Below are 72,089 nucleotides of genomic sequence, written 5' to 3'. Positions count from 1 at the left end.
ACGGGGTAGCTTTTTCTTCTGTTCCTCGACCCCAGAACGAATTTCACACACTAATGCCAAGCTTCCCTCAGCGTCATTTCGTCTTCTCCAGTTAGTCACTGCTTCGCCACGGCGTTGTTGCCTGCATTGCGACCAGGACAGCACGCGCAAAAGGTTTCTTGTTGTAACCTGATATTCCTGCATCACATTTCACGATATCCCATTGTTTTCTTTCCCCACTTGTAGCAATGGACAGGGAGCTTCGTTAGAGCTTAAGGAAACTCTTCTGCGTAATTCGTGATAGCGCTGTGCATGGGTGCCTGTCAATGCAATACAACTGCTTCTGACGTACAAGATGCTTCTGACATGCACTACGAGGTGACATGACGTGGTCAACGTCGAGTTGCTTTATGTTTGTTCGCCATATTTAGTCTGCTAAATTATGTGCACTCTTGTTTACGATCATGCCTGCAATCACAGCCACTCGCTAATATTATTATCCACTGTAGGAGCCCTCCAGCCTCCAGTATACACACGTCAACACAGAAATTCGAGATTTATTTATTTATTTTATTTATTCATACATACTGCGGGCCCTGATAAGGGTATTGCAGGAGTGGGCAGGGAGAGGAAAAATTTAAGCAGAGAAATGCAAACATGTAAAAAACTAAGAAAATAAAAAATGTCTCTAACAAGTGATGGCCGCCAAAAACTCTTCAATGGGTAGCGAGCGGACGTTTGCAGGCAGCGAATTCCAGAGCTTAATGGCCAGAGGAAAGAAGCTGTGTTTGAGCCCCTCAGTGCGGCAAAAGAAAGGGGCAAGGTTCAGGCTATGGAAACTTCTAGTGATGGAAGGTTTGTTAAAGTTCAAATAACTGTTTAGTGAAGGAAGGCGCTGAGAATGAACCACTATGTGCAAAAACTTCGAACATTCTAGGCGGCGGCGAGATGATAGTGCTGTGAGACCTGAGGCTATATAATGGGAAGAAAGGAAAAAATCTCGGCCGTAGTTGTGAAAGATGAAGCGTACTGATTTCCTTTGAACTGATTCTATTTTTTAAATATCGAATTTCTTATGAGGATCCCATATGATACAGCCGTAATCAAGAATGCGGCGGATAAGTGTTTTATATGTCAGCAGTTTGGTATCCTATGAGCCCTTACGCAATGTACGATGGAGGAACCCGAGACGTTTAATAGCTTTGTTACATTTGGTATTGTGACGTGAAGCAGGCAGTGGCGCAGCAAGGAGCGCTCGTGTATGTGCCATTAAGCCTGAGGACACCACCATCACAATCATCATCAGCGTTCTAGGCCAGCGGCCATTAAATTATCTCAATGCCATCAGTCATCTCGTCTCATTCTTCGACTTGCCGCCACATAACATTTGGTGTGAGGTGCTCTCCGGTCTCTTGAACTCCGGGACCGGAGCTCAAGAGCCTGCTGCCCACCGAAGTCTTCTGTGGAGTGCTCGTGGCTTCGCACCTCCTGGCGCTTCTCCAGCCTGCCAGGTATGCCCCGACGCCGCTCTCCTCCGCCCCACCCCAAGCCCCGAACAGAAGACACGACGATTGCCGCCACTGACATGAGACCCCACTGACCGCCCACACATGAGAACCTAGAAGACACGACGACCTACGACCCCACTGAGCCGAGACCACCGCCACTGACCAGAGACCCGACTGACCGCCTACCCACACATAAGGACACAGTACCCCAACGCCTGCCATTGGGTGCGTCCACGGATATCGGCGTTGACTTCCGGAGACCAGTGGCTCCTCAATCTTCGTGGACCTGACTACACTCGCCCATCATCTGCTCATCTCTTTTATCGTGACGGCAAGCCCTTTATCTTCTCTTCTCTCTTCATCCCTTCTGCCACGACCATCGTCGCGTCCTGCGTTTCATCGTCACTGCCATTCTTCTGGTTCGCGCGATCGGGACGATCGCTCAGTGGCCCCGAATCATGTGACGGACTAGGAGACGATGTATCGGGCAGAAGCGCTCGGGTTAGGCCCGCAGCCATTAAATCATATCATCGCCACCTGTCATCACATCTATTTCTTCGACTTGCCGTCACGTAACAATATCATCGTTTCGACCATGGCATGCCAGCAAATTCAAGATGGTTCTTTGCGTTTCTTCGGAGGGGCACAGAACCTCTCCAAACGTGAATTCGACGGTGTTGAAGGAGCAGACGATGATTGATGCGAGATGACGGAGACAAAGAGAAAATATATTTACAGGATGTACATTGGCAAACTGCGTTACAAGTTGAGTCACAAAGACAGTCAAACTGTAAGTTAAAAGAAAATATCTCACACAGAGAAACTCGACAAGACCTTACTCATCGACCCGAGGTTAGAGTCTAGGTCTGTAGAATTACGTGCCACTGCACGGAGCCTCTAGCTCAACTAGACAAGACTGCCCTCCAATGATTTTACATGCAATTTTAAAGCTTTTGCAAACAAAGAAGTCAGGGCGGGCATATTTCGAGGCCCGCCCTATGCTTCGATAACCAATGGAGGTAGTAGCCACAGCCCCTGAAGGTTGGACCCAACTTCGAGTCCGGGGCTTGGCTAAAAAAAGGAAACATATAACATAAACAGAAAACATTCTGAAAACCCTCTCTCCGGGGGGGGGGGGGGGTTCTCACCCTTATTGCTTGATGTTTTCCCCTTCCCTGCCGCACCCGCGCGTCGCCTCTCCAAGGATTAAAGGTTGTTTTTCAGCTAATTTGCGGGACCACTGACCCACTGGCTCGCCGCAGGAATGTCAGAAGGCGGAGAACCACGATGCTTCGGTGCCATCGAGGATGCCAAAAAAAAGTAAAAAAAGGGGGCCCATCGCGGAATGCGAGGTGGTCCGCATTCTGCCGCAGTGGGAATGCTACCTAATACCCCTGTCACACGGGCATTTCGAGGGCCCTCGAACCGATAGTCTATCGACTCAAAGGCGATCGAGCGCTGCCACACGGGCAGTTTCAATGGCGATCGAGTCAATAGCCTATCGAGTCAACGGAGTAGCGCAGAACTCCATCGAGATTTCGAGGGCCTTCGAGCGCTGCCCAAGGTTGCTAGCGTTGCTCCGAGCGGCGCCAAGCGCACTTTCGTACACGACACATTCACGGTGAAAAAACATGAACAAACATTATTCGCATAAAATTTAATGTAAGCAGCCTGTAAAATTATTTTAAAATTATATTAAACTGGTTTTAAGCGCATTCATTTTGCGTTGCTTGCGTACTTAACGTTGACAACATGGCGGCACCCTGCCCGCCCGCTTCACAGCGATAACAGCTTCGTCGCTAATCCCTCAAAGCAATATCGTGTTCTAAGCTGCTGTATTCGCCTTCGATTTGCCCATTCTTACTCTCGCATAAAGTTTCAAGAGAAAAATAGCTCTTGTTTTTCAGATATCATGGCGATTTCCCCGGTCTTAAGCCTGACGAAGCAGCGCTCCGACGCAGTTGGACTGGCTTGGTTTTGGCTCGTCTTGTATTAAAGTGGCTACAGCAGTGTATGCATATGTACATCGCGTACGTGCAACTAAAAGGGTTTTTAACGACTTTCGCGTATGCCTGTATTTCAGCATTTAGTATACATTTATCAACTATTTTTGTTATTTTTGCAAAATCCAAACTAGCGACTGTGGCGCCACTCATCTGTGGCGTAAGACACGAGAACCATTTCAATGGCCATTGAGATTTGCCGTGTAGCAGCGGCGAGTTCGATGGCGATTGAGAATCTCGAAGACCCTCGACTCGAGGGTGATTGAAACTGGCCGTGTGACAGGGGTATAAGACCGAGCAGCACCACGTCCTCGTTGTGCGCGCCTCGCATGCCTTCCTGGTGCGCTTAACAAAGCCAGGTGTCTTCGGCCGTCACAGCGGTCAAGCAGCCAGTGCCTCCTGCGCCTTTGCCACTGCTTGCGGGGGTATGGGAAGGGGGGGGGGGGGAGGCACGTGGTAGGGGGGAGCGTAGACCGGAGGCCCGCAGTGACCGCAAGCTAAGGGAATAAAAAAAAAATGTGCGCGTTGATGAAGCGCGGCCTTACAATGCCCATCGGTGCCCTGGGTTTTAAGAACAACCAGATTATGGTTAGTCTTCAAAAAGTGGAAACAAGTAAGAGGCAGAGGCGGGCATTTGACCTAAAAAATCTCGACCTCACCTCAACCTCAAAAAAAAATGCCGACCTCACTCAACCTCAACCTCATCAGTAGAGGTTGAGGTCTACTGAGACGCCCTCACCTCACTCTTCCTGAGGCCACTGGTGACCTCACTCAACATAACCTAATGTCAAATTGTGAGGTTGATGTCGGCTGCTCGACCTCAGAAAACAAACCAAAAACAAAACAAGAAGCGATTAAGAAGTTCTTCAGTTAAAAACAATTCTGAGAATCCTGTGAGAGGAAACCCGAAAGGATGATAGTGCAATTGTGATGACTAGTTATTATAATAGCGGCACTAAGCGGTCTGTAATTATTTAATAAGGTGTGTACAGACACTATTGATGAGCACACAATAGGGGGAACTTATATTCTGGGATGAACCCTCAGAGAGTTTATGGCTTACGCGGTTACCACCAGTACGTCGGAGGGTACTTTTTCCATGAAGTTTTGCTTCACTAACTAATTGTAAGCTTATCAGTGTCACTATTCGGCAACTTGTTCGTATTGGAAGCCTCTCGCTCATTCACGCACGAACCGGCAGTTGACAAACACAGACCTTTTGCACCATCGACCAGAAATTGGGAGAGGTATTCACGATACTGTTTTTAGACGAGAATAGCGAATGCAAAGAAACTGGTCGTCGAAATGTGCTTTCTAATTTGACGGCTACGCAGACGAATATCGGTATATTTCGATTTTTTAGCTCTATCCGTGATAGCGAGAGCAATCAGCTTAGATGAAAATTTTGCCACCCAGCAAACGCTCTTTTCAGTCCTCTGTTCGCTGCCTTCGAAAACAAGCTGCGACTGTAGTACACCAACAGAGGCGCGCTGTATTTATGTCTGTGTAGAAGCGAGCGGCTTCTTTTATTAATGCGAAAGCATCAGAAGGCTCAGTTTCGAGGCCATATCCGCAAAAAAGTGCCCGCAAGAAACGGCACCATGTGACGTCACTAGCCGACGAGCCACGTGACGAAGATTATTACGTCACATCAATAATTAATGCTATCTAACGTACACTGATCAACATGCCTAACCAATGCTTATAAATGTAATTAGGTAACGCTAAGACTAATTAGTGTTAGTGATGACATCGTATGATGTGATGTAATACCAGGTCACATGACAGCGATGTAATGTGACGTCAAACTTAGGCACGTGACGACGATGTAATGTCACGTCATACCACTGCAGGTACCCACCCACCCCCATTTCAAGGTCCATATGGATCCCACATTACTATACATGTGCGCATGGCGCATTACGAAGAGTGCCCACAGCTCGGCCGACATTAATGACATTCGGATTGTCCAGTAGGTAAACTCGCCAGTTCTCATGTGTGACATACTGCAACGATCATGCAACGACACATGCCGTTGACCCTCGAGGTGATGGCGATGATTATGACGATGATAATAGTGTATCTTTATGAGCCCGGGGAAGTCGATATACCGTTATCAAATTAAAAGTTTCCAGAATACTGATTAAATATTGTGCATTACTCGCAACCGAAGACAATAATTCTGTGGGAAAACACGAATAATTGCAGCTAATAATTAAGGATGATGATGTTGATGTTCTTGGTAGGCCAAGACCCTCCCCCGTTTGCGCCACTTCCTTCCAGGTGGAGTCGTAATGGTTTCGAAATCCTGGGAATTTTCCGATGACTCGGTGATATCGCTGAACTTTGCAGGAACCGGCTAAATTACGCCTTCGAACACTGTGGCGACTATTGAAATCACACGGGTCAGAATAACTGGCCTAGAGTGGGCAGCGTCAACCGCTCTCTCTGTCAAGAGTGCCACGGCTCTCCGCCGCTCAAATTTCGCCGCAGCGACATCTTTTTCCAGCCCCCCCCCCCCCCCAAACCCTGGACAAAAAAACAAACGCCTAAATACTATACGCCTGAACAGAATTTTGGGTACCATTTCCTCGGCCAGTCTGAGACGAGCTGCTTTGAGTCAGTGACTTGTTTTCCTTCAAACCCGTATTAATAAATGGTACGCCGTCATCCTCGAAGTTTTTTTTTACCCGTCAGCACCGCACGCGCATTCGGCGAAGCCGTTTAAGGTGAACGATGGGTCTCTGCAAAATAGTTAAAGGAACGATAGCGGTGCGAGCAGTGCCTGGTCGTCTGCAAGGCAGGCCGCCAACCTAACTGATTCCATACGAGGAAAGAAAAAAACAAACAAAGAGAATGATTTCAAACTTAACAAAAATCGCACACTAAAAACAGAAGCGAGCAACAGTGTGCCCCATTAGACGTCATATTAGAAGGTTTGAAACAGCGACTCGGAAGCACAGCGCCAGCACGTAATCAGTTCTATTCACACATCTTCATTGAAAAAAAGTAAAAGGAATCAGCTACCACATCATCATAAATTCATTATAGTTTTGCATAGTTTACCGCAATGACACCGCCATGCTGGTATATTCGCCCCGTGCTGCGGTGTTTCAGCATAATATGTGAATTTCCGAGAAGGAACAAGAAACAGGAGACCAAAGAGAGGCTAGTTGGAAGGATATAAAAGTGAAATTATGTTTGCATCTTCTTGCATTACGGAATAGGAAGCACAGGAGTAGTGTGATATTCGAAAGGGGAAGTAACCGATCAAAAGCTTCGACGGTGTTATACAGGTTTTTTTGGCTTCGTTCTCTTTTCATCGAATCAGCATGTGTCCTTGTTAGGAACCGCCTGAATCACATTCTCTCGCCTGTGCCGACTGCTCCAGTTTCGGTCAAGTCCCCGTGTAATGTAGAGCAGGATACTTTTACTCGACTGCAAGGCAAGAGCCGTGACGTCAGCGCCGGCAACGAGCATGAACACGAAGCAGTCTTGCTTTAGGCCATCCGCGCTGCGACGAATTTATAACGTGCCTGTTGGTCTGAACTTATTTGTTTGCGGCATCAGACAAAGCTAGCGCGGGTCAACGTGAGTTATGTGCTAGGCGCGCTCCCGGGAGTTTGAGCCGACCGGCACGCACCTACGGCTGCTACGCCAGCGGGAGAAGGGGGAGGGAGAGGGGCGTGCCGTGTCAGTAGCACTCCTTCCGGGAAGACCAGAGGGGTGCGTCTTCCTGTAGGCTCGGACTGAACGGACATTACGGTGCAGCACCGGAAGCTAAGAGGGAACTGTGGCATCCGGTTGTCCAAACAGGCGAAACCGAATACCAGGCGCCATTGCATGAACACTGCGGTGGTGCGCTCCAACTACGCTTCGGAAGCGGCACTCGTCGATGTAAGCCGGGGCAACTGCAAAAAGTCTCGACCTCAAAATTTCTACCTCACTCAACCTCAAACTCACGCGTGAGGTTGAGGTCGCATTTGCTGACCTCACTCGCAAAATTTCGAGCCGTTGCTGACCTCACCTCACGTCGTGAGGTGAGATTGAGGTTATTTTGAGGTTGATGTGGACCTCATGAGGTCGAAACCTCATGAGGTTGCCCACCTCTGGTCAGACGCAATTAGAAGACTGGTGGAGAAGAGCAAGAGAGTAGTTTCGCCACAAAGAGAAGGTCATTGACACATCGGATTTGAGGAAGGCGTGCTAGGAATTATTAGCTGGATAGGCGGGTGGGTGGTGTGGTGTCACCGCACCGACACAAAGGGATGCTTGTAAATTACAATTGCCTGTCTACGAACTGCGATCAGCCCCAGACCCGGGATAATGTCAGTGTTACTCCAATTGTATTCCATTTTTACTCTTGCTCTTCGTTGCTGGCTAAAGCTACACCCCACCTCCACTACCGCCGGCATCCATCAGACGGCGCAACGGACAGAATCGTGTGAAAAGAATCGTCGCGCTATACTGGCGCAGGTGCTCACGAAGAGACGCCGGCATTTGATTCCTGCACGCGAAACGCGGGAAAAGGCGAATGCACCGATGCCGTGAGATCCCTGCGGTGGAAGTTATCCTCTTCCCCATGAAAAAATCGTCCCTCAAAAACCACAGCATGGTTTAAGGGAATCGGCAGGCTGTTCACAACAATTCGTGGTTGGCTGGCGCCTTTGTCGTATACCGTTAGCTATCCTGATTGAACAGGACACGGACGCGAGCCGGTCACGCAGCAGACGGTCTTGCGTGAGGTATGCTTCGAGAATTCGGTTACCCGTTGATCGACGCCTCCTGCAGTCTCCAAAACGCTCCGCGGTTTCAGCCCGCATGGCCTCCACGTAGTATCTGCGACCGAGCGTTCTCTTGGAACGTTAAGCGGCGCTAATTCGCGCTAACGCATCTGTCGCGCTGCCTCGCTCTTTGAAGAGAGCAGCGCACGTCTCGGCGCAGCCGATGTGCGGATGGAAAGCGTCACGCGAGAAAGTCGTGAGCGGGCGCGACGAGCACGCATGGTTTGCCACTCGCGAGCTCCTCTCCACTCCTCTCTCTTCTTGAACAAAGGCGGACACGTGATGCGAAAAAATAAAAAAAAGTATGCACTCCAGAGAGGCTGCTCGTAGCTAACGAGTCCTCCTCCTTCCCCTGTTTTCGTTTCGCGATGTTTTTGTCGGCACAGGCGGAACAAAGGCGACACTATAGATGGCTTCACAGAACGCTGCTTGTGCGAGAAATGCGGAGGTAAGTTTCATGTTCCTCGTTTTTCATCTGTACGCCCTCAGTTGCTGAGTATTCAGGCAAGCTGTCTTCCTGAAACATTTCTGCCCCCGTACGAACCTCACCTTGTTGCGCATTTTCTAGAGTGGACGCTGTACCGCATTTTTTACGTACAAGCGAGATATGTGTGTTGTTAACACCTTTAAAAGACTAACACCTGTAAAAGACTGTGTTTCTGAAGCTTAGTGGATGTAGGCCGCAGTTTAAATACGTTTTCCGGGCTGGTGTGTTTCAATTAAATTAGTGCAGCTTTTGAACCAGTAACAAAAGTGCTCATGGCTGTAACCAGGTTCTCTCCTAGTACTTACCTGTTAGCTTGATTTAGCAAGTCATGCACTTAGACGTGCCGTTGCATTCTAGACATTGTCATAGAGGCGAGATGCGTAGAAATAAGTCGTTGTCGGAACTGTTGATTCTTGTGAAGTCGACCCCATAGCGGCATCCACACGACTTCTGTTGAGTGTCTATTCCATGACTGGCTGGCGCGTTTTTGAGTGCCTATCATGACTGGGATTCGTCACCTTCATTACTTAGATAGAGCAGCGCTCGTCAGTCAGCCAACACTGGATTTTAAGGGAACATTTTTTGTGCATAAGTGGCCTTGGTTTTTCAAGCCTGATTATTTAAGTGAGTGTTCAGGCAACTGTTCTCCGGCACTCCAAGGCGGCGAGGAGCTTTTACGGAAAAGGAGAACGGAGTCAGGCGCAGTGTTTTTGCAGCCGACAACTTGACTTTACTTTGACCTCAGTCAGAAAGGTTTTACGATAGGATTTTGCTTCTTGGATTAAATATTTCTGTTGTCTTCACGGCCACACCCGCTTCGGATCGCCTGGTAAATATAAAATGTTTTGCAAAAAATGAAAAGGATGTAAAGTGAATTAAAAGCTATGGCCCCAGGGGAGCAAAGAAAATCAAGGATCACGAAAAAAAAATGAGCAAAATGAAGAGGGGATGCGTGAAAATAAGTTCAGCTAGGCAGTTCTTTTGGAATCAGAAGCAAAGTTCCAAGCGGCAGTGACCCGTGAGCTGAGTGCTTGAAGGCAAATGGGAGGGCGCTTCGTTGATAGGAGTGCAGTGGCTTCACTAAATAAAACATTTAAAAATTCTTCATCGCACGCACTCTGATGCTCCCACGCGCGGCCATGACGCGCACTCGCATGACACAGGTTAACTGACGATGTCTGGATAGCGGGAAAAGAAGAGCATTGTCTCACGTGAGTCATTCCTTTGGATGAACGACTTCGCCAGTCGCCGTTCGATCACTGAGGCTTGCGCTACGTTTTCGTCACCCGCTGAGCAACGCGACATGCACACGCTGTCCTCGCTGCCAAGCAGTTCTTCACATATTTCCACTGCATGTTTACGTAAAAGAGCCAAACACGTGCTGTTTGGACTGCTGCAGGCACGCGCGGAGCCTCCAAGCTCCACCCGCATCATGTGTCACGGGCACAAAACAGCGTGTAGCCTTTACTACGGCGACGCGCAGAGAGCTGCTTTTGGAAAGGTCTCCAAACAGGGCAAGGCCCCTGTTTCAGCGACCAAGTATTGATAGGAAGGTATTACGCACCTGTCGTGTGGGTTTCCCGCTACACAGATGTTCCAACATACATTACATACATGCCGGAGATAATAGAAGCGACATGTCCGTAATTGCAGCGCACCAGCACTCTCGGACCTATCTTTGTTGCGTGCATGTTGGCATCGCACACATGTGTACAAACCATGGAGTTTGAGGTGAGACGTCAGTTTCCAATCTTTGTCCTCGGTACCCGTTGACAGAAAACGTATGGCTGTCAAGCCTTCTCGTCTGAAATGTTGGCCGCAGTCTTCGCATCCCGTTTAATACCGGTGCCCCTCGTACGGTCGATTCTTGACGCTTCTCACTTTTCAATGCCTAGCAGTAAAATTTCATTTCCGGCCATTTGCTGCATTTTGTCATGTGCATGTCCTTAAATATAATTTAAAAAAGACCGTTGCGGTGGCTTCGTGGTGGTGGCGGTCAGCTGCTGCTGCCAAGGCCGCAGAACCGAATCGCCGCAGCGGTGGCCGCATATCGATGGAGGGGAAATGCAAACACGCCCTTGTGATATGCGAAGTCAATGAACGTTAACGCACCTCTGGTGGTCGAAATTAATCCGGAGTCCTCCACTGCAGCGGCTTTCATAACCCTTCGGAAGCTTTGGGACGTCAAACACTACCATACCGTATCCTAAAATGCCATGCTATACCATACCGTACCGCGCCCTACAATGGCATATTGTGCCATACCATACCGTACCGTGCCCTAAAATACGATGCCATACCGTACCGTACCCTACAATGCCATACCGTACCCTACATTGCCATGCCATACCGTACATGCCATGCCGTACCATGGCGTAACATACCGTACCATACCGCACCGTACCCTACAATGACATGTCATACCATATTATACCGTACTGTACAGTGCCATTCCATAGGATACCACACAGTAACGTACCATACCATACCATACTACACCATTCCACACCGTAACCTACAATACGATGCCATGCCATACCACACCATACCATACCGTTCCCTACAATGCCATTTCATGCCATGCCACACCATACCTATATATAATTAAAAAGGCCACGATGAACCTGTGCGATAAAATTTCGTTTTACTGCCTTTCCGAGCTGCAAAGAAGCACAACTTGCCGAGCGCATCTCATAAAAGAAATGAGACCGCTCTGCTGCCTTTCCGCTTTTTCTTCGCATGGCGATGCACACTGTGCCTTGAGCAGCTTTCCTGGACATCGGCAACTAGCGTCACCTGTTGGCAGCCAGTAGCGAACACGATGTAACACAATGGCGATATTTTAAACTTGTAATGTGAAGAAAACTACAGCGTCCGGAGAGATTCTGCGCGAACAATGGGATTATCACGGCCGACTCTTCCTCCTTGCTGCAAAATCTGGCCTATAATATGCTTTCCGCGCTCACAGCTGTTTCCCATCGTCATAGAAAATTAATAGATGCACCGAACATTCGAAATTCCCGCGATTATTTTGAGTGTTCAGCGCCACGCGGTACGTGGCGGCAACCGTGGAAATTAGAAGCGTTTGTCCAGATTTTCTGGGCTTGAGTATGTACGGTCGCTTCCGCTATTACATGGGAACTTGTTTATTGGTGGTAACGTTTATTCGCCTTGCTTCCCTTGAAAACCTCCGTTAGTGAGTGAGTGAGCGAGTGATCGATCGATCTTTGTCCATAGGCGAAGCTCGCGTTACAAGGAAGTCCCGTGCGCGTAATTAGCCACAGCGTACAATGGGGGTATCTTTTTGCCCGGATGTAATTGCTTCACGTCCGGATAAAACCGCTTCAGTAGACAGCGCTGTGTTTTCGCTACTCCAACTGGAAAATAAGTTCTTTGTTTAACGCGAAGAAGATGGGCTGACACTGCAAGCTGTTCCTGTGGCGAGTCACAGGACGATATTGATTGTGTTGTCTTGGGAGCAAGTACGCCTCATTTAGGAGGCAAAAAAGAAGATAAAACACCGCAAAGATAATTGGACGCGATGCGTGAAGCACCGGTGCACTTCTTAGTGCCACACAAACTCCACATTGGTGCCTCATGGTTGTTTTCATATGTTTGCAACGTGCTCCATTTACATCAGGTTAGAGAGGACCGCCAGTGTTATGGGGAATACACCGCTCTCTTGCCGACAAGATTGATTTACAAATGTTTACCTTTAGAGTTACGGACTGAGCAGGTCACTAATATAGCAACTTCAAATGAAGCTGGATTAGAAGGTGCTTAACATACGGCATTCTGCTTTCTTCATATCTTTTGGCTCATTAGGCATGATTTCCTGCACAGCTCTTTCAGGTAGACCTGCGTTGCACAGACAATCGTAAGTAAAGCTGCAAATGGGCCTAGTTCGTTCATATTCAACTTCGTTAGTGCGCTACTCATGGAAATGAACACTGGACGCAAAAACAACACACACAGACAGGGTGCAAACTATAAACTGATTTTATTACACGGGAAGCTCATTTTATATAGACGGTTGAAAAGAAAAAAAAATGAAGGAACAATCAAACATGGTGGCGTCAGGGTGCTGAGTCAGCTCCTTCTCGTCTGTGATAGATGGGCATGTAGTCTGCCATCTACTACAGTAAGAAGTCGACCTTTTAAGGACATGAAGAAATAACCCAGAACCCGCCGCGCATGCCCATCTACCGCAGACGAGAAGCTAATTCAGCACCATGACGCCACCATGTTTGATTGTTCCTTTTTTTTTCATTCAACCGTTCATATAAAACGAGTTTCCCGCGCAATAAAATCAGTTGATAGCTTGCGCCCTGTCTGTTCGTGTGGTTTTTGCGTCCAGTGTTCTTCCTTTCCATGAGTAGCGCACTAATGAAGTTAATCAGACAATCGTATCTGAAACTGCCAACTTGTGTAACTTCTAGATACGATTGTCTGAGCATGCAAAGAAGCACGTGCTCAAGCAATCGCCTCGTACTGAGTGAATTGGGTGTGTTTCTTTGGATTTATTTTTATGCGTGTTCTTTCTGCCCTTATGTCCTTTGTGCAGCATAAATGTCGCCTTCATTCGATGGGAGGGGCGTATTTTACCTGAAAACAATGAAGTTTGTGAAGTACGTGAGCCGGCGAGCTGCGCGCGGACTGCAGCATTGCCTTTCAGGCGTCGTGCATTCTGAGATTTAGGTCTTCGCTTTGCGCCACTCGCTTGCCACGTATGTTTATTTGTCCTGACGCATCACAGAATAGAGTCGGATAAAAGACACTAAAAACAGAAGTACGGAACTGCGAGACATTTTGAATGGCGCATTTCTTCTGCCGTCTGCAGTTGCGGCTATGGATCGAGGCAAAAAGGTGGTGCCATTCGACGCTGGTTCTTGGAGCATAACGTAATACCACATTCATGTTCGAATGTAAGGTGGCGCACAAACTTAGTTTTTCATGTCTAGTCAGAAAGAAATTGTATTGAGGTAAAAATTGATGGTAACAAAATGTTTTCAAACGATACGATGAGCGTACTTATTGAAACAGCGATGAGGGCATTTTCGGGTAATGAATGGATATATACGTGCTAGCGTCGTAAGAGAGAGGAGATGTTAGTTTGTTTTTGTGCTTGGTAATGCTCATATGCATAAGCCATTTTCGTACCACTCTGACACAATATGAAGGTCGTCTCGAAGTTTACTTTAGAAATTATGGCGGCTAGTCAACTTGAAATGCTTTGAAAAACCACTTGCGAGAAGCGATACAGCCGGGAAGACGATTAATAAAAGTATGCCGTGGGCATAGCATAAATATCTGCGCTAGTCACTAGATACGTAGAGCCTTTACTTTGAGTCGGAAGTGACAATTGTCACGTGCCTAGTGTTTAAACACCGCCCGTGCAAACTACCCGAAATGTCTAAACGACATATAACACAGCGACAGTCGTGTTGATTCATCAGCCTCAAATGGTTCAGGGCCGCGACCCGATGTCGCAAGGTGGCCTTGCGTTCGGGGTAACTAAATAAGCTTATTCCTTTTGTAAGTAACTCCGTTGCAAACGCATGTGGAACCTTGACGTCAAAATAATTATTACTATTATTTAGGCTGTCTTATGAGGGGTAAGCCGGCACAACTAATGTCCCTGTAATCTGAGAGGGACCTTAGGCGAAACTAATCCAGAGCACTCCCTGGCAGTGGGCTCACGGCCTGCAATTGTCAGTATTCATCTTGGAAAATTACCCGTAGTAAAATAATGAGAAGTCTAAAGAAAAACTCAGATAATGGTGTAACGTACGAGTAATATTGCCGTAATTACTGGCGCAGCAATCAAAGCGTTTAATTTCGCTGCTAAGAGCCCATGTTTAGGCTGCCGTTTATCGTGCGCCAATTAGACGCTATAAGATAACTTTGTTTCTGGCGCACTGTTGGGGTTTCCCCACCCTGGGAACTGAAATTTGGTGTTTTCCGCCTGCTCCAGCGTCGCATTTACTCTCACCCGAGCTGGTACACAGAGGAGTCGGCTCTTGCTGCCGCCAGACGCGTGTATGCGGCGCACGTCTTTTTGCCGCAGCCGCCCGAATCAGAAATCGTACGCTATCCGCTTCGGCGCGTTCGCGGCGTGCCGTCCCGTCGAGCATCCATCGGCGCGTTTTCTATTTTGTCGGCGCGCAACTAATGAAGCAAAACAGACGGCCTGGGACGGAGCAAAAACGAAGGGAGCAGACCCAACAAGAGCGGCGCGATTTCAGCCCATTCCTCGAGAGGGCGCAACTTCCGGAAGCCGGCCATCCGCCGGCGAAAGCCGAGCAGACCGAGCCCCGAACCGCGGCTGCGACGCGACGTGCAAGATATCTGCTTGCTCCCTGGCTGCGCAAAGCAGAGTAGTGTCAGCCGCGGCTCAGTGCTGGTCAGCCGTGGGCGCGGTGGTGCTGCGACCAGCGAGGGACCGAAGCTCTGGTTGTCACCGTCTGGAGAGGGAACACGCCTCCTACCTGACCAATCACAATGGGGCAATGCTGCCGAAAAGAAGCGCCACGCGGCGGCCGTGAGTACCACGAACGGCGGCGATGCCAGGTGGTGAACAGCCGCCTTGAAACCGAGCTGTCGTTTGCACGCGCTTGTGAATTAACGCTGGGCAGCTTGCCATATCCGCTTGACGTTGTTATACAACGGCCGAATAAGTTACCTTTTTCCTGTACACGTGATTTTCATAAAGTGGCCGTCATACTGTCTGTAGAGAAGGGAGAAGTCTTGCGCCGAATTTTTTCTAAACCTCCTGTTGTCAGTGCAGCGTAGTCTGTGCATTTCACGTTATTAATCTCAAAGTAGTCTTGTTTTTGTACGCACACTAGAAGTTGTTGATTCTGTCACCATGTGCGGCTGCGTGCTAGTTCAGCGTCCCAGCATCACGTTTCACTAAGGAGGGGGGAAACGCGATGCTGCGTCCTAATCTGTCCCGCACGTATTTACTCTCTCGGCGTTAATCACTGCGCCGCGCGTTTTATCTTCGGTGATCATATGTCACCGCGGCCCACTTGTTGCCCCCTGGTTGCGACGTAGTTGCTTGGCCCGTTGCTCTTGCGCCGCACAACTTTACGTGAGACTGCATACGCCCGAAAAAAAAAAACTGCATCGCTAGAGATTTACTCAAGCGCGAAGTTCGCAAGTTTCAAGGTTAAAGTTTCGAGCTGCTTGATAAGCACATCATACTCTCAAGAGTCACGGCAAGTGGGAGAGGGGTATTACAGTAAATTAAAGCAGTTGACACAGTGCCAGTATAGCTGGCCACAAATAATGTAAGATATAGTTCATTGTGGTTAGTGACATAATGATAATATAAAGGTACAATTATATCATTACTAATCGTCACACTCAGCGAAAAACGCCAAGATCTCGTGACTTTACTGGAATATACAACTAGTCCACCGTAAATTGCGCAGTATAATAAATAAATAAACCTTTAAAATACTAAATTACCGACTATGTTTAATTAACAACAAGTTAATCATACTCGTGGTTAAAACGTGTGGTGGCAGTCATGAAAGGACCTGAGCAGACTCAGGGTCCTAAAAGAAGTCTAAAACCTTTTTTTATGAAGTCAGGGTTGAAGCTGCAGTCCCTCTAGAGTTGGAAAGCTGATCGAAAATGTACGAAATAAATCGTTGAAAGAGTGCAGGGTACAGCGGCGAAAAAAAAATACGAGATATACATTGTTACTACACACGCGCCTTTCGAAATGTGCCGAAAATTTCTGCTGGCTACTTAATTTTATTCGAGACCGGTTGTTGTTTGCGCGTTGGTATCCCGTATCGGTTCACAAGTCGAGCGCTTTGTGAGGCGGCTGCCCGTATACATATCTAGGCGTCTTTGTATCATGTTTATGGGCTCTGGGGTGGGCAGCATACCGGGCCCCTTACATCATCGAAACGCCACACATAGAAGAAAGGGAGAGCGGGGCTTTCTGAGGGCGGCGCAGTTGAGGCATTGAGGCGAGCGTCACGTAGCGCCCTGTGGACATTCTTCAGGCGCAATAATAACTACACCCACCAGCCGGCCCCGCAATACCGCCATAAGCTCATGCAAGTGTCTGTGTGCAGAGGAGCGCAGCCGGCGAAACGCGAACGAACGTTGTTCAGGCGAGAGGCCGGGTTAGATAAGGTTGAAGATAGCGGCGCCTTTTGCACGGCTGCGCACAGTTCTCGAGCCGAGTTCCTCGTTTAATGCCGGCGGATTTCCTGCGCGCGTGCAAATAAACACCGGCCTCAGCTCCGGCGCGCCGCTCGGCTACGCGGGCTGCTCTTCCCCGAGCGCACAGGACAGGCCGACTTTTCTGCGAGACGAGCGCCAGTCGTGACTCTTTCAGTATTGCACTTTGCTACGCTATGCGCCGCCGAAGCGCCACCGACGCTCTGCGGAGGGAACGCGAACGCAGAGTAAGGAAACGATCGACAGCTGCGTATGCTTCATAGTATCGACCAAGCAATGTGGATAAACATATGGACGTCCTTGAGCGCGAGCGCAAAGGAAGGGCACACGCTTCAGGAGGCGCTCAATTTAGAGGTATCCCCCGGGTAGCTTTCGCCCGCGCTTGGTACGGGCCAATTTTTTGAAGAACTTCTTTCCCGGGAATGAAGCAGTTACTGCGTGCAACTCCGGGGAATTTCCAGCGAACGTTTTTCTTTTGTAGGGCGATTCTTAGCAACCAATTAGTTGTTTTTTCGTACGTGCATTGCACGGCCTTGTAACTTCTGTCCAGAAGAGGAAAAAAACAAGACTGTCTCCCTTCCACGCGAAAGTGTTGGTCAGGGGCTGCAATACAGCAGCGAGGCACGACGGCGCCTTTAGGAGAGATCCGGGGCGCTTCGCAGTCTCCGGGAGAATCCCACGGCTCAGCATTGTAGGGGGCCGCCGTGGCGACGCGCTATCGACCTCGTCTCGAGCGTCGCGTACCGGGCTGGGTCAGTGGCCTTCGCCTTGAGCGAGCTATTCCGCGAGCCGTTCGTAGAAAGAGCCATTTACTTTAATACTTTTAAAAAGAGGAGATGCAAGAAGAGTACAAGGACCATGAGCCCGTTCGTATACACTGTCTAAGAAAAAGGAAACATACAAAAAAAAACTCGCGGCAAAAGAAGGTATACGAAAGGCTTTTCACACTGCGCTTGCTAAATTGATGCGAAGGCAGACTTCCTACGTCGTTCGTGCATTAGTTATTTATTTCGCTCGACAGAAAGGGTGGAAGGCACACACGCCCGCAACGTTACTTATTAAAGGTACGGTGCCGTCATCCGTTGCATGAATCCGCTTTTGCCGTAATGAACGTTCGGGACTGCAAAGTGCATTGAACTGAGATAAAAGAAAGGCCAAATACAGCCAGATAGCTTCGTAGACAGCTAAGCTTGCATAAAACGCTGAAGCTAAATGCAGCATCATGCGTCTCGTTCACTATCTCTTCGAGTTCCCCTCTTCGCTTCACATTATCGGCCGGTGATGCGGATATGTCCTCGGCGCAGTCTGGGACGCTCTGTGCCTGAAGTGTTTGTTAAGACTTCGCTGATTCTTGCATCATGTATTGCGCTCTGAAAATCTCATCTCACGCCCATGTCGTTAAAAAAGTACTGCTATGTGTTTATAAAAGCACGTAAGGTGCGTTTAATATCACTGTTTGTTAACAATGCCGAGAGTAAGTTGTTTTTCGCACATGTTCGCATTAAGCCACAAAGAATTCATGTACTGGCCAATAATATCAGCTACATTCCTGTAAGAAATGCTTTAATGGTAACTTGCCTAAACTTCTCGGTCAGCTTACGTAATAAAATGACTGGTGAATACCGCTGTCTGCAATCGCGGATATTGAGCGACGAAACAACAAAACATATTTCGTGTTATTCCGGATACAGGAGAGATGTCAAGCTTTATTTCACGTTTAATTTATTCTGCACATCTTGCACACCTTCTTCGCCTTTCGATTGGACAGCGCACAGAGTGAAGCGTTTGAGTGAGCAGTCTCGACTACGCACTAATATTTGTTTGGACTGTAACTAGCGACTTATCTGTTGCAGCTATGACTGTTATGCGTCAAGCTGCAGCGTGCAATTCAGTGCAAGTGCTAATTTTGCACTGAATGTATGCATTATATTATGTAGGTTCATTTGGCGATGTTGGCAATAGTTGTACTCAGCCTCTCCGCAACAATCATTTGTTTACTCACGGTAGGGAAGTGACATCAGTCGAAATGAAGCCCTCAGAACAGTTAAGCGCCGACATTGGCACGCTTTGAACAAATCGATTACAAGACAGCCTTTCCCGCTAAATAGCTTCGGATAGGCGCAAGTCTAATATATTCATCACCTAGTAACAACGAACAAAGAACGCAAAAAAAGCGTGCGCTCAGCAGACGGATACAAGATTACGGATAGGAAGGAGCATGGAAATGATGCATTAAGTATCAATACAATGTCATTTTAATATAGGACAGGTATCATAGCTCTTAGAGCTGTCCTTTTATCTTGTGGGTCAGTTTGCGACCGCTGCACTTTTTCTATCGTGAAATGATACTCGTCTGGGCTATACATGCACTGTCGAGCTTAGAACACGCTCAGAACACTTGTGTTCTGTGCACAGCGCAAATTGTGTTCTGGCGCGTAAGGGTGCCAGCGTGATACGAATGTTCGATGGTGAATTAACGCACACACGCACATTCGAGGTTGGTAGGTTTTGGCTCTATGGGGTTTAACGTCCCAAAGAGACCCAGGCTATGAGGGGCGCCGTAGTGGAGGGCTCCGGATAATTTCGATCACCATGGGTTCTTTAACGTGCACTGACATCACACAGCAAACGGCCCTCTAGCATTTCGCCTGTATCGAAATACGACCGCCACGTCCGAGATCCAACCCAGGTCTTTTGAGTCAGCAGCCAAGCGCCATAATCACTGAGCCACCGTGGCGGCTACATTCGAGGTTTAGATGGCTTAAATAATGCCAGTGAAAAGGGACAGGACTACGCCACAGTGTTTTACAGGTTGAATAAGGAATCATGCCAAATTTTTGGGTTCAGCTTCCGCAAAATACCCCCACTGAATTGAGACCAGCGACCGGCCTACAAACGCCAAACCAAATACGCTCGTCACAGCGTGGGTGTTTTCAAGACGTTTTCAAACATCAAGCAGTACTAGACTCGACAGCTCGACAGCTAAATCGCTGAAAGCTACGCATTAGCACACAGCGTGTTCTGTCCATACACGCTGGCTAAAAAGCAATCTTTTCAACCGCTTGCTGCTTGCTAAATGAAACAATTGTGACGTTTTCATTTCGAATAAGGATATTCAAATTTTTACTGAGGACAACTGAAAGCGTAACAGTTGCTATGACAAGAAACAAACAATGATGTTTATTTGCATGTCCTTGCTGTCTGTTTCACACCGCAGCTGTTTCCTGCGCTTACAGTGAAACGTCAAGATGCAGCAACAGGCATCCTCGCTCAATCCACGGGAGTGAGTAAAATAAGAAGGCGAAATTTACGAACAAAAATCTGCCCACACGCGAGGCACTTATGCGGATGAGCGTGTTGTCAGCAGCGGGTGGCCTTCCTGTATTTAGGTTGTCGCGTCGGGAGTCGAGAGGGTCACCAAACCTGTCAACTACGCATCCCGCCGCCCGTCACGCCCTAATGGGCTACCCGAGGACAGCGCCCTGCCACGGTTCACGGAACCCGTGCAGGTCCGGGCCAACGCCACCTGTATACTGCACTGACATTATAGAGAAGCCCAATGGCTGTTTAAAAGCTATTAGTTTTTCCCAACTTGTCGACCGTGCGCATCTCACCGGGCGCATCAGTGTGAAATCCTTACGGCGTGAATTTTCGTCCAATATTCCATACACGGGGCAAAACTGCAGGCTCGAGTCGAAGGGAGAATTGAAGTGGTGTGCGCTGGAAGTGCATTCGAGCATAGCGCTTAACCATGCCGTCCCGCCGTTGACGAACGTTAGGCATATTCCTCCTGCCCTCTGTCTTCTAAAACTGTACCTCTCACTTTTGGTCTACTGGAAACGCATGCAGCCACGAAATCACTATAAACGCATCTCGTTTGCTGCAGTGCGGCGCATATATTGAAATTTATGAAATCACATTTATAGTTTAGTCCAATCAATGGCATTCCGATAATTGTTACCCGACTCCCCATTGCGAAACCGGCTCTCTTCAACAAATGGCTCTGCTCGCCCGCTTGTTGGCACCCAAATGGAAGCTACGCCCCAGCGCCCTCACTGTGGAGTCCAGGCTGCGCCATCGTAGCGCTGTTTATGCGCGGAGCCTTCTGCGCTGCGCCTTTGTTGAAACACTTGCATTTTCTCCGCGGCGCAGCCTGTCAGGAAAAACGCTAAGGCGCCCGTGTGCTGTGTGATGTCAGTGCACGTTAAAGATCCCCAGGTGGTCGAAATTATTCCGCAGCCCTCCACTACGGCACCTCTTCTTCCTTTCTTCTTTCACTCCCTCTTTTATCCCTTCCCTTACGGCGCGGTTCAGGTGTCCAACGATATATGAGACAGATACTGCGCCATTTCCTTTTCCCCCAAAACCAATTATTATTATTATTATCAGCCTGTCCTTTAAGCGTGGTACAACGCAGTGCGAAAAATTCCAAGACGGCGAGCCAAAGCATATGCGAATCGCTGATACGGGGTTAGTACTGCGCGTGCTGCAGTCTGCGCAGCGACGACCGATATCGCATTTACTACGGGCGGATGTAAACGCGTCCTGCAGCCACAGATAAATCTCAAGGTGACCGCGTAGCACAGCGGGAAGGGTTTCCGCTCAGGCCGCTACACCCTTCAGCTGACTCCACTTGCTGCAGGCCATAATGGCGTTTCATCGTCATGCGGAAACTCCTAAAATATGCGTTAACTGAGGAGAATGGAAAGCCGAATTGAGGTTCTTGATTTGACTCGGAAAAGGGACGTACAAAATGGCGGCGACGAACAAGAAGTGGTACCGCTTCTCGAGTCGTGTATTATTTTAAAGGGGAGAGACGGAATAGTAGCCTCCTATTCGCTTCTGTGATAAAAAACCAAGTGCAATATACTTGATGGCACAGACGGGGACATTTATCTGTATTTATTTTTGTCCCACTGCAGTAATTGTATTCTAAAGATGGAAGCCCTGAGTGCTTAGTATAGTGCTTAGCTCTTTTATGAACGCCCCGTTATTGTCAACGTTCTTTTTCTAACTATAGTTAATTAGTTTTTGTGGTATACAATCTAGGGCGGTGCGAACATTGGGAATTTTCGAATAGAGAATCGAATATCCTTCTATTTGATTGCATAAACGAATGAAATAGTGCGTATTGAAAATTATTCGGAACGAATTGAATCCGTTGTCAAGTTTTCGACTAATTTTTGTATAGTTCGCACGAAGTTCGAATAGGGCACGCCGTACTTTTTTTCCCCGAATACCGTTTCAAATATAAGGCCCACTCCGACGCCCCACAACATGCTGCCGCGAGCTGTCTTCGCGGAAGGGCCGGTTCAGCGCAGCGACCAGGCCCTGTTCATGTGGCCGCGTTCATATTTATCATACATACGGCCTTCGAGGCTCGACGACGAGACTAGGTTCAGCTAGGCTTAGCAATTCCTGTATACACGCCTGATCGATATCAGAGGCCATGGCTCAAACACTTGTCACTCTCGTCAACACAGATTTCACGCTAGTTTGTTCAGTGTCGTAATCTGTACCAAAAGGTAATTTTCTTATGCGCATGGCATCATGGGCGCGGAGTTAATACACTGGTTTCGTGTTCCGTTTCGCTAGTGGAGATAAGGGTTAGTTTTTCAACCGCTTCAAGCTTTGACTTCTTTACTTGTGCGTCGCCGCTGTCGCGTCGCTGTTTCGAATATATTCGTTTTATACGAATATTCGCACAAGTAGCGAATAATCTCGCAAATATTCTATTCGCATTCGATTCGGTTTTGGAAAAGCACTACTCGCTCATCCCTGATAACATGGCGTAAATTGAGTGACCAGGGATACACGCACGCTTAACGATAACGATGATCAGCGCTTGTCGTCGCAGTGAAAATAGAAAAAAAAACATGGCAAAGAAACGATCGCACCGAATTTCGTGCGCTGAACTATGACAGCGACGCCACTGTGCAAACCTTCGGTGCGACTCCTGCAGACGTTAGCCTCTTCTAACCAGAATTTGCCATACCGCGTGCAAAGGAAATTTAATTGTTCCGGCATCTGCCAGTTATTTTGCTAAAGAAGCGAAAAAAGGTGCTTTTAACAAAATTGTTATCCTAAAAAGGGATTTGCAGACAAATACTGATATTAACAGACTAAACACAGCTAAGTTAAAAAGAGAACAAAGGCACACACAACCTGCGCCTGACCTGCTTTGTGTGTGCCTTTGTTCTCTTCGTTTAATTGAGCTATTTTCCATCCGTTACCTTCGGCAATGAACCAACTAGCCCTGATCGAAATTTTAAATAAGGAAAATGAACAGCAGATCGCAAGCTGAAAAAAAGAAACACGTTTGTTTTAAGGCGTTTTCATTACCCGTGTTCACGAGCAGTGCCGCTCAGTATTTCAGTTGGTGCGAAAACTAAGATAAAGAAGCTGTACTTCTTGTTTACGCGCAGGTGACTTTTGAACGCTGCGGCAAAAGGAGATCGGCTAATCCTCGCAGTCTAGGTCGCTAGTGGTTCACAATTCAAGCAAGCACCGCTGGCACCCTTTTATCTACCCTGGCTGTATCCTCGCAGTCTAGGTCGCTAGTGGTTCACAATTCAAGCAAGCACCGCTGGCACCCTTTTATCTACCCTGGCTGTATCCTCGCAGTCTAGGTCGCTAGTGGTTCACAATTCAAGCAAGCACCGCTGGCACCCTTTTATCTACCCTGGCTGTATCCTCGCAGTCTAGGTCGCTAGTGGTTCACAATTCAAGCAAGCACCGCTGGCACCCTTTTATCTACCCTGGCTGTATGCCAGCTCTCAGAGCACAAAGTCCACCCGCGACGTCTGAGCGTACGATGCTCCAGTTCCATGTTATGTCTAGAATTCGCGACAACTGGCTAAAAGGGGTCGATGATACTCTCTGCCTCGCAACCTAAAACAATGGCGCCGCACGAAAGCGCTGACGAAAGCGGAGGCGCTAGCGGGAGCTCACCGTTCAAAGGGTGTAGCCCTCTTTCTCTTACAGAACACCGCACGAAACGCAAGACAATTGAGCCAAATTGGGGGTGGAGGAGATAGAAACACGAAAGGTGCAACCATGGACGCTCCCAGGCGAGCAAGAAAGGCGAGGACGCTTCACATCCAAAAGGCCAAGCGAACGAGGACTAACGAGAGAGTAGGTCGATTCACATGATCACCGCTCATTTTTCTGCGCGGTATGTTAGAATAAAACGATGGGCGTAAGGCAGCCGCTAAAGCGCTAAACAATGTTACTACCATGTTGTTGCGAATAAGACAGGCATGTGTCCAAGGGGGGGGGTCTCTCCCCGAAATCAAGTTCAGCATCCTCCCCACCCTGTTCTCTCTGCTGTGCTTAGTCAGCTGCCCCTCCACCCGCCAGCCAGAAGAAATTACCTCGGGCCCCTCCCTAAAAAAAGTCCTGGTTATGCGCCTGGAATGAGATGATGATCATTGTGGCCGTTGCCGTTGACGTTAGCCGAGATGCGTCTGCTGCAGGATAAATGCTTCTCCCACTGTTCTCTAATCTGCCCTGTCTGCGCTAGCCACGGCCACCCTATCCCGCTTGAACCGGGATAGGGTGGCATCTGAGGCAGTTCATTAAGTTGAAATATCACCGGTTGTGCAGAGATTTTGTAATCAGGGCGTACAGGAAGCCTATGTAAATATGCTAGGAAGCAATCTGCAGGTACTGCGCAACTATCGTAGTTATCCACAGGAGCAGTAGAACAGTGCCAATTAGAAAGGGTGTCAGAGAGGGAGACAAAATCTCTCAATTGCTATCTACTTACGAAGGGCATTACGAAGAGCACTCAGAGGGTTAATTTGCAAATAAATAGATTCAAGAGTTTAATGATCCTTGCATTACTGACCTCTTGAGAGAGGTTACCAAGAGTAGAAAACTGAGGTAGTTGGTTCATTCTTCTTGGTTTTAGTTGACAGTCAGTTTTAATTTGACAGTGAGTTTTAGTTGACAGTCAGCCTCGTCTACGTTCTGTGTGTTCCTTTCTGTGTCTGCGTTTTGGTTTTTTTCGGCTGTTCCCACCAAGAAGATTACCAAGAGCAAATGAGAGAGCTTGCTGTAAGAGGGGAGCCAAGGAGAAAATTGATAGGGGTGACTTAAAAGGGGGGAAAAAGGCAGCGCGGGTTAGAAAACAGATCGCAGCAGGTTAAATTCTAGCGTAAATAAAGAGGAGGAAATTTACGGGTTTATGGGTTTACGGGGGTGGTTTAATGCCTCAAAGCTACTCAGGCTATGAGGGACGCCGTAGTGGAGGGCTCCGGAAATTTCGACCCACTGGGGTTCTTTAACGTGCACTGACATCGCACAGTACACGGGCCTCTAGTATTTCGCCTCCATCGAAATTCGACCACCACGGCCAGTATCGAACCCGCGCCTTTCGGGTCAGCAGCCGGGCGTCAAGAGGAGGAAATTAAATGGCGATTAAACCAGTGTTTATGCGGATGACCAGCACTTTCTGGCCCACATTGTGCTTTTGCAACTGTTGCATTTGCCTCGAACGTTGCTGCCACGCATGGGTGACGACTGCGTTTTTGTTTTGGGAGGGTTACAACGAGTGCTTTATGGCGGGATAAACGCGTAAGCACGTCGTGCAGCTTGTCGCGCAGCGTATTTGCGGGCAGCAGCACGAGAGCGCTCTTTTCGACCCGCGGCACGTTTGTGGCTCTGCGCTCCCGCATACGTGTAGCGCTAAGGGTACGACGTTCCGTATTGGATGCGTCCGCGTATCTCCAGCAAGGCGACTGATTTGTTACGTTGACGCTATCGGCTTTGTGATACCGCGGTGACTGATTACAGCGCATGCGTAGGATGCTGACTCGTTGGTCCTCGGCGCGTGCGGCGGACTCACCATCTGCATACGTGGACGGGCTGTCCACACATACGCTCCTCTTGAGGCTTCCTCCTCTCGCTTGCGCCTGCGGCCCGTCCTGCGTATGTGCGGAGGCTTCGTGTTGACAGCGACTACTACTACGGATAGGCCTGGAACCTCCTTCGCCTTAACAGCTAGCGCTGTAAAGCGGAGTTGGACGGGACATGCAGTGCGGATAACAGATAACCGATGCCCTGCTAGCGTAACAGAGCGGATTCTATGAGAATCGAGACATAGCGGGGGGCAGTCGAAAGCCAGGCTGGGGAGGTGAGATTTGAAATTCGCGAGTGAGATATGGGATGATGTTCGGCTTCCTTCAAGACAGGTGTCAGTAACGCCACACGTATGGGAGTTAGTTTCTGGCAGACAGCTACTGCCTAAGCGCTGATATTTGGTTTTAGACTGGCCAGTCATTTCCGTTAACGGGATTTCTCACGAACGATTGCTGGGGGGAATGCGCACAGAGAAAATGAACTGATGTCCTGTGCGCTTTCCGAATGCAGTCCTTAAATGTACGCACAAAAAATAGAAACAGAAAGAGGGGACGTCAGGCGACTCTTAAGCATTTGTAAGGTGCATATGTCCCGTCCTGTGGGCGATGTGGATGGTTCAACGCTGCATACTTCTCGAGGTTGACGGCACAGCGCTGCCGATTCTCTGGTTCGTGGATTTAGAATCTAGTTCCTGCTCTTATTTTTCACTCAGAATGCCGTCTGAAAAACAACGGGTGCTGCTTAAGCGTCGTTATCACAGATCACTTTCTTTTTATCAGGATTGCTGTGAAAAGTAATGAGACGAATTGAAAGGCAGAAAGGCCTGCTGCGAGACGACGTGCTTAGAATATTGCCTATTTTCGGGTTTACTTTTTTTTCTTCAGAATTTGGGGAGTAACAATATGGGTCTGGTGTTTCTCGTTCAAATTTTGGTACAAATAAGGTTAAGAAAAAGCTTCATAAGTTTTTTTTTTACTTCGAGTATGTTTTTCTATTTATTTATTCCATGTCTTGCATATTCAATTTTATCTGTCTTGTTGATATTTTATCTTATTTAGCGCTGTTCAAAGATGTATTTGTTAACGCATATAAAACTTGAAACATAAGTGTATACAAACGAGGAGTCATCGGCTGCATTTAAAAAGCTTGCGTCTAGTCTTTTTCAGTTCTGCTCACGGAAAGGGGTCAGCTAGTCAACGACTTCTGTTGGGACATGATTGGTTTAGGTTACTGATACGAAATGCTTTACTACTGGCTACGAAGCCAACTAGCTCAACCCCACAGTAATTTGCAATAATAACGTCCTAGAATTGAAGTGTTTGTCAGAAGTCTGGTATTAGTGCAAGCAGCTGGAGACTGGGGGGGGGGGGGGGGCGCTGCCCCCTCTGGAGCAATGCTGGGGAGTCCACCGTCCCTGTTGCGGGACCCCTTGGGTTGCGTCAAGAAACTCTTCACCAAATCAGATGTTGCCTCAAATTCAACAAAAATATTTTAAGCGCGCAGCAGTCATGGAGAACGTTTCTCCCTTTCTTCTTCCTCTCTCACTCTCTCTAACAGCCTTGGAGCGTCGTTACCGTGGTTAGGGCTCATACAACTGTGCTGAGACGCCCGTACAGTACCCGTTGTATGGCCTCGCGCTTCTTCGCGAACTTATCTTCATATTGAGCCTATAGCCATGCGTAACGAGCGTTGAAATAACATTAAAGTAAACAGTGATTACTTAACACCGCTCTGTCTGCTAGTCCCCATGTGGTGCCTTTAGCTTGGTGCTCTCGCAAGCTTTGTTTTCTTGAAAGCGCATTTCCAGGTAGAAGCGGGTTTATTCGAATTTTCAGAAATCAGCTCATGGCGCAAGAGTCGCGTGAAAACGGGTTTTACCCCAAAACGAAAGGCTCTACACCAAGCGAATCACAATCGAACTGCAGTATGCCGCGAATCATTGGGGTACTGTGTGAAAAATCATAAATATGAACGCAAGGGCGGAATTTATCTCCAACATTCTAGGTATATAAGCCATTGTTTGCTCTTATTCTGCAAGAAAATGACGCTGTTCCGCGTCGTGACCCAGAGTTCTTGGAGTATCCAGTTCTTATACGGTGCGTGGGAAATCGCTCTACCGGCACCGTTTTAACGGATGTATGTCCTAGGCTGGCCCGCCCTTTCACGTCGGGCACTGAATCTGCTGGCTATTATTGTAACCAGTGTGAACACCGAGAAGGAGTTTCACTGTTTCGTGCCTGGACTGAAAGGAACGTGTTGCGATTGTGGGCGTAAATATTGAAGAACACGCTTGTATATATTACAGCTGCAGTCGTAAAGAACCACGCAATTGTGTTGCCACTTGTGGTTTGTTACAGCTCCTTTAAAGGCATTGCATATTTCTGTACGAGAAGACTGTTGCTTGAAGCTTGCGAGTGGATATATATATAACCAAACTCCGAATATTGTGCATAGCACCATGAAAACTTCCATAAAGTCCGAATTAATTTCTCGAAAAAGCTGGCTCTGAAACAAACACCGTGTGATATTTCCCAAAAATAAACTACGAAAACACAGAAGTCCTCGCATGTAGAGGCGTTTGGTGCCTTGCCCATCACGCCAAGAAGCATCGGCAGTTGATATGAATGGTTAGAGCCTTGCGTTCCTCCAGCAGCAAGAGATGGCGCCTGCGAAGCAGATATGAGGAGTATTGTTACACTGTGGCAGTACCGAGGAGTAATGTGGCTCGGTAAGTGTCAGTGCGGGATCCAAACTGTTCAGTAAGCCTCTTCCTTGTGCGTAACAAGCATGATAGCTTCCAAGCAAGGGGCCAGATTCGCAAGGACCATTTCATATGTTAGAACCGCGCCTATATTGAAGCTAATTCATCCTTTTACAAGAGTTAATTTGAATGTCGTATGTATCAAAACGACATCGCAGTTGAGTTCTGTATTCAGGATAGTCGCTTTTGGGCTCTTTTGTCGAACCATGCGTGGCTGAACCGCTAAGCCTCACAGTAGGGTCGCTTTGTGGACTTGCAGAAAACTCAAAGAAACGTTAATGTATGCTTACATGTCCAAGCCACAACCGAGCAATTAGGCTGTCTGCGTTGGAGGGCCTTTCATTAATGTTTATCCCAGGTAGTCTTTTACTGTTGTATGGTGGGGCATATAGTCAAGAGACCTATGTGCAGCGCTATCGTATAAAAGGTAACATTCACCAAGATTGCAGTACAGTGTCGTTTTCTCGTTAGACGCTCGCCAATATGCGACCTCCACCGCCGGTGAACGCAAGTGCAAACTCATGGGCAGCAGCTGCTGAAGTGCCATGGACACCGAGGCGACGCGACTAGTCTTGTTAAAAATTCAAGTGTCGTCCAAGACGAGACGCTACGGAAATTGTACCACTGGAAGACTGCCCTCTGCCGCCTCTGAGCAGTATGTGTGCGGCGCATGCTGAACTAGTTGAGCTCGGATTGTGCCATAGTGGATAAGGGGCGGGGAGGGGGGGGGGGGGGGGAGGGGGTGCGCTCGAAAGGCTGGCGAGGCTCTTCTCCGAGCGCGTGCCTCTCTTTCGCCGACGCCGGCCGCCAAGCCCGCGCCTGACAGGTGGCCGCCGTTGTTGCGGCGCGTGCCTGCGCTGTCGCCCAAAGCGCGCGGAAGGCACGCGGCCAGAACTCGCGGATTGACGCCTCAATTGGAAGAGAAACTGTCGGGGCAAACCGCGCGCTCGAAGCGTGAGCTTTTATCACGAGCAGCTCTGTTAAACGGCGGAAGACGTACTGCGTCACATTCCCCCGCGGTGGAGATCGAACGAGACGGTAGCTTTAATGTGACGGAATGTGGCTCTTTATACGAGTCCTTCCGAGCTGAAGCACTTTTTTTTTAATTGAAGGAATTGAAAGACGCTGCGTTCAGATAAAGTCTGGAATATTCTAATGTAGTTCCCACAAGTGATGGCGCCCTTCCGCCACCGGCCCACTAGTCTGAAAGGCGAAAGACGAGGCTTGACATTACTAAACGACACACTGTATCGGTGGTCGAATGCAAATCGCGTACCCTTCAAATGTTCCTTCACGTCGGAAAACAGACTGACTTCCGGCGGCGCTGTATGAGCGGACCGTAGTAAGCTGGGCTAAGCGAAACAGCCACCCTCATTATCCTACGACGGCATGTATAGAGAGTCCACCGGTGGCGAAAATGCGTCGCCGGTGGTGAGAACACTAGCGAAAGGTGTCATGCTCTTGGGAAAGATGACAGCCGGGACGGACAAACCCATTGAACAGCACTCGCATATCGCAGGCTCTATGACGGGATAAACTTGTCGTGCAACCGAATCAGCTGGGCACGCTTCCAGCAGCGTTCTTATGTTTTACATTCCTCGTCCGATTGCCGCTACGAGATTGCAAAGAGAACTGCAGAGCTGAAATCAACCGATGGTTGCGATGTGTTTTTTTCCAGTTTTTTTTTTTTTTTGCCGCCAAATGCTTTCAGCTCCCATCAATTCCCGCCTAACTGAAGCGAGCATCGTCCGGAAACCGCGCCAAATGTGAGGCCGCACATGAAGACGAATTTTTCTGAAACATTCCGAAATTTTCTGTCGCGATGCATGGTTCCCAGCAGAAAAAAAATACCTACTATGCCATAGCCCCGAGCGCATTTCGCTGCGTTTTTATGGAGGAAAAACGCTAAGGCGCCCGTGTGCTGTGCGATGTCAGTGCACGTTAAAGATCCCCAGGTGGTCGAAATTATTCCGGAGCCCTCCACTACGGCACCTCATTCTTCCTTTCTTCTTTCACTCCCTCACTTATCCCTTCCCTCACGGCGCGGTTCAGGTGTCCAACGATATCTGAGACAGATACTGCGCCATTTCCTTTCCCCCCCAAAAAACAATTATTATTATTATAATCGTGTAGGGATGGAGAAGCAGCGCCTTCTTCTCTTTTCTGTCTTTTTGTGCTGTGGAGTTTCCAACTGAGCAGCAATACGCATTTGCGGCATTCTTTCAGCGGCGATCCCTGTTGAGTTTTGTCCTTGAACAGCTGCCCACACTTCGAGACCAGTGCAGCCTATAGCATGTCCGCCTTTGTACGGAATAACTTACGCGATGGATGTAGCCGCTGTCATGGCAGTACCCGCAAACAGCCGACGTATATTGTATGAACTCTTCTTGGCAGCGTATGCCTGTTGTGATCCGCCTATGAGGGCTTCGAGCTATAAGGAATATAGAGCATTTTGTTTTATATCTTTGCATTCAGCGTTTGTACAATCCGCGTTTCGCAGACTCGTTTGGTGCGTAAACTTTTGCCTACGCACCATCTTCGCTGTTCGATGCATACGTTAACCCAATATTTCTATGCGCTACAAAGCAAGGAAACGAACGAATGAACGCAAAAAGAAACAAACAAACTAAAAAAACACAAAGTAAAGAAGGAACAAAAGCGAAACCTGTTAGGAGGATTGCACTGAGCAAGTGGGCCAACTTCGGGTTCAAAATGAGGATAGCCTTTCCCACGTCTTGTTGAAGACAACTGTCACATCCTTAGCGTCTACGCTTCTTCAGAACTTTGCAGCGAAAAAAACGCTGGAAAATTTAGATAGAGAGTCCGCGCTTGTCGGCTCAAGTCTCGCGGTGGCCCCGCGGCAGCGCTGGCTACACAGACGCCTATAGGGACGCCATACAAAGCGGAGTTGACACTACGTGCCGTCAATCTGATGGCCACCGGGGCACAAAAGCTTTGTGTCGAGGGGTCGTCCAGGCCGGCCACGTGACGACGTTGCGCACTTGAAAAACATCTGCCGCCGCGGAACACCGCCGAGACTCGAGACCGCGCGCAGCGCCCGAACATCGCGGAAGCACGCCTTCCCTCCCCGGCCGACGACGACCGCTCGCTGGGACACGCGAGAAGACGAGCTGCTGGGAAATCGTCGCCCCTTTTAGCTGCCAAGGCACGTAAGCCGCTCTCAGTCCTTGAAGAAGCGCACAATGCATGCGGCGCTTTGTTGCGCAATCGGAAGTCCCATGTCCCGTGGCACACATTTCATTAGTCGACTCACTGAGTCGTCACGGCCGGAAAAGCGCTGAGGTGTTGCTAATATTTCATTATTGCTGTTAAGTGCGAGCCGGATATGCATTGGCGCAAGTGTATGCAGCATTAGCTGTATGCAGTTATCAGGCGCGGAAGGTGCTATTAAAGGGGAAGGGCGGGGAGATGGGGTGCCCTATGCCTCGTGCATTTGTTAGGTTTATTCGCAGCAACAAAAAAGTGGGGCTAGTGTTTTTTTTTCGACACAAAATTGCTAGCTCCGCGAATGAGAGGGACCGAGGGAGGGGGAGGGGGGGGGGTGGCAACTTTTTGTTCCACCATTCTTGTGCCCACTGTGCGGGAATGCTCTATAATAAAGACTGGTGCATAACGCAAGGAAAGTGCAATGCAGCGCTCTGATTCTGTAGCCCAATTCAGTTGTGTGTGTCCATTTCATAGAGTTTCATACCACAAGTTATTAGTATGAAAGACTATGGTTCATTTCATGGCTAACTCGAATTTTAGGAGCTGCTGTTGAACTTAGTTCGACACCAAGTTATTAGACATATTTTCGGCAGACTTGCGCGTTTATGGAGGCACCAGCCAACAGAAGGACGCTTCTGGTTTCCAATTATCTTCTGTTCGGCTCAGTGAGGCATGTTTTCCTTCATTTGGACTGGCAACCCTTTAATCTGTTGATGGGATACGCTGAAAGAAAATTTAAAGACATACTGATCTGCGTGAAAGCTGGATGGCTATATTCCGCTGAAAATTCTTTTACCAAAGGATGACAGGTAGATCTCAGAAACGGCACGGTTCCACTGCAATCATTTTATGCTTTCAGTCGTTTTTTTTTCGTTTTATGCTTCCGGTTGAAGCTCACCGCTTAGTTCTGCGCTGACGTTCATGCCACTCCGTCGCTTAACAGTAGATTGGGGACTTCGCAGCCCAACGACCTTGAGCGCTGCAAGCCAGCGCGAATGATGGTCGGTCACGTGAGAGCGCGTGACACGAAGCGCGGCAGCACGTTGCGATGGCTTGCGACATTTCCAGGGCGGCACAGCATTGTGCTCCGCGTACGTGCATCTCGCAGCGACCGTGAAATAAAACGGCCTCTTCGTTGGGAAACAATTGCCGCGCTTGGAGTCCTTCCAGGAGTTCTTTTGAATCTTCAACTGGTCCCAATGACGTAAGAATTCTAATAAGAGCCGCATCGGTAAGAGCTCAGGTGGATTATCTCTCGGATCATCTGTAAGCCAGCTTGACCGGTGCGCTGTGCCGACCAGCTGGTGCTCAGCTTATTAGTATGCCTCGCTGAGAACGAGGAACCAAACTGGAACTTCCCAGACAGTGTAGGCGCGCACTTGGACCGCAGAGCGGAAGATGACGCGGTTCCTTTCGTATAGCTCTGGTGACGAGGGCTCAGCACACGAGAAGAAGCCGTCGGCGGGGTGAAGCAGCCAACACGGAAGCAACCGCTGTAAGACGGTCACAATGCAGCGAGTGGCAGGTATGTACCCCGAGACTAAGTTTAGCACACCTATCAGTGCAGACAAAGGAAGCTGCTGATCCTCGGACTGTTTTCAGGCGTTTTACCCGAGCGGAACTCGTCGGTGGCGAAAACGTGTATGTGCAGTCTTTACCACCAGAAGGTAGCCGGAACAACGTTTCGTTGGGGCGTGCTTGACACTTTTATATTTTCCTGTCACTGCGACAGAAGTGGAAAATTCACCTCAGAACCGACGACCTCACTTCATCGTCAAGTCAATCTTGCTGACGTCACTCAATCTCAAACTCCTCATTCGAGGGTCTGCTTAAGAGACCTCACCTCATTTTAACATGTTTCATTTTTTTTTTTGCACGAGTTCAATTTTTCGTGTGTTCGTGACACGCTGAGTTTTCTGAATAATTCGCTGATACCACAATTCGATAGACGGCGAGAGCGGAAACGTCTAGAGTACAGCAAGCTAAGAGCAAGTCCTAGCCAAAGGCGGTATGCTAGGCATTCGATTGGTATTGCAAAATTATCATTGTTGGTTGTTGATAAACTGATTGACTTTATTTCAAGAATGTTGAATAAAACACTACCTTAGGTTCTGCGCCATGCTAAAGAATGCATAAAAATTTCAGGACGATTACTTTTTTTTTTCTGATTATATCCGCGAAAATACCGTTTTCTGTTGTGGGGTCAATAATACGAACGATTTTACCGAAGTATCATTGCTGTTTATACCGCGGTCGGTCTATCAACGCCTTATTCTGAAAGTCTTGAATAAAATAATTATTCGCATCTATTACCATGTTAACGAATTCATTGAAACTTCGAATATTACCGAAATTTTAGGCTACTCTGTCTGTTTTTGTGGAGCATGCCTCAAAACGACTCTCTTTCTGCTGTGAAGAGAGGAATGTAAGTACTGGACTGTGCACTCCGGTCTGACGCTGCAGATATGCATCTATATGGCCGCGTCTACATAAAACGCGAGTAACAGCATGGCGAGGATTTCCATAGAGAGCAAAACCTCAATAACTACATGAGGCATATATGATTTAGACAATTTGTTCCATTGGTGCGCAGTTTATTTGTATATTCCAAAGCCCATGCCCATCACATTAATACAGAAATAATTGTCGGTCATGCGCGCGCGCACACACACACACACACACACACACGCACACGCGCACGCACGCACACACACACACGCGCACACACACACACACACACACACACACACACACACACACACACACACACACACACACGCACGCACGCACGCACGCACACACGCACACACGCACACACACACACACACACACACACACACACACACACACACACACACACACACACACACACACGCACGCACGCACGCACGCACGCACGCACGCACGCACGCACGCACACACACACACACACACACACACACACACACACAGCGATGTTTAGGCATATGTTGGTACTACGAAGTTGAAGACTACATTGTGTACGATAAATCCACATTAAACAGTTTTTGAAAGAGAGTTGAGACATCCAGTGCAACTCCCGCGGCCAGTGCAACCTCTTTGTGCCCCAGACGTATGGCGACATGCTGAACTTACAGGTCTTTGGCAGAATTCTGATATGGTTGGGAGGCGGAAACATTATGAAATCACTGGCGTAAACGAGCATGTTTTTAGATAGGTAGGGGGAGGGGGGGGGGGGGGGGGGGGGCGTATCGCACCGAGTCGGATCTGGCTGCGGCCATTTGCTCGGAGGCTAGCAAACGATAAAGCGGGTCTGGTTCCCAGCGTTTGTCAGATTGAAGGGTCACTTAGCTTGCATAGCTACGCGTCCTTGATTCCATAATGGGGCGTATTTGGAAGAACATTGGTAATAGATATCTCTAACCCCTTACTTGTCGCGGTAGAGAGAAGGCAGGGAGAGGGGATTCCTTGCAACAATCGAAGAGTGGGCGGCAGGGGAGCCTCAGTCCACTAGCCAACGTTTCGACACAAGGACTTGTCTTCGCCTGGGTCTTGCCTTCGTTCAGACGAAGACGGAGTCCTCTCGTCGAAACGTTGGCTAGCGGACTGAGGCTCTCTCTCCCCTTCCCCCTCCCCACTGTTAATTTTGTATTGCGTTCTCTTACTTGTCATGTGAATCCCCTAGAACGGTTTAATATCCGTACATTGTGCTCCCCATCTCGCGCCGCAAGCACATGCCCGGTGGTTGTTAATTGTTGTCGAGCGTTTACCTGTTAATTATTGATATGCACCGAGGTGTTGTGCCAGCGCTGAATCTCCCCTTCATCCTTTAGTGCATCTTCAAAGTTGACATTCACACCAGGGGTGTAGTTTTTGTGCATTAGATCTGTATTGTCTGAAGGATCGTCGTGTATGTGAAACCAGATCAAGTTTCACTGTCTTCCTTCGCGTTAGCCCATGGATCAGAGAGAAAAGACGAAGGGTGTCGTGACGCAATAAAAAAAGAACCCTTTCTCAACATAAAAGCATTAAAGAATATGGCCTCTTAATTAGATATCACCGGGCAATGAAAGTAGGAGCGCTTCTCAAAACTAGTATTTAAAGATCTGGAGCAATATTGCGCAAAGCCATGTAACGAAGGAGGTAAGCCCGTAGCAAGTTACTTTACTGTTGCGACAGCGAAAGCCTTTTCTGTTGCGTACTTTGCATGTGAAAGAAAATCTGGTCAGATATGGCGCTCAGCATCAGAAGAATGTCCAGGCAATAACACTCATTCCTCATGTCTCGACTGTATTTAAGTGAAGAACAAAGTGTCAGTGACAACCACCCGCAAAATATCCTATTCTGTTCGTACCGACAACTACAGCATGCGAGATGCCATTTACATCGCGACGCAGCCCCTTGAATATACATTTCGCGTTATTTTGTGCATGAACATTTTTTTCGCCTCATTTCTTTGTAAACAACAAAATGACGCATTCAACGCAGGCGTGAGTAACAATATATATATATATATATATATATATATATATATATATATATATATATATATATATATATATATATATATATATATATATATATATATATATATATATATATATATATATATATATATATATATATATTTTAAATCCACGAGTAAACGGGTAACCTTTTGGCTGAAACGCGTGGCGTCGAGAGGCGAAGCCACGCGCCGTTTTTGTTTAGCTTTTCGGTCTGAATTTCGGTGAAGCGCACAACTCAAATCTGCCTTTTTTTTTCCTGTGTGGGAGCTAGGCGCTCAACATTTCATGAAATTTCCCAGGGCCAGAAGCATACGGAGCGAAATATTCCTGTTTCTTAGCACAGCTGCTTCAGTGCTTTCAGTTTTCATTTTTTTTCTTTCATTTATTTACCTTAACGTCCCTTTCGGGCATTGCATAGGGGGTAAATACAACAAAACAACATTGACACTACATGAACATAAGCAAAAATCGCACTTACATGGTACCCATAGAATAGATAACAGGAAAAAATGCCAGGAGAAACTCAAAATTATTTTTGAAACCTGAGTATTTATACGATAGATATATCGTTACAATAGATGCTACAATAGATAGTTACAGTAGATATACAGACGCAATGCGGATGCGGTACGTGTTCAATTCGACACCCATTTCAGCAATACACGACAAACAAGATTCACTGGGATCTGCGGCGAATGACAACAAAGTTCAGGCTTGTAACAAATTAGGAGTTACTCACCTAGAAAGGAGCGCAGTGAAACTTGAGCATTTGGCCGCAGAATCTCGCGTCCGCTAGTTGTGTCAGCCTTTAAGTAGGCGAGTGTGGTTCTCCCGCCACACCCAGCAGGAGTAGGGGTCGCTGTAGGAAAGGCAAGTTGTAGCCAGTTTAAGCATGTAAGCTGGCGTGGTCTCTTGAGTTGCTCTTGAGGCCTTCACACCTTACGCATTTAGCGATTAGTAGATGTGGCATCATTAGTACCTGCGAGCGGGATCTTAACTGTCCAGTGTTTAAAAGAACATTTCTTCTTCATTACATATCTTAGGTCACAAAAAAACTTGCTTTCATTTAAACTCGCGTCTAATCACAAACAGCATCGCTGTGGCAAAAAAACAACAAACGAAAATGGACAGCACTAAATCTACTAAAGCAATATTGCTAGAAAAAAAGCTGTACTGCTGCACGTGGCTGTCACTGGTATCATCTCTCAATTTTCTGCCCGAGGTTGCTTCCATTTTCCCCACCTCCTTTGTGCACAGCCTTGCTTCCAATGCACAGCATTCAATTTCTTCTTTCTTACTTTGCGCCATCGCCGTTTCATATTTCTCGCGGCGAGGCAACCCCTTCATGAAGGGCCCATTGGCTGATAAGATTATGGGCTCTAACGTGAGTGAACACCCATATTGCAGGTGTGATGTAGGATATTTATCTTCTGCCGTATATAGCTCTAGCGGTCATGTCCCCCGTGACGTCGTAATCGCAACCTGACGCGGCTGCAGGAAATAGACACCGCTCGTCACAGCCTTGCTCCACACTTACACTGAAGCGCGGCAGTCAGGTATGCGTGGCGTATTACGCTTATACGGGCCCCGTACGACGCCACACACATACGTAAATGATATGTGGTTACAGCTGATAGGGTCGAACTGCACAGTATGACAACCAGTCAAGCAAAGCGTAATATTTGTGGTCAATTTTAAGAATGGTCTGTTTTTTATTTTAATAACGAGGCTCTGAATTTGCGGGAACCCAGTGTAGAGGCTCACTAACACCCGAGGCGAGCTAAGCTGGAGTTCAGTAGCGGCGCTAACCCTGAGTTGAGTCGGCTTCTCAAGCGCGTGAACGAACGCAGATCTCAAATTTATGGCTTACGGTGAAATATTATTTTTTCATATTTGTAAAGTGCCAACTGCGTTGCATGACAGAATAGCCCTAAAATTAAATAATGAGATCACCTCGATGAACCGCAATGCTGACCAAAGGAATCACAAAAAAACTGCCTAGTGTTTACGCTCTGCTTTGTAATGTGCTAAACTCAGCGGGACCTCAAAAGATAATAACGATAATAAGATAATAACGATAATAAGATAATAAAGATAATACGCTAATATTATATTGCAGCTGTGGGGGCGGGGGTCTCACTATTAAATGTAGATTTTTTTTCACGCCAAGTTACCAAGTGAAGAATTCAATATATTTTATTCAGGCATTCTACATAATTTCGTGGTGGTTTATTTATTGTTCATGTCTTTTTTAATGCTTGAATTGAAGCGTATCTCCCTTTCGAGTCACGTTCTTCTAAGTGACGAAGAGCTATCTTGTGATTTGTGAATTAACTCTCGTACAATGTTCCATCCCAACTCTCAGCCAAATTCGTAATGCGTGGGCTTCGGTGTCGTATATCTCAGGAGCTCCACCACGGAGTTAACTAAGACCTCAGCCACGTCCGCATTCAGTGTAAGCATGTAAGGTGTCCAAATGCGCAGCATTATTTATGAGTACCCCCGCGCGACCTCCGCCCTGAACCGCAAAGAAGACCAAGCGGCCACGGGCAAGCAAGGTGCGCTCATCCTAGCAACGTGCCCTTGCTTCAACCCTTCCCTCCCCCTTCTCCAACACCAATTCTCTGCAGGCAAACGAGCCATTAAAAGCATAGTCCCGTGCGATCCCCGCTCTAAGCCGCAAAGAAGAAGAAACGGCCACGAGCGCGTGAGCAGCGCTGGCGCTGCGTTGTTAGCTGTGAATACGGCTGGCGGTGAAGCCTCAACCTGGATTGGCTCCATATAACAGCTTTCGCTGTAAGTCAATGACATGGACAAAAATACTCCGATCGCGCACTACGTAACTGCGTTTTAAGTTATGATGCAGCCAGGACACTGTTTTTGGCAGCGCTGTGTATATTGCATGCGATGACGACGCTGACCACACGTGATTTTAATTTCTGGGTCGGTGTATAGTATAACGATTCTTCTCCATTGATTCTGTTCTGCGCTTCACCGACCGCCATACACAGATTTTGGTGGCAGCGTGGGCGTGGCGAGAGGTTAAAAGGCAAACGAATATAACTGAAACTGAATCGTTATATTATCTTCCCCCTGGTCTATGCACCACTCCTCGCACGCTTCTGGCATGCGACTTCTGTAACGCGTAAGCGATTCACGCCGATATATTCTTAACTCTTAGCATGCGAAGGAAAGGCGCGAGAACACTTCGCATATTTCATCAGACGTGAAAATCGCATGATAACAGAGAGAACGAGCTGTCTACCGGCTTCAACCGGCTTCAGGCAAATAAACACACAACGGCTAAATGCGGGGAATGCCCACTATAAGTGCTAGCACACTAACAAAGGAACAGAATTCGAACAGCAATGCTTTATTATTCCGACCGGTATGCAAACTATTAACTTCGTTACTTGGAAGGAAGATCATTGCGCTGTATTAAAGTAAGCATCTCACGCCGCCAGCCGCTCGACTTGTGCATACAGTCGTCCACAGACCTGTCTAGAGCGCTCGACATCCGAGCCGTCTGTGGATGACTGTACGTATATCTGATGGCGCGGCATGACCGTCCTTGGAGGCTCGCTCGCGTATATGGCATAGGGCGAGTGATTGATAGGCTGGCCCCATTTTGAGAGTTCGCCAGAAGGCAGTTAACGCGCACAACGTTCGAGGCTTCGCGGCAAACTTCCCGACGCAGCCACTGTCGCCGGAAGCGAATGCTTCCGGGTATGGCGCAGAGGCGGAGTGCCACGCCACTCAAAAGTAAACAGAGAGCCGAGCAAACGCACCACGCTCAGTGCGCAGGCGCTGACTGTTTTTGGCCAGGAGCAAGATACCAAGGGAAAGAAAGACAATGGAGTTGCACTATGGGTTGCATTTTTGGTATCGCCTTCTCGTGGTGCTGATATTTCTGCGTGTGATCGCAACGGCTGACGCACTGAAGCAATATCGGGATCCGAATGCGGCCTTAACCTGCTGATAAGGAAGCCATAAAGCGGAGCCTTAAATGGACCCCGGGAGTATAAAGCCCGCGAGCCATTCGACAGCGGTATCCGCGAGGAAACAGTCGGCTATAACGCTTTGCGCAGGCAAGAAACGCACACTTCCTCGATCACAAGTGAGTACGCGACCCACAGTTCAGCGCGTGAGTTTACCTTTCTTACGTAACAGGAGGACGTCTTGGCATTCTGTACGCCTTCTATAATGGCAATTATCACGCATGAGTGTCAAACGCGTGAACTTACTGGCAACGGCAGACGGTGACAGAATAAGTGTGAAGCGTTCAGTGCAAGCGTAATGCGTGATTTCTCTTTGACAATGACTTATTCAACGTTTGTTCTTTCTTATGCGCAGAGATGTCTTCTGGCAACCAGTCATTCCAGCAAACAGTGACCCGTGTAGATGGAGTGAGTGACTGCTATTCAGTGTCTCCATTCTTCCTCAACTACTTTTTTTAGTAATATTTATTTTACTAACCAGTGTGAAAGCATGAGCGGAGTTTAATTCCGCTGATTATTTTTGACATTTTTCCCGTCTTGTGCAAGTACATCAATGCAATATGCGTGGGAGTTTTGAACTGCTTGGCTTATTGGCAGTTACAGGCAACCAGGAGCTCTTTGCTCAACAATGCTGAGCGTATTCAGCCGTACAGTCGAAGAAGGGAACTTCACAGTTCCAGCCAAGAGCTCTGTAAATTCTTTCCGTCAGCGAATAATCCTAATTCAACGTGACTTTAGGTATATTGGCTAAATTCTAGAAAAGGAGATTATATCGTTTCTCTGTGCACAGTTGATCAAATCTGAAATGTTCATGCGATATTTGGTCCACTGGTCTGCTTCGACTTGCAAACTTGCAGGCAGTATTGACACCCTTTCCTGAGCCTTAGCAAGCTTCGCCACGTAGCAGTTTGTCTTGCGCCGAGGCACCGTCCATCGTCAAAGCGGAGTCCACACGCTCTACTCTTCTTATGCAAAAGTGCACACTCCTGCAGATCAGTCTCACCCAGTGACTTCATAGATTAAGTTCTAAAGGAGGGATCAAGTGGGCGCGTCCACCATTTTTGCTGTGTACGGTCATTAGTCACAGTGGTCCTGTGTCTTTGTGTCACCAGGGCGTGGTTACCACGTCGACCAGGACGACGCAGCGCATCATCCAAGTCTCGGAGACTTCGGGCTACCCGAGCGACCAGTTTCCGACGGGCCACCATGTGAAGAGGACCGTGGTGACGCGCACCATCAAGCAGCACGCAGACGGCACTGAGGAAGTGACCGAGGACGTGGTCACCGACGATGGTGTACCACGCGTCCAGGACAAGCCCAAGAAGGGCCTCTTCGGCTTCCTGGGCGGCAGAAAGGACAAGACCAGGGTCACCATCGAGGAGGCGCCCAGCGACCAACAGGCCACGAGCAGGCTCATCAGCGACCGCAAGGCCCCCACCAAGCCTCTCAGTGACAAGGAGTTCCGGCAAGACAGCCTCAAGTGGCACAACCACTACCGCGCCATCCACGGAGTTCCGCCGCTCAAGCACAGCGATGAGGTCAGAGCAGCGGAGGGAAGCAGGGACGTTTTGAAAAAATCTCCGGCTGCGTATCGAACTGCATGAGGATTTAATGCGTCTGATCACACGGTGCAGGGACAAGCGTCAATACTATGCGCCGTATGACTTCGCGTAGTGCTGTCGTTTTGCGCACGTCTGCGCATTGGCAAATGAGCTTAGTGATTAATACAAAAACAATCTTTAGCTTGCAGTTTCCTTCACTTAGGACTGCGTGAACTCCTACCAAATTACTCACATTCACTGTTCCGGTGAGGTAAGATTAATGTTTGTAATGCATCTGTAATATAATGGCTACGTGTACTAACCGCCGCTACACCCGCAATACTTTCATGTCCCGCCAGTCTTAATTTTACAGCGCGTACTGAAATGCGAATGAAGTACAACAGTGCTGGTAATTTGTGGAGGTGTAACGTCTTATTAAGTGCAAATTCCATGCTAGAGCCACACATGACGCCAACGCAAGCAATGAAAAGGGACAGTGCCTGTACATTCTCAAAGCTGTTCAAATGAATGTGTGTACGTAAGACGAGTTTGTGACGGGGCGGCGCTTATGACTGGCTATTTGCAATAACTATTTAGACATCAGAAATGTCACCTGCCAGTCCTAACCTGATCTTAAAGGTGGGGGCGCATGTTACGTTGTTATGTTGGCTTCAGATCCCGGGACTGTGAAGACCCGAAAATTCAGGTCATGTGTCCTTTGCGGCTGTAATATACAGCGTGGTCTCCAAGTCTGCCATTATGGTATAGACCTTTGGTGTTTCACTGCCTGGCTACCTGTGTTTTTTTTTTCGAGTGCCATTCTATAATTTGAAAGTTCCCATTCTTCTGCTGACTTGGGAGTCGCTAAAGAGGTTAACTGAAACTGTGCTTGATTTATGTCGTGTATATATATATATTGGCCACTGTTAAAATGTTCGATGGATATTAGACGCCGAAAATTAGCTAATTCCAGAATTTCACACTAAACAATAATTCGGCAATATGGTTGGATGCAACAAGCAGATGTTTAGATCATTTACTTCCCGCTGCGGATTTCCGCTAATGCCCGCATTCGAAAAAAAAAATCGCGCTCGTTTCTACAACGCCCGGGGAATACGCACTGACAAAGAAACTGCGATAAATGCGTGGCCCAGCAAGAGCAAAGGTAATTATCGACAGCAGAACAGGGAGACGGGACTAATGGTATCGCGGCACTTCACTCGTCTCGCTGTTGTGCTGTCCTATGGATCGTTGCCAACCAACCCGGTTTTCCAACATAATAAACCTGCCATGAATGCAGCAGCTTTGAAAGCGAAGTGTAAAGGAAAAAAAAATCACTCCATGGCAATGATGAAAGATTAAGCAGGCGTGAAACTTATCTGAGAAACTATTTTGCGTCTCAGTGCCGATGAATTACTTGCTCATGCCTGCGCGCACCTCCTCTGTGCAGCTGTGCCGATACGCACAGGAGTGGGCTGACACCCTGGCCAAGAAGGACACGTTTTGTCACCGCCCGAACAACAAGTACGGCGAGAACATCTACATGGCTTGGTCATCAGACCCCACCAAGGAGGTGACAGGTGCGGAATCACTTTACTCACACTCGTGACGCTGTTTAGAAATGCGATGTTCTCTCTGCATGCATTTGCTCTCAAACTTTAGAACTGCAGTCAATTCAAAGCGAGCATGAAGCCCGACATTTTACGTTCACCACTGACTGCATTGGCCGCAGGACGAGAGGCGGTTGATTCGTGGTACAGCGAGATCCAGCAGCACCAGTTCGGCTGCGAGCCACGCAGTCTCGGCTCCGGCCACTTCACGCAAGTCGTCTGGAAGGCCAGCACCGAGCTCGGCACGGCTCGAGCGCGCACGGCCACCGGCAAGCTCCTGGTTGTGGCCAACTACAACCCGGCCGGCAACCTCATCGGCAGCTTCGCTCAGAACGTGCCTCCGCCCAAGAAGTGAGCGAGCCGCACCACGACGACGACAAGGCACTGGGTCTGCCACATCTACAGCTCGTCGCGCGTGGCAGGCTTTGCACGTGTGTAAATAATTTTCCCTGCAAACGCCAGTCGTCACAGGAGCTCTGCATTTTTGGTCAGAAATTCTGTCGCGCGTATGAAGTCCCTTTGTTCTATCAGTATTATTCGATCGAGGAAAATAAGCGTCAGCTTCAAAATATGCTGATGTGAGCGCGAGAAAGGACCACACGTTTGTGATGACGAACGAATCCGTATGCTTTGGTGTGGAGCTTTGCATTTACAACGAAACATGGTGCTACGCAGATAACGCTTGTGAATAGTACAATGCAATTAGTGACAACGGCGCTAGGCGCTGGTGTAACCTAGAGTTACTATATAGGCTTTGCCTACTAGTGTAACTTTGTGCATGTCGCTTGGGCACGCCATGGTAAAAGCGAATAAAACGGATGAAAAAATTCTTCGACGCCGGTAAGCTAACACGAGCCGGCGATATATGCATGCTCGTAATTGCGCTTCAGGCTTTTATCTCCAGGCGTGATTTTCTGGGGCCTTAATTCAGGCAGCGCAAGCGGCTATATCTGCTGTACAAAATGAATGCTACCCAAGTTTTGTTAATGTGAGAATTTAAAAGTCGTTTAGTATGCGATCATACGATATTTTGATAAGACTTACCACCATTGTGACTTCGTGCCAAACATGTCTTGATCTGTGGTCATGGCGTTCGAAAGAGGGAAGGAAAAAAAAACAAAATAAAGGCTGGTAACGCATGCAGTTTAGCACACAATTTTGCTCCTGTAAGCGTGTATTTATAAGCACACGAAGTAATCGTAACACTTGCAAGCTTGAGGAGTTTTTTCTTTAAATGAAACTATATTGTGTCTTGACTAGGAAGCAGCTTCTTCTGCAGAAAGCAGCGTACAAGATGGATGTTTCACTTTTAATCTACTTTTCCCGCGAGCAGGCTCCCAAGCTATAGGCAAAGGAGCAAGCAGCGAGAAATGAGCGGATATAATGTAACATAGTGTGGCGATGCGCGCTATAGGGAAATGTATCTATTTAAAAGTTTTCAGCGAAAGGCTTGCCCTTGGTCAGCAAAAATGGGCTTGTTGTATGCATACACAAACATTCCAATGTCTATGGTTTTATGCCAGTATACGCTGGGAGCCAGAAACTGAGTGAGATGCGTTCTATATTATGCGAATCAATAGTCTGCGACCCACATATTGTGATTTGCATTAATTTTGTGGCTGAAATTAACTTCAAGAGTTCCCCTCACTACAAGATACCGTTCTCGATAAGCGAGTCTGTTTTGAACCGCGGTGTGTTCGGTATCTTTCGAACGAGCGAGTGCAAAGAGGCAAGTTGTTTTGAATTAATGCAGTAAGTCTCGTTTTGCTTACGTGAGGAGCGCGGCGGGAGTCGTATGCAAAGAAACGCAACAAGGCCTACGTTGTCCCAGTTTACAAGGCACATTATACTCAGTTTGCATGGTCGTGTTCTTCTGCAGTCTGCCAATGGCAAAACAATGCATAAACTGTTATTGTGAATAAAATACCGGTGTTGAAGCTCTCGTTTCCTTGATTTCACACCTGTCAATAGCTCGCACTGCTGCCTAATATCACGAAAGGAAATTTATTGTACGCCTCCCTGCTTGACCTCATCAGGCGCGTGTGGACTTCGCAGTGGCTGCCGTGTGTTTTGCAATTACTCCTATATGTAAAGCACGGCAGTCATATGTGCCTCGGATAGAAGTAAGTTCCTTTGCTGTGAAGGTGTTTGTTTGACTGTACTCCTGAAAAGCCATTTTATGAGCCCCTTATACAATTGAGGGCGGTGCATGGTCATCTATGCAAATTAAACATCTGCATTTGCTACATATGAAAGGCGTGTTTCGGGTTGGCACACCAGGATCACAAATACGTTTGAATGTGGAAGTCAATCCCATTACGAAGAGAAGTATTAACACTTTGGCCTTACGCCAGGGAAAGTATCGTATACGCGCCACTATAGGTGACTTCAAACGCGTCTTGATTGTAACGCCCAACATTCCTTCCCTAGCACATGCTACATCTAGGGATAGATTCTATGGCTTGCTTTGGCGCATCGGGTCACCAACCAAAGAACGATGTATTCTTTTTTGTGTTTTTTTGGCGAATAAAGTTGTTTTGTTGGACTACTTTGCAAGTGCTTCTATAGACCAGCTACATGTAAGTGCGCCACTTTATACGCAAAGCAGCATAAAGCTCTAACGGCAACACCAGTGTGAACAGGACTGCACCGCTTGAAGCACCTTGCGGTTCGAACGAAAGTTACCGAATGGAAAGTGCACATTACACAGCCTTTGCCAAAAATATACAAGCCACCGGATTCGCTACTGAGCCATCTAGTGGTGCTCTTGTATAGCACCCCTGTAACTGTTGAACACAGGAGGGATGAGGCCTATGGTTCCCCTCACCAACGAGAGTACGCTTTAGATACAAAACGAGATTCACCGGACGGCCGAGCAGCAGCCGTGATGGCATGAATGTTGTCCACAATGTCTGCCAGTCAGCGGCGTGAGAGCAGCTCCCTGAAACAACTCCTCAAGGCTTCTTCTGAGCTAGCTTCTGCATACCGTCTTCAACAGATCACCCCAGCATGACACGATCCATCTAGTATAGGGCGCGAGGACATATCGAGCATAGCGCCTGTCCCGTCCACATCTGCGTTGTCCGTGTCTTCTTTGAGTTATGTTTAAAAAGAAAAAGCATATCGTAGCGCCATCTTGAGGCTGCGCCCAGGTGACGCTGGAAGGCGGGTCATTTGTGTCGATACCCTGCATTGCAGTGTCTCAGACCTCTTAGTTTTTGCGCTTATGGCTTTGGTGTCATGTTTACAATACATACGAGGCACTAAATGGCCTTCTCAGCCACAAGTACCTCACCGAGTGAACGAGCTGTCGCTGTACAACCTGGTCAGTTTTATTCGCCGCTAAAACGGGGCAGCATTCCCCAGCCGTCATAGAGCGCATATGCTGCCGCCATTATGAACAACACTGAAGCTTCCAAGTCTATATAGTCACAGGTGTCATCAGGTCACTAAATCCCGCTGGAAAGATAATTTCTACGAGATAGGTGCGGAGCTGTGCAGAACACCAAGTCATATCGATGTAGTAAAAAAATCAAATGCGGACCAATCGATTTCGGTTTGGGCCGGCGGTGCGACGCCGTTCGACTTCTTCCTTGAACTATTTTAGAGCAGTCAAGTACGGTAGTGGGGACAACACCAGGTCTTGGACGGCACACAAAAATCTTTAAATGTTTAAACTGTGGACGTGTGTTTGAGCCAGCCCCTTCGGCGTCGGCTGCTACTTATTAAACAGTTTAGCGCCAGCTTCATGCATAATATCTTGCTCCCTGAAATGCTTGCTGCACACACGACAGTGCGTGCGTGCGTGCTCACTTGTTTGCCAACTCTCGGCATGAATAACCATGCTATTTGCAGGTCGCTATCTTCAGGATTAAAATCGGAACTTGCATCGACTTCCATCGCATATGTCTGGCGCTGAGGCACTCGTAAACCACCATGGCTGAAGCACGAATAGCGTGGCGCTGTTACTGCGACGACACACGATCAAAATGTGCAACGCAGCTATAGGTACTCGCTATTAGAGGAAAATAAATAGAAAACGCGGAAATTCTTTCGAGCTCCCCCTCTGCTAAAATTTACCTTTTGCCTCTTGTAGCACCGTGTCCATTGCCCTCCTCGGGAAAATCCCACTTGCTACTCTCTCTTTACCCGCTATTCGATGCGTACAAAAACCCAAATTTCAGGCTGCCACGCGAGGCGACATGACACACAGCGCATACGGGAGAAAAGCCAAGTCGGCACTTCATAAACGGTGCACGACGCCGTAATTACCGGCATAATTTGCAGCGATCGAGTTTACTTATGGTGAAACTTTCAGCGAGGCCACTGTGTCCAGTAGCGATGGCACTTGCAGGCCCTTCGTCCATTACTGGGGCAAATGCTTCCGGTGAGTACAAGAACTTCGCATGCGATTTTCTCAAACCATGCGTTGTTAGAAGTCCGCGGAATGATGACGCAGCCTTCAATAATGCAATGAGCATTGCTAGAAACCTTTCGTCTGGATGTCTGACCTTTACGCGATAATGTGGGGATACGTGAACAGATAGCAGGCCTGATATGGTTTCGTGACGTCACTATCTCAAGCCTTCCGAGGCCTGCACTTGTTGCGAGCCATGAATTACGCACGTGCGAAGTCGCGAGGTTACGAAATCAGGGTAATGTGATAATTCGGGGAACCCTGACTAAGCGTTACCCACTTATCACTCGTGCTACAAATGCAAGCAAGGCAGTTCAAACGACCAAAATGGGCCCACGGCAGATCGCCCAATTCGGCCAAATTCATTCATTGCCTTCTATCGGTTGTACTGCTAGCCACCGCGCTATTTCAGCACGACCACACAGATCGATGCCACTAAAGTGCAAACACAGAACACCAACGCTGTAGCTGCAGGCTCACTTGTACTTCTTGTGTAGCCGAGCAGCAGAATTGACACAGCTAGGGTGTCACTCGGTCGGCGTTGTGGTTACTACGGTGGGTACAGGCCCTCAGCCACAGTGGGTTCGAGCTTCGCGCGAGCCGTAGGACCCGATTAGCCGTCACCACATGCACATTGGGACATCGGTGCGGCGCCCTCAAGCTCCACACGAAGGAGACAGACAGAGCCGCAAGGAGCCACAAGGCTTGCCGCAAGGAAACAAGCCTCCAAGTCCGCAAAGGAGACGTTCATTCCCGCCGTCCTTCAGCGGCACACACACACTAACAGTCACCCCGTCCTGAATTCTCTGAACATATCTTCATGGTCCTATAACGCGGTCACTGAATGCTAAACGTATTGCGATGGCCAAGCAGTTAGGCCTCACGTTTCAAACATTACTTACTCGTGTGTTCGTATTTGCCTCGCAATTCTTCCTGTGCACCGCAGTGATCCATATTTGAAGCTGATCAGCGTTCCCAACACCCGATGTGAAATGATGCAGGCTGAACACTCGGCAGCGGCAGAGCTCTCGACGCACGTCGTGCACGCCGCATACAGTTCGCAAGAACACAGGTGCTTCTTTCCGTGTAGTAGCTACAACATCCGCAGACGACGCAGTGGTGCCCAGATGACTTCTTATACTTTCAGGACGGTGACACGGACATGTTTGAACACTCACAGAGGTTACAAAGCCCGCTTTTTGGGCACAGCTGGTGTGTCTAGGTGGAAAATAGAGTCACCCTAAGTCTATGAAGTGTCCTACTGATACTCATCTTCCGTGGAAGTCCAACCTGCACAATAAGCCCGCTTGTTCTGGCTACTGTAGGCGCTGTGTAGGTGTTCAAGCACCAAAGACCTTACTTCCGCCGCAGGTCTCTCTCTCTCTCTCGTTTCAAGCGTAGACTGGAATGTCTAGGCGGCAATTAATGTCACCGTAAATCCATAAAAGGTCCTACTGACACTCCAACCTACTGTCCTGAGGGTGGGAAGGGCAGCAAAGAATTGAGGTAGTGGGGCTGGTCCTGTCCGGGTCTCTTCAAGACGGACTAATTGTAGAATCAGCCTTCAGGAGGCCTGCAGACGCAACGGAAAGGAACAGGCTTCTCAAAGACCTTGCTGGAAGCCACATGGCGTGGAACTCCCAGCGCAGTTTTCAGGCCTTTCCTGTGGGTGATCTCAAGTCGCCTATACTGGCTGTCTGAAGCCGACATAAAAGTCAATGCATATATAATTTTGCTGCTCCCGATTTCTGAGTGTAGCTTTAACACTGTTGAAGGACCACTGCCCCATGCAGCACCTGCCAAACATTTCAGTACAGTTAGCCTTGGCACTGAGGAGGAACCTCGCATGGCTTGCCTGAGGAATCTGGGTTCCTTGCACTCGTAGGCGTAAGCGCGTGCGCCAACTTCTTTCTCATGGGAACAGCATGAAACATGCCTTTTAAGCTGACCTAACGTGGCCAGACGGTTCTGCATGGCAGAAAGAGCCCACTGTGCGAACACAGCTAGACGCTTATGCTGGTAGCCCGATATCCACACACATACGTCATGAGCGCAAATAGGCACTCGCAGCGGTGTATGGCCACATGGCAAGGCTTCCGGCAGAGCTGCGATAGCGATGTAAACAAAAGCCACTCTTTCTCAGCTATAGCGCATTAAAGCGACAGGACATATTATTTGCTACGTTGAAATATTTCTTTGCGACCATAGAATGCAAGTCTCCCTTGGAAATACATTTTGCTGCCAGAGGATCCTGTTTATAGGAGTGCCGCAAGAAAGTGTGTTATCGACGCATCGACATGGGCGTGGATCTCTGGGAAGCATTTAAGCTGGAGCCACTGTCTTAAGGCATCAACAAGCTGCATATCGTGCGCATCGTTGAGGATGACATGGCCTCCATTGATAAACTCCAGAAGATTGAGAGAAATGAGGACTTGATAAAAAGCGTGGACATCGTTGCGTTTAATAATTGACACGGGAATCACTTACTTAAGAAGTAATCTCGTCCATATATCGATGAGAAACTGCGGAGGACTGCTCGCCCGGGCCTTTGACATGCGGGTGCAGCCTCATCGCAGGCAGCTTGTTCACTTGGCCGCATGCCTCGCCCTCCCTCTTTCCTTGCGTTACTGTCCTGTGTACCTACCAGGATAGTCGCTGATGTCGTATTTCTCTTCCGTCACTTCAGTTTGTTGTGTGCACCACTACGTGTGCTTTCTACATTTGTATCTTCGCGAATAAAATGTTTCCAGAAAAAGCAGTCCACCGCCGGTGCACCCAAGTCCAACAAAACCCTTCAACATTGCCTTTAAAGTCTATCCTTTGTTCTCGACCTACCTCCTCGAACTGAGGTGTTTTTTTTTTTCATCTTTTCCATGAATTTCTAGAGAGCTGAAAGCCACAGCACAGACACGTGTCCGGGGTGGATCCCGTTCATATCCTATGCGCGTGCAATGCTCCCATTGCTCAGCAAGTCGCATGTGAACCTTTTATTTCATTTACATAAACTGACAATGCACTAGTGAACACGCTCCTGCGTATACGCCTTTGAAGTCTGTTGTTCCCCTCACGCCACCTTTTTCACTCCTCTCTTTCCCTGCGTTTCTCTACATACCTCCTTTTTTTTCTCTCTGCCCCATAGGAAGAAAGTTTTCTTGGGCTTGAGAAAAACGTCGATAGTGTCTAGGGATAGTCTCACAAAATCGCTATCCCAGTGACTATCACTCTGACTCTAATATATTGCAGCATAAAAAAAAACACTACGAAAAAGGGTTCATGATACATTGCCATTGTCTGATGCTTTTGTTCATGGGCTTGCGCCGCCCTTAGTCTTCTACGAACGTATGGAGAAACTAGTTAAGCTGACTTAGACATCCCGGCACTTCGCCGTAAAATTCCCTGCTTATCACTTTTCTATAAAGTTTACCGCCATCCTTCTTGGCCAATTTTCAAAAATTATATAAAGCGCACTTAGGACAACAGACAAGGGAGACCAAACAACACAAGCGCTTTTGAGGATTAACACTTAAAGAGGAGCTCAAGGTACTAGAAATGAACTGAAGCAGAATTTTTGAAAATGAAAAACCAACTAGCTCAGATGTCAATTCTGCTTCTTGGCCAACCTTGGCCATACCTAGCATAGCAACAGCCTGTACAGAAATTAAATACATATTGCCACGAACAGGTTTCGAACCCGCGGAGGCGCGAAAAGATCAGCTTCGGTGGACATGGCACGAGAGCACTATGCTATCACCGCAGCCAATCACGCCTTGTGTTAAACTGCAACACACTCTCGCGCTGTGCATTGCACACCGTCGTCTTCATCAACTTCCATCTGCGGCGTGAACAGATCAGATCAGCTTAACCTCGATCAGAGTCTAACCTGAGTCTAATATCGTCGCCAGACGTGCCAGCGAGCCAGCAATGAGCCAACCAGGCTAAACACATGCTTTCGCATGTCTACTCGGTTTAACTACGTGAAAACCCTACCATTTTTTTTCCCGGTTGCACTTTTGAGTGCTTTTTTCCAGTGTTGTATTTTGCTCTCTGCTTTGTATTGCTCTGATGTGTTATCTGTCCTGATGTCTTTTCAGCAATGTTTATTGTTTTAGACTTAATTGTTCAGCTATATTTCACTAAATATTATTTCTGTACTTTGTCTTTAACTTTAGTGTCATATACATGCTGCAACCAAGCACTGTGTACCCCACCACCACGTAATACCCTCTTCATGACAGCCTTTGGGGGTATTTTGAATTAAAAAAAAATACCTACTAATTTTGGAGCTTCGTATTTCTAAGGGCCTGCACATCGTGTTTGCAACGGCATGCTTTACGCTGCAGTTTCCTCTGCGAACAAAAGGCTTCCTTTTACAGACGGTTTGCACCCAAATTTTCCAAGGGTAATAAACACGGCTCTAGAATCCCGTAGCGTTCGGTATAGTTATTCTTTTTGGTGACAGTGGACAAACATGCTTTAAAAATTCTGCAGGTATAAGAGGTTTTACTGCACGCCGTAACGCATCAACGCTTAATTGGTGGAGATGTTAGAAATGCATGTCATTGCTTGGGAATTCCTCTGATGCTCAGCACAATATCAGCTCTAAGATTCATGTTTAGCCTTCCAACGCGTAAAAGAAAAGGCTGTCGATATCGTAGCAGTAAAGTCCGCTCTACTAGATCTCATGGTGTAAAAGAAAAAAAATTCACCCCACATAGGCACTCGAACGATGCGTCGATGCGCTGATCGGCGCTCAAACATACCATGACACCGCCTGCCGGCTTGGATACTTGACGCGTGAGTGCATACTGCACCATTTGTGGCCATAATTTTTACGACATAGTACTCATCGCTGTGAATATGGATGCCTTTTGAACCGATACTGGGCAAATTCCTACCCCGTTTTTTTTTTATGTGTGTCTTTGCTGACATTTCGAACTGCGTAAATCAGCTGCCACTGTTGCTCATGCCTACGCGAAGAAAATGCTCGTGGTAAATGTCATCTCGTGGGATACCTGGAGCATTTTCTTCCCATGTGTCCATACTTCCGCGAGAAGAACTAGGCCTTACCGCGCAACCAAGCTGGCAATAGCACTCCATTGGAAGTGAGTCAAAGATATCGTACAGTTATCGCTGAATGTCAGTCACGTTGACTTCTTGTTGCGGCGCTGATTGCTGCAACGTGCACAGCGCCGGAAGGGTTGATTGATATTTGCAACAGTGTTTCACCAATCCTGCAGAGGGCCGAAGTGCCACTCGTCTGTCGTACTACTTTCAGAAGGTTTCGCGAGGCTTTTGGTCGTTATCTTTTGTCATAGGGGCCACGTGAAGTTAAGGCAGTGAATAATCAGTGGAAAGCGCAAATGGGCCCTGGAAGCGGAGCGTGCTTGCATTCAAATGCAGGCGGCTGTGTTTCGTGTGGTTCCAAACGCCGCTTACAACTTCAATTATCTTTTAATTTTAATGTTACTAAATAAATAAATTTGTAAAAAACACAATATTAATTTCCGTGAAGCATGCAATTCCAACCTTTCTTTTTTTCGTTCCCGGGTGGCAGGCGCTGAGCGGTTCACAGTTCACAGCGGTTCACCGAATTACTTCCTTTTCTTAACCCAAAGTGCCTCAACGTTTCAAAGTTCTTTTGGCGTAAAAGTCTAGCGAGTAAGCATACTAGCTGGTGTGGTCTCCGGAAGTTTACTTGGGACAGTGATATCTCGCGTATTCGGATATTAATAAACTCCGTGTAATTAGTATTAACAAGTGGTAACTTGACTGCCAATAGCTTAACTAAACATTTCTTCTTATAAACGCACTCCGCAGCTTTAGTCGTAAAAAAAAATCCACTCTACTGAAACTGGCGCCTGATCACAAGCAACATCGCTTTTGGTAAATTAAGAAAAAGGAAAGTAGACTGCGCACGAAACCTATTAGGGTAGCGGCTGCGTTTTTACGGAGGAAAAACGCTAAGGCGCCCGTCTGCTGTGCGATGTCAGTGCACGTTAAAGATCCCCAGGTGGTCGAAATTATGCCGGAACCCTCCACTACGGCACCTATCCTTCCTTTCTTCTTTCACTCCCTCCTTTATCCCTTCCCTTACGGCGCGGTTCAGGTGTCCAAAGATATATGAGACAGATACTGCGCCATTTCCTTTCCCCAAAAACCAACTATTATTATCAATTTTTAGGGAGAATATAGCTGCATGGGGCGTTTACTGGTGTGACCTCTTTAAGTGGTGTCTGAGGCACAATCTACCATCGCTATCTTCAATGTGCCCTGTTAGTCTTTCAGTGCACAGTAATGAAGTGCTTTTTTCGTACTCTGCGTCATCCTCACTGACATTTCCATCCCAGGAGGCAATCCTTTCACGGAACGCGCATTGGTTTATAAGACAATGGACTTGGGTAAACGCCCATGTTGAAAGTGTGACGTGCGATCGCTATCTGTCGTCTGTACAAAGCTCTCACGGTCAAGTCCCCCGTGACGTCGAAATCGTAACTTGACGCGGTTGCATGAAATAGGGGCTGCATGTCAGTCAGTTTTGCTCTACACTCCACTGGGCAGCGGCAATCAGCAACGTGAAACGTATTAGATCGATACGGGCACCGAAATGCGTCGCACAGTTTCGCCAGCGATATGGCGTTACAGCTGATAGGCCCATACTGCACAGGATGACAGCCAATCAGACAACATGCACTGACTGCGGGTGACTCATTTTAACAAATGCCTTCTGTTTTTGTTTTTAAAACAACATTTCAGCCGAAACAAACCGCCCAGACGATTTATTCCGCGGTTCAGGAGCGCCATCGATGCGATTCTGCAGCTTCTCCGAGCAAACAGACCTCCTTTTTTATGGCTTGCAGCGAAACTGTTCCGCGCTTGCATGTGAAGCAGAAACTGCATTGTGACACAGAATAGTTTGAAATTAAATTGTGAGATCGGCTGGTTGTACTGCAATGCGGAGGAGACAAATTAAAAAAAAACAAAAACAAAAAAGGCATGAGCGAAGTCGGAAATACTGCTATGACGCATTGCGTCACTGTTTCTTCAGTTATAATGCAAAGAGAACACTTTGTTTCAGCGGTGCCTGTGCTGTGCGCGAGAACCATGCAGACCACACGTCTTTTGTACACCTAGGCCGGCCTAATACAATGATTGTTTTTCACTGATTTTCTCCGGTTCTGTGCCGGATGGCATGTCCCGGAGACCACGATTGTGCGACGTCATTCGAGCGAGTGACGGCGGCAGAAGAAAGAATTGAATAGAATTCGAAATGAACCGTTGTATTACTTAATCCCTATAGTGTCTGCACCACTGCTGGCACGCAGGTGGAATATGCTTCCTGTCAGGCGTAAGCGGGTCACATCGATATTTGTTTGCACGCAAAGAAACGCGACGTTAAAACACTTCGAAAACTTGCATCGCGCCCAAATACCACATGACAATAACCACTAACAGCTGTCAAACGTCCCCCCATGGCCTCTAATAAGTATGTTTCGCCATTCTTCAAAAACAGGATCAAAAAGGATCTCAATCAAAAGATTCAAGATATCTTGCTATTCGATTCCTTTCAAATCGCACGTTGCGCCGACTGGAAGACACGAATGATAGCTGGGGCCATGGTGTTGCTTGAACCATTGACGAAAGAAAATTAAGTAGAATTGGAACAGAAATGTTAAATTATTCCGACACATATACAATCTATCCGTTCCTTTGAAGAAAAATCCTTGCGTCATATCAAACAAGACATCTTAGCCAGCCGCTCGACTTGCCTCCCACATAGGATGAGTGGTTGATAGGACTGCATCACTTTAACAGTTCGCGAATGGCACTTTAACGCGCAAACGTTTGAGGTTTCGCGGCAAATGCGTGGCAGACTTCCCGATGCTGGCAATACCTCCGCAAGCAAGATGGCTTCGGATACGGCACACAGGCGGAATACCACGCCGCTCACGAGTAAGCACAGAGACGAGACGCCCAGTGCTCCGGCGCTGATTGCTTTTGGCCAGGAGCAAGATACCAAGGGAAAGAAAGACAATGGCTTGCATTTCTGGTATCGCCTTCTGGTGGTGCTGATATTTCTGTGTGCGATCGCAACGGCTGACGCGTTGGAGAAATATGAGGATCTGAAGGCGGCGTTAATCTGCTGATATGGGAAACAAAGCTGAGCCTCAAAGGGACTCCAAGCACATAAAGGCCGCGAGCCATTTGACAGCGGTATCCACGAGGAAACATTCGGCTATAACGCTTCTCCCAGGCAACAAGAGAAATACGCTTCCTCGCTAAGTGAGTATGCCCCAGAATTCAGCGCGCGCGTTTGCCTGTGTAACGTAACACCAGGTCCTCCTGGTATTACGGACACTCTCTATAACGTCAGCAATTCATGCATGATGTGTCAAAAAATTTGAACTTTCTTACACAGGCAGACGGTGGCTGAATTTAATTAGTGATGCGTTTCAGCGCACGCATAACACATAATTTATTTTCGTTTAATAATGATTCTTTATTCAACGTTTGTTCTTTGTTATGCGCAGGATGTCTTCTGGCAGCCAGTCATTCCAGCAAACAGTGACCCGTGTAGATGGGGTGAGCGAATGCTATTCGGTGTCTCCTTTCTTTCTCCACAACTTTTTTTCTCGTGAAGATCGCAGACGAGGACACGAGACGAAGACCGGACGACCGCTCGTCTTGTCTTCGTCTCGTGTCCTCGTCTGCGATCTGCGCTGTTGACTTCAGGATGGACAACCAACAAGCCCAACCTGCTGTTCTGGCATGCTTGTTTTTATTGTTTTTTATAGTATGAAAGTATTAGCGGGGTTTAAAGCAAAATATTATTTTTGACTCGTTTTTTGCCTGTTGTGCTAGCGAATAGATGTAATAGGCGTGGTAGCTTTAAACTTCCGGGTTCATAAGTTGTTCCAGTGAAGATGCTCTTCCCGCTGTATTCAGCCGTACTGTCGAACAAAATAACTTCTCAATTCTATCCAGCGCCTTCGTCAATTGTTTCCAGATTCTAAACCGTAAAGGCAAAAATTCCAACTTTCCGTGATATATCTAACGGTAACCTTCCTAAAACCTACAAGAGGATCATTTCGTTTTCCTTTGCCCAACTGATCGATCTGTAACGTCCGGGGCAAAATCTGGTCCACTAGTTTCCTCCGACTTGCATACCTGCAGGCAGTATTGACATCCTTGCCCGAGCCTTGGCGAACTTCACCACGCAGCAGCAATTCGTAAGGCCCGAGGCACCGTCCATTCTCAATTCGGAGCCCACGTGCAGTACTCTTGTGCAAAAGCGCCGACTTCAGCGGAGCAGTCTCACTTAGCTAATTCATAAATTATGTTCTAATGGAGGATGCCGATCGACAGTACCCAATGCTCCTTTGCATCGCCCTTAATCACTACGGTCCTGTTTCTTTGTGTCTTCAGGGCGTGCGCACCACGACTACCACGACAACGCAACGCGTTGTCCAAGTCTCGGAGACTTCGGGCTATCCGGGCGACCGGCTTCAGACAGGCCACCACGTGCAGAGGACCGTGGTGACGCGCACCACCAAGGAACACGCCAGCGGCACTGCGGAGGTTATCGAGGACGTGGTCACCAACGATGGCGTCCTCCGCATCCAAGACAAGCCCAAGAAGGGCCTCTTCGGCTTCCTGGGCGGAAAGAAGGACAAGACCAGGGTCACCCCCGTAGATGCGCCCAGCGACCGCAAGGCCCCGACCAAGCCTCTCAGTGACAAGGAGTTCCGGAAAGAAACTCTCAAGTGGCACAACCACTACCGCACCATCCACGGTGTTCCGCCGCTCAAGCATAGCGATGAGGTCAGAGCAATTTAGGGGAGCAGGGCAGCTTTGCAAAAAAAATGTCCGGCTGCAGCTGTCAAACTGTTTGATGCCTTAAATTGTCGGATTACACGGTGGAAGGACAAGCGTCAGAAGAATGCGCTATAGGACTCGGCAATACTATAGTATCGCCGTTTAGTTCACCACTCTGCCTTTCCGATTCAGTTTCGCAAATAACGAATTAACAGTCAAATTCGCCGCGCGAACTACGTGCTTCTTCACTTAGGGACAACGTCAATAACCGCAATATTACTCGAGTTCACAGTTCGTGTGACGTAAAAGCAATGTTTGCAATGCATGCGTGATGCAATGACTTCGCGCAGTACTTAACGCCGCAAAACCACGGAAACTCGCACCTCCCACTAACGCCTTACATTTATAGCGTGTTCTGAAAGGTATATAAAACGAAACAGTGCAGACGATCTCTGGCGATGCAACGGCTGACTAATATAATTAATACAGCCTGCTGTCTTAAAGCTGTTTAAGTGTTTTCGTGCACGTAAGATCAGTTTGCAAGTGGGCGGTGCTTGTGCATTGGCCATTCGCAATATGCATTCAGACATTAGATAAGCTACCGGCCAATCATGACCCGATCGTACATATGAAGGCGCATGAACAACTTTATTATGTTGATTTCAGGTTCAGGCGCTGTATGTACGATTAGGAAATTCGCGTCATATGTCCTTTGCGGCTCTATATTACAACATGCTCTCAATGTCTGCGATTATAGGATAAACCCACTGAAGGTTCACTGCCTGGTTATCTGTTTCGGAAATTCTTTCTGCTGACCTCGAGCTCGTTGCAAAGGTTAACTGCAACTATAAGTTATTTATGTCGTGTGTATGTAATGGCCACTGATAAAATATTCGACGAATAAAAAATGCCGATAAATCAACTAATTCTGAAATTTCACACTAAACAATAATTCGGCAATATGGTTGGATGCAACAAGCAGATGCTTAGATCATTTGCTTCCCGTTGCGAATTTCCTCTAATTGCCCGCATTTGAAAAGTATGGCGCTCATTTCTACAACGCCCGGCGCGAGTACACAGAGACAAATAAACTGTGATAAATGCGTGGCCAAGCAACAGCAAAGGTACGTCTCGGTGTTGTGGTGTCCTTTGATGCTGCTGTCCTATGGATCGTTACCAACCAACCCCGTTTTCCAACCAGATAGACCTGCCATGAATGCAGCAGTTTTGAAAGCGAAGTGTAAAGGAAAAAAAAAATCACTCCATGGCAATGATGAAAGATTAAGCAGGCGTGAAACGTATCTGAGAAACTATTTTGCGTCTCAGGGCCGATGAATTACTTGCTCATGCCTGCGCGCACCTTCTCTGTGCAGCTGTGCCGATACGCACAGGAGTGGGCTGACACACTGGCCAAGAAGGACACGTTTTGTCACCGCCCGAACAACAAGTACGGCGAGAACATCTACGTGGCTTGGTCATCAGACCCCACCAAGGAGGTGACAGGTGCGGAATCACTTTACTCACACTCGTGAAGCTGTTTAGAAATGCGATATTCTCCCTGCATGCATTTGCTCTCAAGCTTTAGAACTGCAATCAATTCAAAGCGAGCATGAAGTCCGACATTTTACGTTCACCACTGACTGCATTGGCCGCAGGAAGAGAGGTGGTTGATTCGTGGTACAGCGAGGTCCAGAAGCACCAGTTCGGCTGCGAGCCACGCAGTCTCGGCTCCGGCCACTTCACGCAAGTCGTCTGGAAGGCCAGCACCGAGCTCGGCACTGCTCGAGCGCGCACGGCCACCGGAAAGCTGCTCGTGGTGGCCAACTACAACCCGGCCGGCAACCTCATCGGCAGCTTCGCTCAGAACGTGCCTCCGCCCAAGAAGTGAGCGAGCCGCGCCACGACAACGCACTGTGTCGGCCGCGTGTACAGCACGGACACCGTCGCGCGCAACGGGCTTGCGTGCGTGTAAATAGTTTCGGCTGCAAACACCAGCTGCCACATATCTCGACCCCCTCACCTTAAGGAAGAAGAGGACGCCGAACTCCCCCACCACCTCCTTAGTTCCCCTCATTTCTACAGCAAGGTTAAAACCTGTTTAGCGCAGAAATAAAGACGTACAGAAAAAAAAGGCCAAAACTGCGCATTTTTTTGTCGGAGCCTCAATCGGGGGTAAATTTTTTTATTTATTTATTTATTTACAGAAACCTTACAAGCCTCCGGAGAGGCATTGTGTAAGAGTGTCAAATACAGAAGTTTGTGAAAAATAGGTTAGAAATAAAAAACACAGTAAAGTACAGCAAAACACAAAAAACAGGTGAGTTCAGATACGATACCGCAATTCCCAAAATAGTGATAAAAGTAAAAACAACTATGCGTCATGTCGGCATGGAAGTACGGCAACAGCGAACATGCATCAATCGCCATTTCGTTTCTTGGTGCAGATCTTGATCCTGCTTGCCCCGTGGAATCATCGTCTCGGCGCCACGACTGCGCAGTTGCGTCCATTGCTGCTGACGCGGGATGACAGCCTCCAGCTTTTCGACTCACCACCAGACGGACCGCTTCGCTGCGAGGGATCGGCCCCCTTTTTTGAAGACCACTTTCTGCAACCCACCTTGGGCAAGACATCGGCATCGACTGATGCATTATCTCCGGCACACTACTTAAGAAGTCGGCGCTTCTGGAATCCTCTTAGTGGGCATGGAAGTACGGCAACAGCGAACATGCATCAAACGCCATTTCGTTTCTTGGTGCAGGTAGGTTCAGTTCCTGAGCTATTTTGCAAAAAATCTGACGATATTTTTTTTTTGCTAGTAATTCCATGCCCACAATCGTCGCTGTCTTTGATTTGTGATTGCGTTCACGTCGCCAAGTTGTTAATACTGTCCGGTGACGTTGAGTTGAATCCTGGACCCTCTAAGGAGGAGTCTTCCCAGCAATACAGTGAATTGGTCTCACTAATAAAATTTTTACATGATAAAATGGATCCTAGGCACGACGAAGTTATGACCGCACTTAATGAAGTTTAGGCGGCCCAAAATTCAATGGAGCTGCAGATTACAGATATTGATGGTCGTCTTACTGCAGTGGAAAACAGTATTCGCACATCTGAGGCGCCGCAGGTCGAAAGTGTTGCTCATGTCGTAGCACTTGATCACAGACTGAACGAATTTGAAGATCGTTCAAGCCGAGATAACTTAATATTCCACGGTATGGACGATAGTTGTCAAGAGACATGGGCCGAATCCGAAGAAAAAATCTGCTCCATTCTGAATACCGCGCTAATGCCAGATGTTACTATCTCCCGCGAAGGTATTTTGAATCTTCTTCTGAAGCTTGACGTTAAAAAGTCTAGCGGGCCTGATAACATCCCTTCAGCTTTTCTCCGCCGTTACGCAGAATGGTTATCGCATTACCTGAAAGTTATTTTCAAAGCCTGTTTGTCTCAGTGCGCAGTCCCATCAGAATGGAAAACCGCACGTGTCATCCCCGTTTTTAAAGGCAATGACCCAACTTGCGTATCTAATTATCGCCCAATATCTTTGGTCTCGACCAGTTGCAAAATGTTCGAGCATGTGATCTGCCGAGTTTTGACAGAATTTCTGGAGTCGACCCATTTCTTGTGTGATCAGCAACATGGATTTAGGCGAGGTTTATCTACCGTCTCACAACTGATAACCACTTGCCATGATTTTTTTATTGCAGTTAACAACAAACAACAAATGGACGCTGTTTTTCTTGACTTCGCCAAAGCCTTCGATAAGGTACCGCACACCAAACTCATAGGAAAGCTTTACACTGCCGGAATCAATCCTAACATTATTGACCTTATTAGAGCCTACTTAGAAGACAGATTTCAATGCGTTCATGTTGGCGATGAGTACTCTGATGCACTTCCGGTTTCATCTGGTGTTCCGCAAGGATCTGTTCTGGGGCCTATCCTATTTTTAATTTACGTAAATGACATAATTAATGTGGTTGATACCGAAGTTAGAGTTAAACTATTTGCTGATGACTGCGTTTTATACTTCCTAGTTAACTCCACAGCGGACCAAATTAAGCTTAACAGTAACCTGCAGAAGATCTCAAACTGGTGCAACCAATGGGGTATGCTTCTTAACGTTAATAAATGTTTGGTACTTAGAATTTGTAAAAAGAAAACTGTTCTGACTCATCCATATTGTATAGCTGGCGTTCCACTTCCAGAATCCTCGTTTGTAAAATACCTTGGAGTCCAGATATCTAATCACCTAAACTGGGATGCCCACATCGATATTACTTGCGGGAAAGCACTGAAGACTCTATGGTGTTTGAGGCGTAAACTGCCAAATGCCCCAAAACACGTGAAACTGGCAGCGTATAAGGCTTTGGTGCGGCCTCGTATGGAATATGCCTGTTGTTTATGGGACCCATTTACAGCCAAGAATATTTCCAAATTAGAAAGAGTGCAAAGAATCGCAGCCCGTTTCATTTGCAACAGATACAAACGAACAGATAGTGTAACAGCTATGATCAAATCTATTGGCCTAGAATCCCTGCAGACAAGGCGCACTGATGCTAGGTTGAAATTTCTGTACCTAATATATAATAATCTCATTAAAATGAACGCTCATGATTATATTACTCCTGTTTCGCGAGCAGGTATGCGTTATAACCATGGCAAAATGCTACAAGAATTTCGTGCATATTCTAATACAGTTAAACACTCATTTTTTGTAAAATCGATTACAGACTGGAATGAACTCCCGAAGTGTGTAGTGAATAGCCCGAATGTAGAAATGTTTGTTGACAATTTGAGAGCCTTTTGTATGTGAAATCCTTGTTTTTTGCTTTTTTTCGCATCATCTGTTCGCTTTTGAATGGCGCTAGTCTATATATATATATCTTGTTTATTTTTTACTTGTACCTTTGTTCACCCCTGCTTGGAGTCAAGCGACTCCGCAGTATAAATAAATAAATAAATAACTTCGGTTTGGATAAGAGCGACGAACGCATATCCCGAGCCCATAGACTAGGCCACTTTTTCCCCGACAAATTCCGCCCCATTATTGTTAAATTTGTGTAATTTAAACTTAGGGAGACTATTATTGCATCAAAAAACAAGTTAAAAGCTTCCAAGGTAACCGTGAGTGAAGATTTTTGCAAAGCGACAAGGAATGTGAGAAAAAAGCTTTTCTATTTTGGTACTCAAAGCGGCAAAAAGTTTTCAGTACGGTATAACAAACGTCATATCGGCAATAAATGTTATGTTTACTCAACAGACACCGACCCCGTGTGCGAAATAGGGCCTTTCAGTGACAGCAGTCCAGCCGGCTCTTCGTCTGGCACTGCCCGCACCGACGCAGATACATCTTTATCCTAACCCAGAAACGTGCTCCTGAAGTCGTCCGCCGGGATCTATCGTTTCTCTTCACAAACTTCCGGAGTATTGTGAACAAACGCCATGATCTATCATCTGTAATTGATGCATGCGCCGCCGATGTGGTGGTGTTAACGGAAACGTGGCTTTCAAACGCTCTAAGCAATGCAGAATTGCTTGACTGTGAAGAAAATTACACCACCTACCGCCAAGACAGGGCTGCAAAACACGGAGGTGGTGTACTGATTGCCGTTTCCGACTACCTCGTATCAGACATAGTCATTGTCCCTACTTCCCTCGAAATGCTTTGTGTCCGCATAAACCTTCACTACTAAAGTGCATTATTCTGTGTGTGCTATAGGCCGCCGAACGCGGCACCATCTTTCTGTGATGACTTACACGATGCATTGAATATTTTGGATGCACAATTCCCTTCACTGCCTTTATTTCTGTTAGATTTTAATTTTCCCCAAATAGATTTGTCCGGTCTCTTTCCAACTGTCAGAGATACTTCCGCAGTCAGCCAATCCTTTTTGAACATATGCATTCAGTTTAACCTTACACAGCTTTTTTCAGAGCCTACAAGGTTTGGTACTGGTACATCTAACCTGTTAGACTTAATTCTTACCACTGCACCTCATCTTCTACATCGTGTAACCTACATGCCCGGTTTGAGTAATTGTCTTATTCACTTCGAAATAACGGCGCTTACTACTAAAAACGTTAGTAGCATCAAGACAATTATAGACTATTCCAGGGGTGACTACACATCAATTAACAGCGAACTAGCACTCTTCATAGATAACTGCATGCCTACCTTCTTCGAGAGAACCGTTGACCAAAATTGGGCATTTTTAAGAATACAGTCTCGTCGCTAGTAGATAAGTACGTCCCAATGCACCGAATTAGAAAACAATCCCGATTACCGTGGTTCACCGTCGCCTTGAAACGACTTTTGAATAAGAAGCGCTTCTTTCGCCTTGCAAAACGTGCAAACACTGCGGAACGTTGGTCCGCATACGGTGATGTTCTCCGAACTTACCGACTAGCTATCAAAGAAGCCAAGCGCATGTTCCTAAATAATACACTGCCGTCACTCCTTTCTACTAATCCATCTAAGTTCTGGAACATTATCAGGCCCAAAGAACGAACGGTCATTCAACTTTATGATAGTGCTGGGAACACAATGTCAAGTGAAGAATGTTGTACTGCCTTAAACCTTGACTTTGCAAAATCGTTTTCTGATTGTTCCTTCGATGTCGCTCCAGAAGTGCTTAAGTACGATTTCTTTCCGATGGACCCCATTGTCATCGATTTTGCTGGCATTGTGACGTTAATCCAAAGTCTGAAGTTATCATCCAGTTGCGGTGTCGACAACATTAATTCGAAGTTTTTGAAGAACACTTCTGTATATTCCAGCATAAATTTTAGCGCACCTTTTCACCCAGTCTGTCGAACACGCCACAATGCCAGCTGACTGGAAGGTAGCGAGAGTGGTTCCACTCTTCAAGCAAGGTAATCCGAATTCTCCCCTTAACTACAGACCTATTTCATTAACAAGCGTTTCTTGTAAACTTCTAGAGCACTTTATATACTCTAACCTCGCATCATTTTGGAAAGTAACTCTTAATGAAGCTCCTGTGAGCATGGGTTCCGGAAAAAATTTTCTTGCGTGACTCAGCTTTTATTTTTCACTAATATCTTAGCGTCGTCTTTAGATAGTGGTTTACTAACCGACTGCATCTTTCTTGACTTCGCTAAGGGTTTCGATAAGGTATCGCATCACTTACTCCTTAAAATGAGTTCCCTGAATATTGACCCTAACCTTCTTAAATGGATTGAATGTTTCTTGACTAACCGCACCAAGTTTGTATCAGCTAACGACTCTCTATCATCCCCATGTGCCGTAACATCTGGTGTTCCTCAAGGTTCTGTCCTGGGTCCTTTACTCTTTTTGGTATATATCAATGACCTTCCGATTGGCATCAACTCTTCTCTTAAGCTTTTTGCCGACGATTGTGTTCTTTTTCGTGCGATACACAACGTTTCCGACAGTTCTCTCCTTCAGTCCGATCTTGATAACGTCTTAATTTGGCGTCAGAGATGTTCTATGGTTCTCAATCCATCAAAGTGCAAAATTATGTCCATCTCCCGCCAATCTAACCCTTCTAAAACGTTCGATTACAAGATTAGTGGAGTTTCATTAGAGAACGTTTCATCTTATAAGTACTTGGGTGTTCACATCACTAACAACTTATCCTGGCGCATGCACATAGAATATGTTATTGACAATGCAAACCGTGCCCTTGGTTACATACGCAGAAATTTCTCTCAGGCTCCATCCCATTTGAAGTTACTTTTATATGAAGCACTAATACGGCCAAAGCTAGAATACGCGTAATCAGTATGGGACCCCGCACAACTCACCTTAATCGATGCTATAGAAGCCGTCCAGAATCGGTCAGCTCGCTTCATCCTTTCCAATTATTCTCGCACGGCTAGTATTTCCTTAATGAAATCTAAACTTGGTCTGATTAATCTCGCAGTTCGCAGAAATATTTCACGCCTCAGTCTCTTCCACAGCATTTTCTTTCATAACGAGACACTAAAACAGGAATTTTTTCTGCTATACCATCATACGTATCATCACGTGTTGATCATCCACATAAAGTTGCCATCCCAACCTGTAAAACGAATGTGTTTTTTTAATTCTTTCTTACTGAAGACTAGCACTGAGTGGAACCACCTTCCACCCATATCGCATGCATTGAAGACGCATCATCCTTCAAGCCACTTATCAAGTATGTCATCTAACAAGCATCTGCAGCATGATTTTTCGCTTTTTTTTTCTTTTGCCGGTACTTTTTATATGTATTTTTTTCACCCGCCCCCTCTATAGCGCTCTGCGAGCCCTGAGGGTATTGTAATAAATAAATAAAATAAATAGGGGAAATGCACAAAAAGTTATACAAAAGCAAAAGAAAGTATACCGGGCATACATGAGGAAAGCGGCGCATCAACAGAACCAAAGAGGCAATAGTCTCAAGCAGCTGAAAACAAAGTTATATGCATCTTGAGTATATAAATGACGTGCTAAGCGTTATCACTGAAGTGCTTGAGTAGATGCTTGCGAAAGGTGTTATGATTGCCCTGCAGGGCGATGCAGTCCGGAAGATCGTTCCAGAGACGGAGTGATGAGACGGAGTGATGAGAAGTTCAAAGCATGCGTGTTGCCATAAATGCGGGCATAGCTGTAGTTATTATGTAATCTATATGATAAGTAGGAGGGACGTTGTAGCTGTGCTGGCGGTGAATCAGTGGCATGGACGTATTCGTGAAAGATAGATTAAAGAGCAATTTCGCGACGAATTTGCAACGGATGGAGCGAAATTTCGATCTTTAGTTTGGATGCACTGGACTGATAGCTGTAATTTTGCGAAATGAAACGACAAGCCCTATTCTGGACAGCTTCCAACTTCTCTATTAGATATTTATGATGCGGTGACCCGATGGATGAAGCGTACTCTAGCTGCGGTCTGACAAAAGTAATGTACGCTTGTTTACGCACGTGAGGGGTAGTGCATTTCAGGTTACGACGAAGGAAACCTAGTGACCGGGAAGCATTAGCTAAAATGGTGGTTATGTGTTCAGCCCAAGAAAGGTTTGGTGAAAGATAGACGCCTTGATACTTATACTGCGTAGTCCGAGCCAATGTATCGTTATTAATGTGGTAGGGAAAATCCGAATTGACTGATTTTTGGTTAAAAGAAATTATCTTACACTTAGAAATGTTTAAAGTCATTAGCCACGTTTTACACCAGTCGTTAATGCGATCGAGGTCACTTTGAAGTCCAAGGTGGTCATTAGTACTTTTTATTGGTCGATAAATAATGCAGTCGTCAGCAAATATGCGTATCCAAGATGAGATGTTTACTGGCAGGTCATTAATGTAAATTAAGAAGAGAAATGGACCGAGGACGCTTCCTTGCGGCACGCCCGATGTAACGTCGGAGATAGGAGAGGAGTAATTAACAACGGTGAACTGCTGGCGATTAGACAGAAAATTACAGGCCCATGACAGAGTTAAAGAATCTAATTTGAGCGCAGAAAGTTTAGATATTAGTCGGCAATGTGCTGCCCGATCAAATGCTTTGGCAAAGTCCAAAAAGATTGAATCAGTTTGTAAGTTACTGTTCATGTTGAAGTGTAGGTCGGTTGTAAACTCAAATAACTGCGTCTCGCAGGAAAAGCCTTTTCTGAAACCGTGCTGCTTAGTGAAAAAAAAATGATTAGATTCCAGGTGATTGTAGATATGTGATGTGAAAATGTGTTCAGGCATCTTGCAACAGATGCAGGTAAGTGAGATGGGGCGGTAGTTTTCGTGTGCGAGTGTTTGTTGCCGCTTTTGAAAACCGGTACAACCTTTCCTATTTCCCAATCTGTGGGGAGCTCACCTGTAGATATTGACTGCTTAAATATAGTAAGATGATGCTGGAGACAGAAATGGTATTTTTTAGCATTTTTGAATTAATTTCATCAACCCCAGAGGAAGAGGATAGTTTAAGATTATTTATCAGGTGTACTATGCCATCGAGTGTAATGTCAACTGGTGCCATGTAGGGGTAACCAAAATCTGGTACATACGGGACGTTAGAATTATATTCTTCGGTCAAAACAGATGCGAAAAACGAGTTAAATGCTTTAGGACAGTCAGCATCGGAGTAGGGGGTGTTGTTAACGTCATGTATTGAGATATCATTACTTACGCTATTCTGACGTTTTGTTTTCCAGAACTTGCTTGGATTATTCTTAAGTAGCGCGGGAAGGTCCTTTGAAAAAGATTTATTTTTTGCATCACAAAGGGCGGAACAATATAGGTTTAGGTAGGTTTTATATTTACCACACGTGCATGGAGTACATTCGTGCTTTGCATTTTTGTACAATCGTTTTTTTCTTATTTCTCATGCGTTGATGCTTTCTTGTAAACCAGGGGTTAGATTTGTCATTTGATAGCGTGATAAGTGGAACATGTTTGCCCACAAGTTCTGCGAGCTTGTCTCTAAAAAGAATCCAGTTATCTTCTACTGACCTGTCTTGAAAAGAGGGCATCAGGATATTATCAGAAAACGCTTGAAGTTCATCATTTATTCGATTGTAATCTCCTCTGTTATAGTCGCAAATCTTTTTCCTCGTGATGCCAGTGGACGGAAGTGGAATGTTAATTGTCAGTTGAAGTAAATTGTGGTCGCTCAAACCATCTAAGTAATTTATGTCACAAACTGTGTCAGGGGCTGATGTAAAGATGAGGTCTAATGTATTGGGACCACGGCTGGTTTGGGTAACTAGTTGAAATAAGTTGAAACCTAAAGTCAAATTTATGAAGCTTGTTGAAGAAGTACAGGGGGATGAGAGCTTTGCCCAGTCGATCTGTGGAAAATTAGTCTCCGAGTAGATAAGTTACATCACCCTGGAACAGCTCAAATGATCTCGTAAGGCTTACACGTAGTTTATCTGAAAATGAGCCATCGGAGTTCGGTGCGCGGTAACAGAGTCTAGCGGTATTAATCGACCTCCCAAAAAGAAGTTGTAGCTTCAAAAATCGTTGACGTGAGCGGGAGAGACGACCACACGTGTGTGTTGTGACGAAGGAGTCTGCTTTTGTCTGGAGCGTTCCGCTGACTATGTAAGATAATACTATGCAGATAAGATAAGGCTTGGGAAAAATAGAACGAGATTAGGCACAAGGGTACAAGTTGGTGGTGTAACTGTATTCATGATGCTTGCACGGTATGGTGAAAGCGCGCAGTAACCTTATGAAAAATTCTCTGCTGATATATAAGCTAATGCGAACCGGCGACATCATGCTTGCCATTGCGATCCAGGAGCTTATCTGCCGGCGTGAATTTCTGGAGCCCTAATTTTCTTACCGCAAGCATATATATGTGAAGTGCGAAATGTATGTGCGTGAGTTTCGCTAATGTCAGATTGTAAAGACGTTTATTTGCAAACGATATTTTGGTAAGACTTGCTTGCCACCACTGCCGCTCTGTGTCAAACTTTTCGGGATCCCATGTTCGTTCGGATGCCACAATAAAGGAAATGAGAAGAGAAACAAATGACAGACAAGCCAACTTATACAGACTTGCGCACAATTCTACTCTGCTAAACGTACATTAATTAGCACAAGAAGCAATTGTAGTGGTAGCGCTGTCGAGGAGGCTTATTTTTAAATGAAAACTTATTGTGCGTTCATTAGAGAGCAGCGCACAGGAACAACGCTTCAATTTTAATCTGCTTTTCCAGCGAGCAGATACAGAAGCGTGGCAAAGCAGCTAGCAGCGAAAAATAAGAGGATATAGTTATACAGTGCGTCGGCGTATTCTATAATGAAATGCATCTATTTATCTATTTTAAATCTCCAGCGCAAGGCTATTTACCAACAAAAATGCGCTAGATTTATATATATATATATATATATATATATATATATATATATATATATATATATATATATATATATATATATATATATATATATATATATATATAGGGGTGGTTTAACGTCCCAGAGCGACTCAGGCTATGAGAGACGCCGTAGTGAAGGGCTCCGGAAATTTTGCCTTTCGACCACCTAGGGTTCTTTAACGTGCACTGACATCGCACAGCACACTGTGTGTGTGTGTGTGTGTGTGTGTGTGTGTGTGTGTGTGTGTGTGTGTGTGTGTGTGTGTGTGTGTGTGTGTGTGTGTGTGTGTGTGTGTGTGTGTGTGTGTGTGTGTGTGTGTGTGTGTGTGTGTGTGTGTGTGTGTGTGTGTGTGTGTGTGTGTGTGTGTGTGTGTGTGTGTGTGTGTGTGTGTGTGTGTGTGTGTGTGTGTGTGTGTGTGTGTGTGTGTGTGTGTGTGTGTGTGTGTGTGTGTGTGTGTGTGTGTGTGTGTGTGTGTGTGTGTGTGTGTGTGTGTGTGTGTGTGTGTGTGTGTGTGTGTGTGTGTGTGTGTGTGTGTGTGTGTGTGTGTGTGTGTGTGTGTGTGTGTGTGTGTGTGTGTGTGTGTGTGTGTGTGTGTGTGTGTGTGTGTGTGTGTGTGTGTGTGTGTGTGTGTGTGTGTGTGTGTGTGTGTGTGTGTGTGTGTGTGTGTGTGTGTGTGTGTGTGTGTGTGTGTGTGTGTGTGTGTGTGTGTGTGTGTGTGTGTGTGTGTGTGTGTGTGTGTGTGTGTGTGTGTGTGTGTGGTTTGGTTTATGGGGGTTTATATATATATATATATATATATATATATATATATATATATATATATATATATATATATATATATATATATATATATATATATATACAGCGGCGGCTGCGTGTGTATATATGCATGTAGATGTATATGTATGCATATATATATATATATATATATATATATATATATATATATATATATATATATATATATATATATATATATATATATATATATATATATATATATATGCATATGTATATGGATGGATGGATACGGCTGAACCCTTTACATCGGGCGGTGGCTCAAGCCACCTAGCCATGTCTTGTGAAATTTTACTCCTGTCTTGCTTTTAGCCACCAGTCAGATAACCTTCGCTTGGTTACTTCTAACCTCTTAAAATCCACTTTCCCTTCACTATCCCTAAACCCCAATGCCTTGGGTAAGTCAGCCCCGCTGCCTTCCACTGTAGGGTGAAGCCCTTTACAGAAAAGTATCAAGTGTTCAGCTGTTTCCTCCTCCTCTCCGCACGCAATGCACAAAGTGTCTATCTCCTGGTACCTGACTCTATATGTCTTAGTCCGCAAAACTCCCGTCCTGGCTTCAAACAACAAAGAGCTTCCCCTACAATTATCATAGATATTTTCTTTGGCAATTTCCTGCTTAAAAATTCTGCATGTTCCCAGTGCTGATTTCGTCAGCATCCCTGTTTTCCACAGAGCTCTCCGTTTCTTAACCGTTAACCTTTTCTTAACAGATAATTGCTGATTTGCCCCCTACTGCTGTCCAGATATTTGCTTGTCAATTTTCTAGTTCGCTTTCTCCATTTCGTATCAACATTCCTTATATACAGGCATCTGAAAACTTTCCTAGCCCACTGCTTTTCCTCCATTTTTCTCAATCGCTCCTCAAATGCTATCTTACTGCTAGCTTCTCTGCTCTCGAAAGACGCCCATCCCATATCACCCTGTACCCCCTGATTTGGTGTATTGCCATGTGCTCCCAAAGCTAGCCTCCCTACGCCACGTTCTTTAATTTCTAATCTTGCTTGAACATCTCGTCTCATGCACAGGACCGCATTACCGAAAGTCAGGCTAGGAACCATCACCCCTTTCCAGATCCCTCTTACCACTTCATACCTATTGTAATTCCACAGTGCCCTATTTTTCATGACAGCTCCATTCCTACCAGCTTTATTCATTACATATTTTTCATGCTCTGTCAGATATTCAGCACCGTTATTTATCCACACTCCGAGATACTTCTACTCAACCACTACTTCTAGCGTTAACTCATTTATTCTATGCTCGCCGACCTCATCGTTAAATATCATGACTGCCGATTTTTTGTTACTAAACTTGAAACCTAATCTATCTCCCTCTGTACCACATATGTCTATGAACTTCTGTAAATCTTCCTTGTTGTCAGCCATTAGCTCTATATCATCGACGTATATTAGTCCCAGTAATGGCTGTTTATTCAATTCTCCTTGCTTGAAAAAAGAAAGCTTGAAGCCTAGTCCGCTCCTCTCTAGCTTAATCTCCAACCCTTGCAGGTACAACATGAACAACAAAGGAGACAGAGGACATCCTTGCCTATGCCCCCGCTGTGTTTCTACAGGCCCTGATACATTTTTTTCCCATCCATTTTATAAGCACTCTGGTACCTTTATATATATATATATATATATATATATATATATATATATATATATATATATATATATATATATATATATATATATATATATATATATATATATATATATATATATATATATATATATATATATATCTTTTAAAAGATTAATTACTTCCTCTTCCACAT

General features: G+C 46.8%; 2 protein-coding genes across 5 annotated transcripts; both read left to right on the top strand.

The window, feature by feature from the left end:
• Positions 1–14,779: 14,779 nt before the first annotated feature.
• Positions 14,780–45,998, top strand: LOC144114106 (Golgi-associated plant pathogenesis-related protein 1-like). Of its 4 annotated transcripts, none has more exons than XM_077647588.1 (5): positions 14,780–15,302; positions 40,655–40,707; positions 41,412–41,837; positions 43,291–43,420; positions 43,573–45,998. In XM_077647588.1, exons 1-5 carry the CDS (start codon positions 15,263–15,265, stop codon positions 43,803–43,805), a joined length of 882 nt encoding a protein of 293 aa, XP_077503714.1. In that variant the 5' UTR covers positions 14,780–15,262; the 3' UTR covers positions 43,806–45,998. The 4 variants fall into 4 exon arrangements, with proteins under 4 accessions (XP_077503714.1, XP_077503717.1, XP_077503715.1 ...); XM_077647591.1 differs by lacking the exon at positions 14,780–15,302 and adding an exon at positions 31,590–31,752; XM_077647589.1 differs by lacking the exon at positions 14,780–15,302 and adding an exon at positions 31,590–33,339.
• A 10,034-nt stretch (positions 45,999–56,032) lies between these two features.
• On the top strand, positions 56,033–60,934 carry LOC144114107 (Golgi-associated plant pathogenesis-related protein 1-like). Its single transcript, XM_077647592.1, has 6 exons — positions 56,033–56,147; positions 56,396–56,447; positions 57,291–57,686; positions 59,054–59,183; positions 59,336–59,564; positions 60,125–60,934. The coding sequence occupies exons 2-6, from the start codon at positions 56,397–56,399 to the stop codon at positions 60,129–60,131; spliced, it is 813 nt and encodes a 270-aa protein (XP_077503718.1). The 5' UTR covers positions 56,033–56,147; position 56,396; the 3' UTR covers positions 60,132–60,934.
• Positions 60,935–72,089: the final 11,155 nt, after the last annotated feature.

This window comes from Amblyomma americanum, chromosome 1 (assembly GCF_052857255.1).
Source record: "Amblyomma americanum isolate KBUSLIRL-KWMA chromosome 1, ASM5285725v1, whole genome shotgun sequence".
Classification (NCBI taxonomy): Eukaryota; Metazoa; Arthropoda; class Arachnida; order Ixodida; family Ixodidae; genus Amblyomma; species Amblyomma americanum.
Note: the sequence above shows the minus strand (reverse complement) of the source record. Positions and strands in the feature narration are given on the sequence as shown.

Coding starts and splice junctions, on each gene's coding strand:
- LOC144114106 (XM_077647588.1), top strand. CDS start 15,263: ATGGGGCAATGCTGCCGAAAAGAAGCGCCACGCGGCGGCC. Junction 41,838..43,290: donor CGCTCAAGCACAGCGATGAG/GTCAGAGCAGCG, acceptor TCCTCTGTGCAG/CTGTGCCGATACGCACAGGA. Junction 43,421..43,572: donor CCCCACCAAGGAGGTGACAG/GTGCGGAATCAC, acceptor CATTGGCCGCAG/GACGAGAGGCGGTTGATTCG.
- LOC144114107 (XM_077647592.1), top strand. CDS start 56,397: ATGTCTTCTGGCAGCCAGTCATTCCAGCAAACAGTGACCCGTGTAGAT. Junction 56,448..57,290: donor CAGTGACCCGTGTAGATGGG/GTGAGCGAATGC, acceptor TTGTGTCTTCAG/GGCGTGCGCACCACGACTAC. Junction 59,184..59,335: donor CCCCACCAAGGAGGTGACAG/GTGCGGAATCAC, acceptor CATTGGCCGCAG/GAAGAGAGGTGGTTGATTCG.